The 60948-nt window shown below is 32.1% G+C and overlaps 2 protein-coding genes across 4 annotated transcripts; one reads left to right on the top strand and one right to left on the bottom strand.

Annotated features, from left to right (window-relative positions):
- Positions 1-266: 266 nt before the first annotated feature.
- LOC141691014 (mavicyanin-like) lies at positions 267-1191 on the bottom strand. Its single transcript, XM_074495764.1, has 2 exons — positions 1017-1191; positions 267-637 (listed from the first exon to the last, which is right to left on the bottom strand). Exons 1-2 carry the CDS (start codon positions 1189-1191, stop codon positions 267-269), a joined length of 546 nt encoding a protein of 181 aa, XP_074351865.1.
- A 2442-nt stretch (positions 1192-3633) lies between these two features.
- LOC141693245 (ribosome-recycling factor, chloroplastic-like) lies at positions 3634-13822 on the top strand. Of its 3 annotated transcripts, none has more exons than XM_074498267.1 (11): positions 3634-3825; positions 4282-4411; positions 4509-4573; positions 4708-4803; positions 5438-5535; positions 5853-5964; positions 6606-6647; positions 12983-13039; positions 13109-13159; positions 13383-13439; positions 13612-13821. In XM_074498267.1, the coding sequence occupies exons 2-11, from the start codon at positions 4360-4362 to the stop codon at positions 13627-13629; spliced, it is 648 nt and encodes a 215-aa protein (XP_074354368.1). In that variant the 5' UTR covers positions 3634-3825; positions 4282-4359; the 3' UTR covers positions 13630-13821. The 3 variants fall into 3 exon arrangements, with proteins under 3 accessions (XP_074354368.1, XP_074354366.1, XP_074354367.1); XM_074498265.1 differs by having other exon boundaries at positions 4504-4573; XM_074498266.1 differs by lacking the exon at positions 4282-4411 and having other exon boundaries at positions 13612-13822.
- The last annotated feature ends 47126 nt before the right edge of the window (positions 13823-60948 follow it).

Raw genomic sequence — 60948 nt, 5'->3', positions numbered from 1 at the left:
AAAATAACCAGAAAGGGGATAAGATTGACAGTTGTTTTTACACCTTCATTATTAATGCTCTCACCTATTTTCACATAATAATTTTACCCTCTGTAAAAATATGGATGTGCTGGCAAATTGTACGTGGCTAGATTTACCCGGGGTTAATTAACAATTAGATATTGAACTTGTATAAAGATGCAACTATTGAAATTCGAAACCTATTCTAAAGGTAATACATAACTTAAAGTCCCAAATAAACCATAAGAAAAAAAAAACCAAAATTTCTAATAAGCAAAAATAGAAGTAAAAACTGCCAGCACAACGACTGTGAAGAAGCCACACTTGGAGTTGAGGGTTGATGAGCCAGTACCATTACCAGGAACTGGCGGTATTCGCGGTGCAGATGTTGGTGGAAGAGTAGGCTGGGGAGCTGCTGATTCCGGAGCAAGGGGGTGCGGAACCCGAATATCAACCTTTTGGCCGGATTGACAGTGTTGCGGGAAGCTGCAAATGTAGAAGAAGTGCCCAGGATATTTGATGGTTATTGAATCATTTCCGGTAGCGTACGTGACAAAAGGATTTGTTGCATTGCATGCTTTGTAGTTTTCGTAGCTTACTTGTATCACATTGTGGAATTCTTGGTTGTACCTGAAAACTACAAAAATAAACATATGGTAAAATGTTGAAAATAGAAATTTGGGTCGTCAAATTGTTAATGCAATGAAATTATATGATTTCTTCCTATGTTGAGAGGTGAAATAACAAGTAACAAAATTTTTCCATGTAAGCAACAAAATAACAAAAGACACAAGAGACTATTTTTTAATCTCTTCAATTCTCATATAAGTCTAATTAATAAAAAAAATAGACACAAAGTATTCAAAGAAAATCAAATTACAACATATGTAAACGCATGTGTATATCAAATCGTTCATCGATGATAACATATACGCATATATTATCTCTAATTTAAAGTAATAAAAAGGCTTTGGGAACCTAGCAAGAGGAAACATGAAGTGGGATGAGAAACTTACTTATAATGTCGCCCACATGAAATTGTTTAGTATCAGCCCAATGTTTATAATCTACATGAGAAACACTTGTCCAACCATCAGAAGCTCCAACAGTGTAAACTTCACCATTGATTAGTGAACTTGTTAATGCTATAAACACAACTATTCCTAATATTAATCTCATAGCAACACCCATGATTTAACTTTGAAAACTACTGTGGTTATTTTATCTTCCTGATTAGTTGCCGAGAAGAACAAGAAGAAGAGATATGGATTAATGTATGTATTTTATAGATAGAGAAAGCATAATTAATATGGTGATATGTTTTATATGGCAATGTGTATAAACGTGACTAAAAGTGAGAGTTTTATGGAAAGAATGGAAAATCATGCATGTTAATTGCTTTTTAACAATCTTTTTCCATCGTTAATAGCAGAATAAACCACAATCTTTGCGTTTGTAACGGAAATTGTTGAAACCCCCTTTTTTGCTTTTTGTCTTGCTTAACAAACCAAAGGGCTGGTGGCGTCAGGTTAATGGTTTCTCACGCTTTCCATCAAGACTATGTTTGGCATGAGGTTATACTCCCTCCTCCATTTGCAAAAAAAATAATATTGAGTTTTAATGTATACATCTAATAATTATTGTATTAAATATTGAGTTAGATCTGTGTATTAGTAATAAAGTCTAATATTGGGAATAGAAAAATAGGAGTAAATATGGAAATACTTGGTAAAAAGTATATTGACAGAGAGGTGACTAGCGAGACAACTATTTAGAAATAAATATTTTTTTTTAAATGTAATAAGTAAAAAGAGATGGAAGGAATAATATTATGGACTTGAAGCTCTTTATTACAACTCTAACCTAAATGCATTTGAAGTATTTTTGCAATTGCCGATCTTATAACAAAATTATAACTCTGTCAATTATATAGACTTAAAAATTAAAATATACTAAATACTCATATATAACTTTGTTAATTAGTATTTGGGGGTATTGTAAAACTTTAAAGAAAAAAGAAGACACCTACATTTTGCAGAGAACTTGTACTGCTATTTTTCTTATTTTTCTTTTCCTCTTGTAAAACTCAAAGTAAAGTAGCCATTATATAGGCTTTATAAACATATTAAAATTAACTACTACTAAAACTAACCACTACTAATTAATGGGTAAATTACATGTCCATAATTTACTCCATAACTCCACTACCCCACTACTAAACAATTCTAAAATAATATTTTTCTCTAATAATTAATTTATTGCTAAATATCTAAAATATCTAATAATTAAATAAACAAATAATTAATAACTAAATTTAAGATTATTCCAACATTCACCCCCATAATCTTAAATTTACGAAGCACTTTCTCTTCGCCTCTGATGCACTTCTCACCACCATCAATTTTGATGCACTTTCTCATCAAAAACACTTTGGAGCACTTCTCTCCAAAAACACTTTAGAGCACTTTCTCTCCACAACTCAATTCTCCCTCGATCAATTGTGCCATCCTTTCTTCATCATTCTGAAATCTACAATTTTTTGCCAGATGCTCATATTTTTTTTTTGCATTTGTAGATGTCATGGAAAATATTAAGGATAATATATATATGTATACCCGTATTTTAATAAGGGTTTTATAAGCCCCGGATCATATGGCTCTGATACCATATTGTAAAACTTTAAAGAAAAAAGAAGACACCTACATTTTGCAGAGAACTTGTACTGCTATTTTTCTTATTTTTCTTTTCCTCTTGTAAAACTCAAGGTAAACTAGCCATTATATAGGTTTTACAAACATATTAAAACTAACTACTACTAAAACTAACCACTACTAATTAATGGGTAAATTACATATCCATAATTTACTTCATAACTCCACTACCCCACTACTAAACAATTCTAAAATAATATTTTTTTCTAATAATTAATCTATTGCTAAATATCTAAAATATCTAATAATTAAATAAACAAATAATTAATAACTAAATTTAAGATTATTCCAACAGGGGGCACTTTTCTCTAACATTTTTAAATTAAAATATACATAATTTTTTATTGAAAAATACACAAATTTATCAATAACCAAAAACATTAAAATATTATATTTATAATCAATTAAATAAGTATTTCAATAATATTTTATTGTATTCAGTATTTATTTTGATCGAAAACTTAGTGTAATTGCAAGGTAACTGTTACTTTGATTATGGGCCTATGCCCTTACCCTTTATTGGGCCTTAACTACCCCTATTATTTACGAAAAGCCTATCTTACTATTGGACCAAACTGATCTATTTTTTCATCAACTAAAAATTTAAAAAACAATTCTTTTTGCCGATTCTAATTTCTATCATTGCACCTTATTTCTTTCTTTTTCATTTTTAATAATAGTTAAACCGTAGCCGCTACGCAAAAGGATGCGCACCAGGTAAATAATACGGTCTCATGCAATGAACCACGCATTTAAATATAGACTCTGAGACATATTCATAAATTTGCATCACGTGACCAAGTAAATCACATTTAGGCTCTGATTCAGACAGAAATAATTATAAATTTTTCACTCATAAAATTCCAAGTTATGAGCGGCGAGGAGATATAATCTTAAATTATACTTATCCCCTCCACTAGCCAATACTTGCGGGCCTATCACTCCAACTTTTTACCCATTATCTGGGAAAAAAATATGAGTCTATACATACACAGTATGATTCATAATACACACATAATGGCCATTTCAGTATCATCTTCAAGTGCTGCTATTTACCAAATTGCCAATCTCAAGCCCAACCCACCCAGAATTATACTATCTTTGAGGCCCAAAGGTGAAATCTTTTATGTTATCTTTCTTAAAAATGATAACTTTCAGTTTATTATGCAAATGCTTCTACTTGTTTGTGGAATTGTGTGTCTATGATGTTTATATATATTTTTTAAGATCACAATTTGTTATTCTTGTTTAGGTTTTATGGTACTTTGATGTAAGTAGAACCTCAATGAAATGAATATATCGATATGAATAATCTTGTCAAATGAATAAATTTTACGGTTCCAGCATAGTAGGAATTACGAAAATGTATGTTTTAAATTCGAGGTTTTGTAAAAGAATAAAATTATGATGAGGCGGAACTAGTAATATAGTCTAGGGGGACCGAACTAAATCATTTTTTATTTTGACCCTAAAATTTCGGTGAATTCAGAGATTTAACTTTGTTGAACTTGGACAGTGATGTTAAAATCCACCTATTTAGTGATCATGCTACTCTTTGTATGTACTTAAGGACCCAATTGTTGGAACTGCAATGGACATGTGAAATCTTGGACTGCTGCTTCCACTTATGTGAAACTTCAAATGAGCTATGGAAAATTTTCTTACAGAAGTATGGTTGTCAGTCAATTGTCACAAAAGAGGCAAGTTAATTGACGGAAAAATTAGTGTACCTATGTTTATGGTTGTTGCTTAAAATATGGAATTCAATATAAGATTTTGATGTGTATTTTAGTGTAGGAACTGTGAAGTGTGCAACTATAGAAGATATTGAAGCTGAGAAATCGTTAATTGAGAAAAATGTCGTAAGTCTGTCAGCTATGTATGTCTTGTTTTATTGTAATTAATTTTGGACTTTCTTCGTAACTTTCTCACAGCTACCAGTTTATACATTGTGCGAATTTGATGTCTGATTTTGTTGTGATTTGGTAATACTTAGAAAGAAAGAATGGAAAAGACTATTGAAAATGTTCGAGCAAATTTCAGCTCTATTAGGACTGGACGATCAAATCCAGCAATGCTTGATAAAATTGAGGTACGAACTCGCTTGTATAATATCATGTTATTTGTTAGTTGTGTGATACTTTCAGCAATCAGCTATATGAAGCAGATAGGTACTTGCAGTCGATATTTTTTTCCTTCTTGTAGCATGTTGATGCATTTTTTTATGACTTGTGATTGTGAGCATGGTATACAAAGAAGTCTGTGAAAAATCGATATATCATGTTTGCCTAAATATTATTTTGGTTAATATGTATAAACACACACATTTTTATTTTCTAAACTACTACACTCATACTAATGCATTTTAATCAGTCCAAAACTTTACCTAGTTTTGCATTATGCTGTTGATAGTATGTTTGTTATATATAATATATGTCGTGAGTTCATTTTCCGTTGTAACATGGACTTAGTTAATCGCTTTTCTTTCTATCCAAAATTTTTAATGGAAGCAGCTGAATGAGCTATAAAAGTGCAGTTTCAATTTTTTCCATAGCTTTTATTAACATGTGTTGATATGCCTTCTGTTCTTTTACTCAATGGGCTATCGGCGTCAGTTGCTTACGCTATGCTTGACAAAACAAATAATTCAAAATGTTCCTGTATTAATGTGTTAAATCTTCATTTCCATACTGATCAGGAATATCCCTCTTTATCTATGCATGTAGGTGGAGTACTACGGGACCTCTACAAGCCTGAAGAGCATAGCTCAAATCAGTACTCCTGACTCAAGTTCTCTTCTGGTGAATCCTTATGACAAATCTAGGTACATTCTCCAGGAAACAACAATTATAAGTTGAACATATGAATTATAAAACAACAGTGACTGTAAATTCTGCTGTTTTTGCATTAATATGTTCGCTGAACGTTTTACGTAGGAATTAATACAGTACTAGTTGGAAAATGCATTATATGACTGAGGAATTAGCATGTTTCCAATTGCTGTCTTCCTTCTTTCCTAGCCATTGAGAAATAAAATAGTGGAGTTAATAAATAATATCTTCTTAATCCTGGTTAAATTATCCTGGTGTCATATATATTGTCTGGCAAATTAATGACATTTGCAAGCCTAACTCTTTTCAGCTTAAAGGCTATCGAGAAGGCAATTATTAATTCCGATCTTGGTATGACTCCAGGCAGTGATGGAGATGTGTTACGCTTGTCTATTCCTCAACTAACAGCTGAGAGGAGAAAGGTATTGCTCATATAGCCTAATATGGACAATGCTTAAGTACTGTCAGTCTCTGTTCTGGAGTTTTTACTATAAGTTAAACAATGCTATCTATAAGAGGATGATGTTGTCTGAAAAGTTTCTTCTCTCCATATCTATATCTGTGTGTATGCATGATTGCGCATTATTATTGTGACTTCGAAAAGTAAAAATGTGATATGTATCCATCCTTTTAATATATCTCGGGGCGGGGAAAATGAAAATTGAATACTAAAAAAAGGTGATATGTATTTAGAAAACAAAGTGGGATTGGGGAATAGAGATTCTTGTATTGGTACAGATGTTATGTATGCATGTGTATGTGCGTATAAATTTATGACTTCTATAAGTTTTTTACGACCTTATAATGTCTCGCTATAAATCTTCAATTCAGCAAAAAATAGCTGTTTCTTCACTCTGTTTTAAAATTACAGCAAGCTCTTCTAATTAATTGGTTGACTTTAACCGAGTAAATCTCATGATATAGTAATATATTTCCTAAGTTGTGTTGGACTAAAATCTGGTTGCATTTCTCGCAATATCAGGCATTTCTTCTAAATATAAGTTGGCTATGCTATGATATAAATTAATTTTATTGTGCTTTTTTTTCTTTACTTTTTTTGCAGGAATTGTTAAAAATGGTTGCAAAACAGGCCGAGGAAGGCAAGGTATATCTTTATATCATAGGTTTTTTTCAAATGCTCATAACCTATTTCAGTTATTGTAGTTTTTGCTATTCGCAAGTCCTAGTTTACCGTTCAGGATACTCCCCAGGCACGAAAACACAAAAAGAGAGTGTGAAACTTTTTATGCTTTTCCGTTTTGATATAAAAAAAAATTCTTGTAAGCTGTTAAGAAATGTCACATCTTTTTATTTATGAATCTGTATGCATTCTCGGTTTCTGTTCTGATTGTCTCATTTGTTTAGGCTCACAAATGTAATTGCTTTCCATACGTGTGGATTTACTCTCATTATTTTTTAGTCAGACATATATAATAGTGATGCAAATTCAAGGAGGTTTGGGAAAAAATATTCAAGAATGTAGCAGAATGTTTCAGCAAAATAATTAATTAAGTTGATTGTAAGGAGTCCCAAAGTCTTAAATTAGTTAAACAAGTCTAGAAGTCTCCTAGGAGTTTGAAAGTCCCCTGAATTAAATTTCTTTAATGTTATCTAGCTAGAGTGTTCCAAAGAGATCTATAAATAGCTGTATGCAGATTTGATTGAGGCGGAGTTTATTGAATTTAAGGTTTTACCTATGTTACTCGGACTCTTCATTTTACCTCCGAGTACCCGTGTCGGACACTCGACACTTGGACATGGACATTCGGACCCGGACACTTATTTTAAGCTAAAAACATGTATATTTTTCAAAATGTTGCCGAGTCCGATACTTGGACACGTGTCCATGTCAGACACTTCTAGCTGAGTCCGAGTAACATAGGTTTTTACTTTTCTTGGGTGTGAGACCTAAGTAATATAGGTGTGAGGCCTAGTTTATTCACCCTTTATTTCCGTATAATCAGTTCATCTTCACTCATTGTTCCCTTATTTGTTTTGAGTTGTTCTGTATAAAAGTTCAAAGTGCTGAATATAAAGATCCTGCATCAAATTGTTATCAGAGCAAGGCGGCGCTATGACGACATACACGGGATGTTTATTCCGAGGCCGCCTTACAGATTTTGAACAAGATCAAGTGTTGATCCAAATGATGGAAAGTCTTAATGTTTTAAATCAAAGGATTGAAAACATTGATGCCAGAGTTAAGCAAATTGAAACAGGGACAAATCCAAATGTCGAAACTCCTGAAGGAGCCTGGTGCAAACAATGATGGCAATGAACAACCAAACGAAGAAGAAAACGCGAGGCGGGAACCGCTGAATAATGGACTTCCATGGATGCAGCAGCCACACATGTTTAATGTACCTGGAAACTTCAACAGAGGCCCATATGCCCCTTATGACACAATTGGGGATATCACAAAGAAGTTGAAAATTGTTGTACCAGACTTTGACGAAAGATTTAACACAACCAACTTTGTCGATTGGATTTCTGCAATTGAAGAGTACTTTGACTGGTACTACATGTCTGATGAGTGACATGCGAGGTTCGCCAAAATGAAGTTGGTTAATCTTGCAAAAGTCTGGTGGAATGGTGTTGAAGCAGACATGCGGAGATTAGGGCTACCTCTAATAGTGACCTGACAGGAGATAAAGGCGGGGCTGCGGGAAAAATATATGCCACAAAACTACAAAGATAAGCTCTGTGAAGTGTGAACAACGTGTAAATTTGAAGCAAGGAACGATGACGGTAGCAGAGTACATGCAAAAGTTCGATGAATTAAAAACAAAAGGTCAGATTGTTGAAGATCTGCACCATAGCTTGGCAAGATGTAAATCGGATCTTAGATTTGAAATAAGAAAAGAAATGTTGAGATACACTTCGTATAGCGTGGAAAATGCTTTCCTGATTGCACGTGACTTGGAGGAATATTTGAATATGACAACTTTTAAAGATTCTGCTTAAATTAAAGAGCGGGTAGTGAGAAAGTTTAATGTCACCAGCCTTGTATCGAAGCCACAATACATTACAAATAAAAAAGGAGGGAGAGGAAATGGTGCAGACAATAGTGATCGTTGCTTGATATGTGAAGGCAAGGGACATGAGGCTTATCAGTGTCCCACCAGAAATGTCCCACCAGGAACAATTTGCATATAGGTGTTTATGAAGAAAATCCAAAAGAAAAAGGAATGGATGAAAACGAAGATGGCGAAGAAACTCCCCAATTCAATGCCGATGACTTGGCTGATTCTGACGAGGAAAACTCTTTGAATATGGTTGTTCGACGCATACTTGCTGCCCGAAAAGTTAAGGAGGCAGATTGGAGAAGGACAACAATATTTCAAACACTGGTAACTTGTAAAAATGAGTTACTTAAGCTGGTGATCGATAGTGGAAGCTGCATGAATGTAATATTAGCCTCGACAGTTGTACGAGTAAAACTTCCTACAGAGCCACACCCTTAGCCCTATCATGTTTCCTGGATTGATAATACATCCATTCCGGTAAGTAAATGCTGCCTAGTTTCAATAATGTGTGGTCGTTACAAAGATTCTATTCATTGTGATGTTGTACCCATGAATGTGACGCACATTTTACTTGCACTTCCATGGTTATTTGATTATGATGTATATTACTGTGGCAAGGAAAATACCTTTCATTTATGAAGGGAAGGTAATAAAATTACACTTTATCCTAAAAGTTCCGAGGAACTGAAAAAAATGAAAAAAATCGGGCCAAAACTTTCAGGATGTACAACGGATCAGAAGTTACTTGACAAAAAATCTGCAGTTAATAAATCAGATCAGCCATCTAAATGAGAGAAGAAGGTCCTTTAGTTGCTAACAAAGAAGAAGTTCTTGTGCGAAAGTAATGAAACTGGAGTTATTTATGGAATTAATAAAGTGAGTAAAATCAGAAGGAAGATTCAACAACCAAGAAATTTCCAGGTGAAATAAAAACATTGTTGGATGACTTTATTGATATTGCTCCCGACATACTACGACATACTACCTGATGCTTTACCTCCGCTGCACGATATACAACATGCAATCGATCTTGTCCCTGAGAACAACTTCCAAATCTTCCAGCCTACAGAATGAATCCCTCTGAACATGTCGAACTAAAGAAGCAGGTGGAATGTCTCTTGTCAAAAAGATTCATTAGAGAAAGCCTAAGTCCATGTGTGGTCCCGACTCTTTTAACACCAAAGAAGGATGGAAGTTGGCGAATGTGTGTAGATTTTAACAATTTATAGTTAAATATCGCTTCTCAATACCACAACTAGATGATTTGCTTGATATGATGGCAAAAGCTACTATATTTACAGAGGTGGATCTCAGGAGTGGCTACCATCATAATCAAATTCTTTCCTGAAGATGAATGGAAGACTGCATTTAAAACCAAAGATGGGCTTTATGAATGGTTGGTCTTGCCATGTGGGTTATGTGATTCCCTAAGCACATTTATGAGGATAATGACCCAAATATTTCAGCCTTTTATTGGTAAGTTTCTGGTTGTGTATTGTGACGAAATTTTAATATATAGCAAGTCCAAGGAGGAGAATCTCTCTCATCTAAGACGGGTTTTAAGTATGACAAGAGAAACTCTACATTAACATGAAAAAGTGTTCTTTCATGACATTCAATGTTGTATTTTTTGGATTTATTGTATCTTCCGAAGGCGTGGCAGCAGATCCGACGGAAGTGGTAGCTATTATCAATTGGCCATTACTATAATTGTTACATGCGACATGGAGTTTTCATGGATTGACAACCTTTTATCGGCGTTTTATTAAAAATTTCAGCCATATAATGGCTCCAATTACAGTTGTATGAAGAAAGGGCAATTTAAGTGCACATTGGCAGCTTCCATGGCATTTGCGAAGATTAAGGAGTGCATGACTCAAGCTCCGGTTCTAAGGATGCCAGATTTTACAAAGGTGTTGCATATGATGCTTCACATGTAGGAATTGGAGGAGTACTCAGCCAAGAAGGCCATCCGGTAGCATTTTATAGTGAAAAGCCTAATGGAGCCAAGCTAAAATATACTACCTACGAGAAAGAATTTTATGTGTTAGTACAAGCACTTCGATATTGGAGTCAATCTTATTCATAAAGAGTTCGTGCTCTATTCTGTTCATGAAGCTCTTAAACATCTTAATAGTCAAAAGAAGTTAAACCAGAAGCATAGGAAGTGCATTTAATTCTTGCAAGAATATACTCTTGTCATAAAACATGAAGCTGGGGTGGAGAATAAGGCGGTAGATGCTCTTAGTCGAGTAATTTATATTATAAATACATTATCTGTCAAGGTAGTAGGGTTTGAAAGGCTCAAAGAGGAATACCTATCATCTAAGGATTTTCAAGATATTTATTCCAGCATGACTACCGTACAACAACAGGTTCACACTACCTTCTCTTCAGGAGATGGTTATCTATTCAAAGGGCATCGTCTTTGTCTACCAGCTACTTCGCTTTGTGAACAAATTATTTGGGAGTTACATGGTCGGACAAAACAGAAACAGTTGCCATGGCAGAATAAAGATTTTTCTAGCCACGACCAAAACATGATGGCCCTGTTGTTGTTTCTCAATATCACATCTGTCAATGGCCAAAGGAACAAAGAATAAGTCAGGATTATACATGCTTCTTCCTACTCATAAGCCTCGCAAGACTTAAGCATGGATTTCATACTTGGCAACTCGAGGACATGACTCAATCTGTGGTTAATTCTCAAAAATGGCGCATTTCATTCCATGTTCAAAGAAACTAGACGCAGTCCACATTGCAAATTATTTTTCAACGAGATTGTTTGACTACACGGGTGCCAAAGACTATGATGTCAGACCGGGATGTGAAATTTACCTGCTATTTCTGGCGGATATTGTGGAGATTGATGAAGACACAATTGAAAATTTCTTCTGCCTATCACCCTCAAACAGATGGGTAGACAAAAGTTGTTAATAGGAGTTTAGGGAATCTACTACGTTGTTTTATTGAAGATAAACTTACAACTTGAGATCAGATTTTGGCAATGGTTGATTTCGAGTACAACAATTTTGTCAACCGAACTACAGGCCGCAATCCTTTTGATATTGTGTTACGTATGCAACCTAAGAAACCAATTGATCTGGCCCCTTTACCCAGATCTGGCCATCATCACAGTGTAGATGCAGAGGCTTTTGCTGAACATATTCAGCAAATTCATGCAGATGTTCGTCACAAAATTTCGACCAGTAATGCTAACTATAACTCAAGCAGATTTGCACCGTAGACATGCCAAATTTTAGGTTGGAGATCAAGTTATTGAGCGCGTTCATCCTAAACGTTTTCTAAATAGCAAATACAAGAAGTTGCAATATAGACACGTGGGACCAAACAAAATTAGTCATAAAATTAATTCAAATGCTTATGTTCTAGACCTTAGACCTTCTTGCTGACATGGAAATTAACAACATCTTCAATGTTGAAGATCTTCCAATCTATACGGACATAACGACTCCTCAAAATCTATTACTCCACGTCGCCTGCCTCAAGCTACAAATGTTCGTGATGAGATTAAAGATATTGTGGATACAACTATTGTCTCTACTCGAAATGGCGGCTTTAAAAAATATTTGGTCAAATGGGGGGATAAACCGTTGTACATGGATTTCTGATGAAGAATTCCAACATCTAGATCTTTATAACAAGTATCACTCGTTTAATTCGTTAGGGCCGAGTTTTTTCAAGCCAGGGATAAATGATGCAAATTTAAGGAGGTTTGGGAAAAAATATTCGGGAAGACAGAAGAATGTTCCAGAAAATAATTAATTAAGTTCATTGTAAGGAGTCCCAAAGTCCTATATTAGTCAAACAAGTCTAGAAGTCTCCTAGGAGTTTGAAAGTCCCCTGAATAAAATTTCTTGAATGTTATCTAGCTAGAATGTTCCAAAGAGACCTATAAATAGTTGTATGCAGATTTGATTGAGGCAGAGTTTAATGAATTAAGTTTTATTACTTTTCTTGGGCGTGAGACCTAAGTAATCTAGGTGTGAGGCATAGTTTATTCTCCCTTTATTTCCATAGAATCGGTTCATCTTGATTCATTGTTCCATTATTTGTTTTTCAGTTGTTTTGTATAAAAGTTCAGAGCGCTGAATATAAAGATCCTGCATAGATAGATAAACTAATAGGATTTAGGTTAGGTTAGGACAAAGCAATATACCAAGTCATTAGCAATGTCTATTGTTAATAAAGCCTTGTGTACATGATTATTTGATTAATTTAGCATGCATCGGCATCAATAAGATATGCCATCATTATGGCCTAGTTATTGAGATGGTCTGGAGTTTGTTGTCATACTTTAGAAATTAAGATATTTTTTTCTTTAGCTATGGCTGTCTTGTTAAGTTGTTTATGTTTTTTATGAGCTCATGCTCCTGAGTCTTGACTTGTGTAGGTGGCATTAAGAAATATAAGAAGAGATGCCATTAAATGTTACGATAAACTTGAAAAGGTATGAACCTAATCAGCTTTTAGCTTTTACCCTGGTGACCTCTAATGAATTTTTTACATATATTTTTAGGAGAAAAAGCTTTCAGAAGATATTGTTAAGGACTTGTCAAGTGATTTACAGGTATCTAGACCTGTCATAACAATTTCTCTACTTTCAGCTTATCCATTGAGATAAATCTTGTAATAAAAAAAGTTACATCTGTCAAATCCTTTACCTTCAGTCTTTTTTGGACTTGTAATTGTGAAGGTTTCCTGCTATCACACTATATTAATTTGTTCCTTTCTCTGTTTGACTTCTTGGTCATAAATTCTGCATTTCTGATGTTAGCTTTGTCCATCTACAGAAAGTGACTGATGAATATATAAAAAAGGTCGACTCCATCTTTAAGCAGAAAGAGAAGGTATTAATGTTCATTTTTATTTAGGGACATTAGTTACACATTTTAATCGAACATCTTTAAAATTACAACTATCAAGGCCATTTACAAAACTAATGCACAGAGCATTGTATATCAATTCATAAAACTGCACTTCTTACTTTTTTTATGTGTTTGCTTTGGCTTTTCTTTCCAGGAGTTGATGACAGTTTAGAAGCATCTCTGCAGTTGTGAATGAGTGATTGTTCTGCTCTAGTACAGTCAATATACTGTGAAAATAGTATTTTCTTTTTCCCTTGAATTTTTTACATTTCAGTTGGATTCTATTTTGGCATCGTGCATTTCATTTCACATAATGGATTTAAAAGAGTTGTGGTTTCAAATTCTCATATTTATACTAATATTTGAATATTTTGGATTTTAAATAAAATCAAAATTTATTTATTTTTAATTATTCAAACATATTAATTGATTAAATCCATAAACTTAGGTTCGGGCATGGGCCATTAGATTTCTTGAAAGATTATGGGCCTAATGCTTGGCATAAACATTTTAATGGGAGATTTACTGGCCAGTCTAGGCCCTGAATTCTCTGGTCAAATATAAAAATGCTTATGGTTTTGGATTACATAAATGTAAACTCAAAACATACAAAACTCAAAATATAAAGCTTATGCTCTATTATTTCCTGGATTATCCCCGTGCTGTTGCAGACAATTACAACAGTTTTTTCACAAAAGTGTTTGGTAAATTCTAAAAGCTGACTGAAACTGTTTTTGGTCTAAAAACTGTTGTTAATAAAGCGTTTCACCATCAAACATTCTCAAAAATATTATTTTTATATATTATATATCAAAATATGGATAAATTAAAAAAATTTACCAAACAACATTTTTTACACCAGCATTTATTCTTACAGCACAACAACAATTGTGTTTTAGCAAATTAAATAGTTTAATTACCAAGAAATGCCCAAAGCTAATTATTTGATTGACCAAAGCATCGTGTTTTGGGATCAACTTATAGACAAAACATGGACTATATGTGTCAGTTTGGCTATCAATTTTAAATAAGTTTGTTATGTTAAATAAGTTACTTATTTCTAGAAAAAGGTACGTATATATATTATTATTTTTGAAAATATGGAACTTATTTTGAGTTTTGAAAACAACATTTAATCTTAAATTTCTATGATAAAGTACTTATATTTAAAAAAGAACACGTAAATGCGATGTTGTTTAAAGAATAACTTATTATTTATATTAATATATGTCAAACGGGCCTTATGTTGAGAAACAATGATACAAATATGGATTTTCTTGCATATGTATAGGTGACAAAATTTGATTGGCTCCTTTTTATTAATACTAGTTTAAAACTCGTGCGATGCAGATTGGTTTTAAAATTATATAATTTTTTGAATTTAATTTGAATTTAAAATTTTAAACTATTAAATTTGTTTATTTGAAATTTTAATAATAAAATTTGATAATAATTATAAGTATGCACATAGGTGTACAATTTATTGATATTTAAGTTTTAAAAAATAATATAATAATTGAACTTTATAATTTTATTAATATTTATATGCGTGTTTACAAAAAATAATTATATTTTAATTAAAAGGTAAATTTTAACTCTAATCAATAGTATACGAATTATCTTTAATTGACCAAATCTAACTAACTATATTCAGATTTATGTTTGTTTAATTTGTTTAAATCCGGATCAATAATAAAAATTTATGTATCAATAGTAAAAAAAATATGTTATTCTGGCTAAAAGTATATATTATTTCATTTTATCTGGTCTAACTATTTTTATATTTTAATTTTGATTTATCATGAATCAGTTATATAATTTAGCATTGACGAATATTGTATATTGATTTATTTTTGTCTGATGCTATTATAGTAACCAAGTAATTATATATATTTTCATTTTATTAAAATAGTATGCATAAAAATCCAAACGTTGATCCTAACTATCCACCTATTGTACAATATTATACTTATTAAAATATAGTATTTCTATTAAATAATATAATATTAAAATATAGTTTATTGCTATTATAGTATGCATATTAAAATATAATATTTCGGGGTCAAATCCTAACTATCCACTTATTCTAAGCCTACCTTATACTTATTAACGAATTATGAAGACTTTAATTTTATTTTAACCCGGATAAATAATATTAGATCTATTTTTTGTTAAAATTTAATTTTAATTTTAGCATAAATTAATGAAATATATTATTTTTTAGCCCTAGGCCTTTATTTCTACCAATATTTTACATTTTATTTTAGATATAGATGAATATTATTTTTATTTTAAATCGAACATATTATACATTATTTTGTTTTAGCATAATGATATTATATCGATCAAAAAATTATCTTTCAAATTTTAATTTTATTTTAGCCTATTAATAATATTTTTTTAGTCAAATCAATAATATTTATTATTTTATTTTATCAAGAGCCATAAAATCTTTTTTTTAGCTTCATGTCCGTTATATCAACCAAATCCAACCAATTATATTTATTTTTTTGTTTTATTTTAGTTTAGACTGGGATGAATATTATTTTTTAGATGAAATGGATAATACATTATTTTCTAACCCGATGACATTATATCAATCAAACGAATTTTCTTTAAAATTTATATTTTATTTTAACCCGTTTCAATTATATATTTTTTAGCGGCATCAATATTTTTTATTATTTTGTTTTAACCCAAGTCTCCAAATCTAAATAATTATATGTAGTTTATTTTTAATTTTAGTTAAGATTGGATCAATAGCATAATTTTATTTATATATTAATTTGTTTAAACCAAAAGCATTGAATATATTATAATTTTATTGTAATTATTTATTTATTTATGGGAGTGTGTTATTTTAAATATTGCTATATTTACGCTGATCAGACCGACTACCAAATTTTCATTATTTTGTTTTAATATAATAGTATAGATATAGATTGATAGAAGTGTAGATAATATTTTATTAAATAAAATTGATATAATTTTATTTTTGGAGAAAGAAGTGTGCTAGATCGAAAAAATTTATAGTTTAAATGGATTACAATTTTATTTGTGGGATGTTTATCAAATTGTGCACTTGATAGATATAAGGGATATAAAGTAAATGAGAATTAAAGCAGTAAATCTGGGAGCAGTGATGATTCTGTTGAGGTTCTATGATGATTCTGTTGAGGTTCTATTGTTCAAGCAGGGTTCTAAGCCGTGCCTCCTGTTGGTATGAGAAGATAATTGGTATGTATATTATTCAATTGAGGTTAATTAAATAAGGATAATTTAGTATAATATTAAAATAATTACGGGAGGGTAATAAAGTAATTTAAGCAAACACCTACAGATTGATTACCAATTTTTTAATATTTTATCTATTATAATATAATATAGATAATATAGATGATAGGTCATCTACATATCCAAACAATCTCTACCAACTATAATGAATCAAATAAAAAAAAATATAAATAAAATATAACATTTAGTGATTAGAGTGTGCACATGGACAAAATGATATGTTAAGGCTAACTGCTAATACATGGGGCTCAAAATAATACAATTTGTGTTGATATTATGATTTTTAAGCAATATTAAAGAACGGGTTTAAGATTATAAAAGGACTTAGGGATACTAAAGTTATTTTTAGAGAATTATCTAAAATTTGGTCACTTTGCAATTCAAAATTAAGATTATTTTTATAAATGCAGGGAATTAATTTAATTATTACAAAAATGTCATTAAAAGTTAACTTTAGAAATCTTAATCTTTTTATACGTTCCTTTGGCAATCTCAATGCCATCGGAAATTATAAGCAACTCATCTGTACATTATAACTTACTAGCTTATGGTCTTAATTAATGTTTATATATTTTTATGTTTATTTTGTATAATTTTATTAAAATTTTATATAAATATTTAAATATTAAATAATAATTATATAATTATAATTTCATTGTGTATAATTTCAGGTTAGGTCCAAAATAGTATAAATAGTATATGATTGATGATATTTTATTCATAAATAATAATGTAATTTTTTGTTGTTGGTGAATGAGATTCAAACCTGAAACCTGAAAATTTATATGCATCTTTATAAATAATATAAATGTTTGTTGCTAACAGAATTTGTACTGAGAACTTATATGTATTTTTATAAATAATAATATAAATATTTGTTGTTGACGGGATTCAAACCGGACAACTTGTGAAATGTATTTTTTTAGTATTTAGATCTAACAGTTGTGATTATTTAATGAAGACGATACCACTGTCGTGATGGCAAGAAATAATCAAAATGAAGGATTAACCAAACTATAAATTATATCTCATTCTTGGTATTATAGTAACAATATGTGTGTATATATATATAGATGTATTATCAAGGTCTGCCAATACTTAAACCACATTTGTTATATACCTGCACAAAAATTGTCAATCAATCAATCAAAGCGTTTAGGGCAGTGTCTAAGGATAGTATACTGTACACAATCTTACCTTCATTCCAAAGAATGAAGAGGCTGTTTCGTAAAAGACCATAGCTTGTGTGTGCGCAAATATGTGTGTTCTAGGTACAAACTGATATACAATAATACATTAAAAAGGTACGGAAAAAATAAACAGGATAATACAAATCAAACCAAACCAAACGTACCCGGTATATCCCGCTTAACGCAGGGTCTGGGAAGGGTAAGATGTACGCAGCCTTCTCCTCATCCGAAAAATGAGAAGGCTGTTTCCCGAAAGACCCTCGGCTTGTGTGTGCGTGTCAAAATACGTAATAAGTGAAAATAACAATTTACCATATACGCAAGAATTAATATCAACTTCAAACAGACAAAAAACTGATCACTTAAATTGAAAAGCGTCGAGACAAATCTTAACCCATGATATTATTCACGTGTATGGGATTTACCTAATTATTGGTTACCTGTTGTTTTGTCGCTCGCAAGTTGCAGATTTCAGATTTCGATGTCAGGAATCGAAACTCAATCAACGAGACAAAATATGTGTATGAAGTATGGATAATGAAACAGTACATAAAAGTTTATAAAATAAAGGAAGAAGAAGATGAGATTGTTAGAGAAAAACGGTTACAAAAATGCACGATAAATATATAAAATTAATAAAAAAAGGATTGATACAAACCTGAGCCCATAGTTTTTATTCACATGGGACGTACGAGACGATTTTCTAAAATTTAAATGCTTTATATATCTGCTGGTTCGATTTTGTACCGCGAGAGAGTGGTGAATAAAATGATTCATCATTCATCTTATTCTCTGTATCCAATACCGACACCACAAATTATAATTGACAATCGGGCCTTCTTCCAGATCATAATCCGGTTGTTAATGTCCTTTAAAAACAACTGCAATGCTTACTGAGATGAGAGTATCAACTAGCAAGTGTGTGTCTCGACCATATGGACTTGCATATGCCCTAAGAATCATCTTTCTCATTAATTTTTAATATTTTTAATGTCCTGGCCAAAAATTCCTCGTTGCCACATCCAAGATTTAAGCCCAAAAATTTAGGATTCACTCAACCCTTTCTGATTTGGAATCAGCACCGGAATCTACACAAAAAAAGGTAAAAACAAAATATATGTATAGGACTTTCTTGAAAAGAGAACCTCTTGAATAGACAATAAAAAACTTTGATTATATTATAAAATTTTATCAAATTTGTTAGTAATGTGGTATAATAATTATATTTAAAATGTTTAACAATTGATTTTTTTTAAATGATTTTATATTTAATTCTACTATGAAATAATTTTAAATAAGTGTGATTTTACTGCAGAATTACTTTAAATTAATTATTTCATCAAATTTTAATAATTTTTTAAATAAAAAAAATTGTGCAACTTTATTTTATAATTTGGTAATTTAAAATTTATAAATACATATGATTAAAAATAAAATAAATAATATATTTATATTTTTTAAATAATAATTTTCTACCAACCTTATAAGGAGAGCACTCCATTGATTGCCCCTCTATATATACCTGCACACAAACTAGGAAATTATTGTTTCCCCTCTCTGTATACGTATGTACGTGCCGTTTGAGTTTTATGATTTTAACTTGATCCGTGAAAATAATTTTGACTTTTCTTAGTTTAAATAATTAAATGATACTATTCCAGTTATGACTGCCCTGGTTATTATAATTAATTTATGTATTTAATTTATCTAACAATATATTTTTTTCTTGTGAAAATTTTAAAAATACACATGTATTTTAAAAGGGATGGAGCTGCATGTATTAGGGGGAGGAATATACCTGAAAGTATATACCTAGATTAAATGTCAACTTATTCCTGAAATTCATGTGTTATTAATGTATATATGTAATTATTATCCTTTGTTTGGACTTGATTTGTAGTGAGCTCTTGGCTGATGTGGGTTATGTTTGTAGTTTAGCAAACAAGAATAACTTCGATAAGGAGAAGCATCTATAAAGCCTTTTACTGTATTTTATTAGACATAAGCGCATTGTTAAGCTTTAATTTCAAGGAATATATATACAGTACTTGCTTATGATCACATTCACATGCGGCTAATATCATTTCTATCCAATCATGAATTCATGGGTTATTATATTTATTTATATATGTTGGTAAAGAGGAAGTAGGAGGGAAATAGCTTGGTCTAATCTAAGTTTCAAAACTGGTTCAAAAATTGCCTCTAACTTTACAAAAGGAAAAATTAAAAGACAAGTCATTGTCAGCATAATATTACTATGTTTTTAAATCATTTTAAATTAATTATTATTTATGAAATAAAATTTTAATAAATTTTAATTAAATAACTAAAAATTATAAATTATGATAATATATATATATATAATTTAGTGAATCATAATATTACAATTTTGATTTGTCACTTGATGGAATAAATTAGACAGCTGGCGCTTTGTTGCAGCTGAAAATAGATCTGGAGATGGTTATTATAAGAAACAATCAAACACCAAGGAATTATAAAAACCCAAATGTGAATATTGAAATAATGAGCTCCAAATGGGTTGGGAGTATTATTGATTATGACTTGTAAGTGAGTGTGTAGATCTGTAAGCATATTTATAAACCTGTTACTCCAAGTGTTTATTTTGATAAGCAAAGACAAACACAAGCTGTTTTATAATTAAATGTTTAGAAATAATTGGTTGACTTATTAAAAAATTCAACAAGTCAAGTGTCACGAGTACTATTATTACAATGGTCTGATATGACCATCAAATTTAGATTTAGGTATCATTTACTTATATTTGTGTCTATCTCTTTTTACATTATCTGCCGAAACCGGAATATATTAGATATATTTGATTTAATTTAATTTAATATGATGGTCAATTATCTTAAATTACTTTAATAATTTAGGAAAGTAAAATCTAAGGGGTAGGCGGCAATGCAGCTATTCAACAAATAGAGGTACCAAATTCAGACTGCACATTTTTTTAACCGACTAAATTACCTTATTACCTCTCTTCTATTCAGGAAACTAGACTAGTTGACTTGTAATTTTAGTTAAAGACCGGCATCATATACATATACACATTTATGTTACCTCAGCGAGCTGTGTTGGCTGTAGATCGTATCCCTCTAAATAATATGACTACATTTTATAGTGATAATAACTTCTTCTTATGAAAATTGTTGGTCCAGCTAATACTAAATAAAATAATCTAAAAACTTTCCTGATTAAATAAACTTATGAAAATTGACGGAAAACAAATTATGTCGTAAGTTAATTATTTTATTATTAAACTATCACCAATTGAATAAAAAACCGGGTCTTTAATTTATGACAGTATTTTTTTTCGTCGTAAGTTCAATATCTTATTATTATTATATCACTATTAAATTTTATTACAAAAAAAATAAAAATAAAACTACATTAAACGATGACGTCATTTAACTATAACTTACCGTCGTAAATTTTTCAACTAACCGCAATAAATACCACCTACAAGCATTTGTTAGCTGTTCAAAAGTATAATATTTTAAAGAAATTTACAACGGAAAATTGATTCTATTATTATTTTATTAAACTCCAGAAGTGGGTCCCAGTATTTTAACTTACGACGCAATGCAGATTTGTGCTGAAATATCGAACTTTCTACTTGAGCAAAAATGACGGAAAAAACCGTCGTAATCGGCTCAATTATAAAGACGGTTTCCGAACAAAAAATCAGTCATAAATGCCCCATGTTGTTGTAGTGTATAGTGATATTTTATAAATATTTGAAATACTAATTTTGTACTCCTAATATATATATATATAGGGAGGTGATCAAATAGAAACTTAATTTATCCTAGAAATTAGAAACTAGTCACACCCCTTCATTTATTTTAAATTGCATTAAATCTGGACCACACAAATGTCATCTCAATCTCTGTTTTTCTCTCGTCCATGTCATGACTCATTACTTCTCACCCCCCATTTTATATTACTATATTAAGATTCTTCCTCTTCACCCACTATATCTAATTTTCTATCTTTTCTAACCAGATTTGTTCATAATTTCTGGCGAGTTCTGCTCATATTTAACAAGATTTAACTTTCTCATAATCTGATAATCCCCACTGTCATTTGAAACAAACATAATATGATTCACACTCCTATCATCACAACGATTCACACCACTACCACCACCGACGAGTATCAAAAGTTATCTCTTCATCATCACCAAATATCATTATATATATATATATCATTTATCTGTATATTTTCATCACCCCCTATTCACACATCATCGGCTGTTTGTAATCACCCACAACTCCAATTATTAGCCCCAAATTCAAATATCAATGATAATGTAAATTAGTGATTTCTATTATACAATCAGCGATTTTTGTAATATCATTTAGTGATTTTCGTTATATAATTTATTGATTTTTATACATAAATTAATGATTGACGTTAAATCTCATATCTTTTGAATTTAATAGGTTTACTAAGTGAAAATAAATGAAGATCAAAAAGGAAGAAAGAAGAAGTCGTTGGAGTTGATGTAATTAATGGATGGAGTCAGAAAGTTTTGTGGTAGGTGTATTGGCAAACGGACGTAGATTGTGGATGATGGTGGAGATAGATCGACGATGTCGGGAGTAATTAGAGATATGAGGTGATTTGATATGATGATTAACTGATTATAATGGAAGATGAGGATATCATAAGGGACTATAGTGTTGGTGATAATGTAAAGTTTGATGTATGTATGTATATGAATTATCCGTGTATTTTTTTATATGTAATTGAACTGGTATAATGGGTAGTTGGACTGGACTGGTATAATTTAAGTAGACGAGGCTGATTTCTAATTTCCAGCATAAAATTGGTTTGTATTGGATTAAGCCCCCTTGTTTATATACATCACATGTAATTACAGATTCAAAATCAAACACAAAAACTTCCTGTCAAAGAAAAAAAAAACCAAAAAATAGAGCTCACCGCTTAAATTAGACTTAGAATCCCAAGTTCAGCATTTGGACTACACCGTTGTCCATTGATGTAGATCTCGATATAAGTTCAAACAAATTCAACCCAAATTCAAATTCCAAACTCAAAGCATTTAGATTTTACAGAAATCGCCATTCTATTCAAACTCCCACTATAGTATTTTCAATTTGATAATATTAAGTGGACTCTACCCGAGTTGTTCATACTCTAACATGTCTCCCTTGTACTATACTCCTACCCTTACGTATCAACAAACAAAGGAAGGCATGAGCCGGTTGTATCTTCTGGTTCTACCTTCATGTCATGTATCTATCTCATAAACTAAAGTAGTACATATTATTATTCATCTCGTATACATATATTCCCTAGCGATCGATCCAAGACTTGGCATGCACATATCTTATAAGTTTAATTCCCATAAAAGTTAACACTTCTTGTTTTTTTTTCTGTAGTGCAATAGAGAAACCCTAGTAAACTGGGTAAAAAAAGCATAGAAAACTGTGACAGATGAGATGAAAGCGAGTTTTCTTATTTTTTTAGGTCGGTTAATTATAACCAGTTTTGTAAAAAGCGAATTAAGCGGATGTTTAAGCGGAGCTTAAGCGGAATTGGAGGTAAAAATGTTTGGATTAGTGCAAAATCGGATATTTCAGCATTTAATAGAGATTAAGCGACTCTAAGCGGAATTAAGCGGATTTTGACCGTTTAAGCGGAATAAATCTTATTTTTAAAAAAGGTGTAATTTGATATTTTCAAATGTTACTTGTATTTTTTAAGTTGATTATAACCTTGTGAATGATTATTTTATTTATTTTTTACAATACGTGAATGTTATCTCTTTATTCAAAAAAATATTCATTATTTTTAATATATATATATATATATTTATTTATTTATAATCTGATTAAGCGTTTTCTTTTAAAACCGCTTAAATATTCATTGCTAGAAGGTGATCTCACCACTTATATCTATTTTGCCATTTTTACAACACTGGTTATAACATGTGTACGAGGTACTTAATCCAAAGGATTAGAGTGAGCAGGCTAAAATATACTTGTATGTACAATCAAAGTTATTACATTTTTGGAAGGGTTCTATTTGTTTTCAGGGAGACGCACACAACTTTTGGTGCACATAAGCTAAAATTACAAACACATGCATGCTAGCACTCCCTCTGTTTTGTTTATATGTGAATTTGACGGTTACATATGTTATAAGTTTATTATTATTTTTTTAAAAATTAAAATATAAGTATTTACTTTTATTTATAAAATAAATTTTAACAAACAATAATTAAAACATTGAAATGTATGTAAAAGTTAAAGTGACAAATAAAAAAAAAATCCAAAAACGTATATATTTGTAGTACCTGATTATATAATGTTATATGACCTACATCCAAGTTTACATAGAGCTGTTCGCGAACCGAGCCGTTCGCGAACAAGCTCGAGCTCGGCTCGTTAAGGGCTCGGTTCGGCTCGGTTCGTTAAGGGCTCGAGCTCGAGGTCGAACACAAAAATGTGTTCGTTAAGAAAACGAGCTCGAGCCGAGCTTTTGGCATGTTCGGCTCGAGCTCGGCTCGAGCTCGGCTCGATTCGGCTCGAGCTCGGCTCGGTTCGGCTCGAAAAAAAAATTAATTTTTTTTTATATATTTAATTATTAAGAATTTTATTCAGATTTTTTATAAATATTTTTAAATTATTGAACTATACGAATGTCAAAATATATATTTTAGTAATTTGAAAAAATTCAGATATTAAAAATTAATTTTTTAATTTGATATTTTAATAATTAACAAGTGATTTGACTATTACTTGTAACTAGTATTTATTTCCTGATCGGTGTTTCGATTTTTTGAAATTATTTATAAATGATCCAACCGTACGGATGTCAAGATCTATATATTTAAGTGATATAATAAAAAATTTAGAAAAAATAAATATATTTGGTTTGCTATTTTAACGGTAAACTAGTAGTTTGACTAGTACTTCTCCCATATTAATGTTTCAATTTTTTAAAAAATATTTATGAATGATCCAGCCGTACGGATGTTAATATCTATATTATTTAGTAATATGACAAAAATTTTAAAAAAAATAAATGTATTTGATTTGTTATTTTCACAGTCAACAGGTGTTTTGACCTTTACTTGTAACTAGTGTTTAGTCTCATATTAATGTTTCAATTTTTAAAAAATATTTATGAATGATCCAACCGTACGGATGTTAATATCTATATATTTTAGTGACATGATAAAAGATTTAGAAAAAAATAAATTTATTTTGTTTATTATTTTGACAATCGACCAATTGTTTGAATAGTTGTTAGAACTAGTGTTTAGTCTCATATTAATGTTTCAATTTTTTTAAAAATATTTATGAATGATCCAACCGTACGGATGTTAAGATCTATATATTTTAGTGACATGACAAAAGTTTTAGAAAAAAATAAATGCATTTGGTTTGTTATTTTAACAGTCAACCGGTGTTTTGACCTTTACTTGTAACTAATGTTTAGTCTCGTATTAATGTTTTGATTTTTTTAAAAATATATATAGATGATCCAACCGTACAGATGTTAATATCTATATATTTTAGTGACATGATAAAAATTTTAGAAAAAAATAAATTTATTTTGTTTGTTATTTTGACAATCAACCACTTGTTTGAACAATACTTGTAACTAGTGTTTAGTCTCGTATTCATATTTTGATTTTTTAAAAATATTTATAGATGATCCAACCGTACGGATGTTAAGATCTATATATTTTAGTGACATGACAAAAGTTTTAGAAAAAAATAAATATATTTGATTTGTTATTATAACAGTCAACCGGTGTTTTGACCTTTACTTGTAACTAGTGTTTAGTCTCGTATTAATGTTTTGATTTTTTAAATAATATTTATAGATGATCCAACCGTACGGATGTTAATATCTATATATTTTAGTGACATGATAAAAATTTTAGAAAAAAATAAATTTATTTTGTTTGTTATTTTGACAATCAACCACTTGTTTGAACAATACTTGTAACTAGTGTTTAGTCTCGTATTCATGTTTTGATTTTTTTAAAAATATTTATAGATGATCCAACCGTACGGATGTTAAGATCTATATATTTTAGTGACATGACAAAAGTTTTAGAAAAAAATAAATGTATTTGATTTGTTATTTTAACAGTCAACCGGTGTTTTGACTTGTACTTGTAATTAGTGTTTAGTATCGTATTAATGTTTCGATTTTTTAAAAAATATTTATGAATGATCCAACCGTACGGATGTTAAGATCAATATTTTTTAGTGATATGACAAAATTTTTAGAAAAAAATAAAAGTATTTGGTTTGTTATTTTAACAGTCAACCGGTGTTTTGACCAGAATTTTTTAATTAAGCTCGGCTCGGCTCGGCTCGACTCGGCTCGTTTTGATGGAGAAAGCTCGTGTTCGGCTCGGTTCGACTCGACTCGATTTTGTTCGATAAAAGCTCGTGTTCGGCTCGTTCGTTAACGAGCTCGAGCTCGAACACAGGTTTTTGTTCGTTAAGAAAGCTCGACTCGGCTCGGCTCGTCAGAAAAAAAATTAAAGTTCGGCTCGGTTCGTGAACAACTCTAAGTTTACAAGTCATTCTCAAACGATGAGCTTATTGCCTAAATTGTACGGTTTGTTCTTTTCCTAATTTTCTAATAATTTTATGTAACCAAATGATAATTTTTTAATATATATATATATAGGTAAATGATCAAATAGAAACCTTTATTAAAATAAAAACCAAAAACTACTATTTACACTTCTATTTTACTATCCTACATTTAGATGACATCACACACCCCGACACTTTATTAACTATTGTCTCTGTTTCCCAATCATACCAGCCATTCATTTTTATTCGGCAATCCATCTTTTTACGATGACTGAAAAAATAGTTATAATAATTTCCTGTCTTATTCGTCATATTTATACCCACAACATGATCTCCCAATGCCCTTATTTACAAATGCATACAAACATTTTTTAACCTCTTTAAATAGTAATTACCACAAATCTCATTATAAACTTTTATATTTTTAGGGGCTGAGCATTTTTTCCCCTATCTGATCTGGTAAGCATTTTTCAAATTATGGTTGTTTGAACCAAAAATAAGTGTGAATAAATTATTTTTGGTTTTATTTTTTTGGATGGTAACAATTAGAACAAATAAATGAAGATATTAATTTACTATCGAAGATGATGTTAAAGCTTCCATAATGTTAAAGCATATGGTGAATATTATAATTATGATTAATAATTTTTTTTTTGAAGATTATTGGCTCTGATAATATAATGCTAGGTACTGTGCTTTAACACATACTATAATGATTAGTTGTTCTTATTTAATGATTTTAGTTTTATAAGTTAGTGATTTATAAAATTCAAATCGGTGATTTAAATGATTTAATTAGATAATTCCAGTATCAATTTTAATAATTTATTATTTTTGAGACAATTTAATTATAATTTATGATATCAACTCATTAATTTGGATATAATAATAAAATTATTATTATTATTATTATTATTATTATTATTATTATTATTATTATTATTATTATTACTACTACTACTATTATTATTTTGAGTATAGCTTATTAGTTAATAAATAATATCAATTTTTCAATTAATCTTAAAGTGAGTGCCTTAAGAATTTAACGATTTTAAAATTAGTAGATACATTACATTATTAAGAAAATTTCTTATCATAATAAATGATATGTTCTATTTTATTTTGTGATTATCGTTATTTTAACTAGTAGTATATATATGAATTTTATTCATTTTGAGGCATGCAACTAAATATCAATGTTTTTATTAATCAAGACGGTTTATTGTATTATTTAATTAGTAATTTTAGTAATTTAATATTAATGATTTAGTTTTTTTGAGAAAATATACAGATAATTAATAGAATTTTTAATCGAGATTTATGAATAATATTTACTTAGGTTTTTAATAGTAATTTAAAATAATTGGTTTTTTTAATGCAGTGATTAAAATGTTTATGTATTTCGAGACCAGTTATCATACGTAGTATTAATTAGAGTGTATTTTATTGATTCCAAGATTGTTGTTTTTAAATATAATTTTACATTTAAACAATTTAGTGATTCCTGATGATATGATTTTTTTTGAAAAAATAAATTAAAATATATTTTAAAGGGATAAGTAAAAGGCCTGGGTGAATAATTGTGGCGGCTTTTTAGCAGGGCCCATGGATAGAAGAATGGAAGAAAAGAATTCTCATGATGTTTGATGTTTAATGGGCTGGGCTACGCTTTGACATTATGGAGCTGAAGGTTTTTCGTTTCTATTATAAGTTAGTTTCTATTTGAGTAAGACTTTATATATATAGGGGCTGTTCAAATACAAACACCCTTAAATAAAACTAGAAACAAACCTAGCCCAACAAGACTTTTAAATACACAACCCACGCATAACTCACATGCAACTTATTATATACAACGCACATAATTCCCCTCATTTTTAAATTAATTTTTTCTATCATTGAACGATTTTTTTTAAAATTTGACTTCACTGTATTTTTGTACATCCTTCAACGATCAGTATAAATACCATATGTGCTATATTCCGACGATAAATCACTAATTATACTTACGCGAATCACTAAAATTTAGCTAATTTAACTTATAATATAAAAGTAACAGAGAGAGATATTGAACTTTGTTGGGCATGGACCAATTATGTGGGCTATGGTTTTATTAAGCCCAAATAAACAAATGAAAAAAAAACACAGGAGAAGGTCCGAGAGCAGAAAACGAAATTTAAAAAGGGGAGACAAAGCTTTGCTGTGAGTATGATATTCATACTGATATACTCTTCAATCACTAAATTGTATGACGACAACCACTAAACTATACATAATAATCACCAAATTACACATAGTAATCAATATATTGTACATAGAAATCACTATTTACATGGTCTGGTTTCTAGGGTTTAGGGCGGTTTAGGGTACACCCTAAACCCTAAATAGATGGAATATTTATCAACTAATTTCTTATTATTTAGAAAGAGCTAAATAATTTTAAAACCTATTTAAGGAATTGGTGAACCCTAAAAAATTAACAACTATTAAATTAAGTTCCAATTTAAATTTTAGATAGTAATTTGTAGATCTTGAATTATTAAATTTTGTAAACAGATAAAACAAACTATTCAAAAGAATATTGAAGAGAAAATGAAATTCGAAGAAACTGAAATACAAGAAAGTCAAGATCAATTTCAAGAGTAAGAACCAAACAAGAAATCAAAAATGAACAAGTGGAAGAGAAGGAGAATGTAAAAAATAAAAAAAATTACAATATTACACATGTTATTCACTAAACTACAAGTTTGTCTGTAAAAGATAAAAACGTATAGTAGGAGATTAATAGTGTATGATAGGGGCAGAGAGATGGGATACCAGGAGAAAAGTGTGGTACATGAGAAAGGCGATAAATCACTATTTTTGTTTATGACAATCACTAAAATTAGGAAAGTTATGAATTTATACTAATTCCGGTTTAGTAATTCTGTTAAGTATAAATAGTGATTTATCGTCGGAATATAGCAAGTATGGTATGCAAATTGATCGTTGGGAGATGGAGAAAAATATAGTGAAGTCGGATTTTAAAAAAAGTTTACCGATTAATGGAAAATATTTAAATTTAAAACTAATATGAAAGTATTTACATATAGATGTATGGAGGTAGTTATGCCTGCCTGTAAATTGGAGGGAGGAGAGAGAAGGAGTTGATAAAATTTTTGCGGTGGAGATTCAATTCAAGCTATGAAATTAGTGGTTGTCATTGGTTTCTAGTTTTTAGAATAAGGTTGGTTTCTATTTGACCATCTCCATATATACATATATACTAAGCGAATATATATTCATATGTATATTCAATATATGAATCCTATACATCTACTCCCTCTAATCTCCTGTAGGTCAAACTTAAACTATGGTCCACAAGATTGAATCATAGGTAATGTACTAGTCACATAACTAATACACTCCGGAGGATAGACTGGTCTGATACCAACTGTAATAGCATGCACTTCCAGATTATTATTTCTAAAATCAAAATTAAAATATAATACAATTTACTAATAAAAAATCTATTATAAAGGTGACTATTACGAAAGCGTAGCAGTGCAGCTAAAAGAGGAAGTCTAAAAGTCAATCTACTACGATCCTAAGATCCTCGAACACCAATGTTATCCAACTCGAATCTTAAACCGAACCTGAAATATTAAAAGAATGAGTGGAAAAGCCCAGCAAGCAACTACCGTTTGACGGATCAAAATAATATATCTATATTTTTTTCAAAACACAACTTAGACATGCGACACATAACATTGATCACATTGGATGGAACAAATATTCGATAACAAAGATCACACAATATATTTTCTACGACAAGATCAAAATAAATCACACAACATATTATATAGTCCACATCATCACAATTCTTAATCATTCAATAAATCGTAATAACAAATTCTTATCTTTAGTCCCACAGTCCTAAATCACACCTATGCCACACTTTGCCAGTGACTGACATCTTATACTTTATGTCACACTTCCCAAGTAAACGGGTTTTTATTCTTATTCGATGGGGGGCTAGTTTACGTCCATTTTTAAGTGAAACCGAATCTTGACAATGTATCGATGTATTCCGGAACATGCGCAAACTAATTCTAAGTTTGTGTATCACACTACCCAGTGATCGGTTTCTAATTCTTATACATGACTAAAACAAATGATTTCTTTGAATTTGTTTCTTATAAATCACATATCGATTTCATACTTACGATAATCAAAACATCTATACGAGCACATGAATCAAACAATATAAGATATGTTACACAACAATACATAGAAACGAAAAGTTACTTATGGAACAAATACAAACTTGTAAGCAAATAATATATATGGAGTAACGAAAAGTTACTTACAGAACACCTAACCATAAAAGTAATATGGAGTAACGAATAGTTACTTACCTCAGTTACGTAAATAGATAATTCACATCATAACATATATTCAATCATTAGCAACCCATCAAACACGAAACATCTAAAATCTCGATCTTCTTCACGATTTCAATTCTGATCAGATCCTTATTTCCACTTTTTGACCCTCTAAATAGCTTTTTCTTGGAAAATACGAACCACGAAAGCTGAAGAGAACGAAAAGACCTTTCCGAAAAGTCCAAAATCAACGAATTTTGACTTACGATGAATTTTCTACGAATTTACTAGAATGTTGATTTTTATGTAAAAGTGTCTTGCGAATTTTGATAATAAAAACGAGAAATGCGAATATGGTGTATTTATAACGATACAAAACCCTATATCTTAACCTACAAGTTATCCATATCAAAATCCGATCCGCATTTTAGGCCCATTAGTCTAATTCAATTTTTAAACCCTAATCTTTATCTAATTTTAATCCTTTTATTTATATTATTCTATTATTAATCTAATTCTGGTCACCAAATTCACAACAATCCTATACATCTACTCCCTCTAATCTATAGGTCAAACTTAAACTATGGTCCATAAGATCGAATCCTAGGAAATGTACTAGTCACATACCTAATACATTCTGAAGGATAGACTGCTCTGATACCAACTGTAACATCTCGCACTTCCGGACTATTAATTTTAAAATCGAAACTAAAATACAATACAATTTACTAATCAAAAATCTATTACAAAGGTGACTATTACGAAAGCGCAGCTAAAAGCGGAAGTCTAAAAGTTAATCTACTAGGATCCTAAGATCCTCGAACACCAATGTTATCCAACTCGAATCTTAGACCGAACCTGAAATATTAAAAGAATGAGTTGCGAAGCCCAACAAGCAACTACCGTTTGACGGCTCAAAATAATATATTTATATTTTTTTTTCAAAACACAACTTAGACATGCAACACATAACATTGATCACATTGGATGGAACAAATATTCGATAACAAAGATCATACAATATATTTTCTATGACAAGATCAAAACAAATCACATAACATATTCTATAATCCACATCATCACAATTCTTAATCATTCAATAAATCGTAATAACAAATTCTTTTCTTTAGTCCCACAGCTCTAAATCACACCTTATGCCACACTTTGCCATTGACTGGCATCTTATACTTTATGTCACACTTCCCAAGTAATCGGGTTTTTATTCTTATTCGATGGGGGGCTAGTTTACGTCTCTCGTCAAGTGAAACCAAATCTTGACAAGGTATCGATGTGTTCTGAAACGTGCGCAAACTAGTTCTAAGTTCTATGTATTACACTATCCAGTGAATGGGTTCTAATTTTTATACATAATTAAGACTATGGATTTCTTTGAATTTGTTTCTTATCAATCACATATCGATTTTATACTTACGATAATTAAATCATATATACGAGCACATGAATCAAACAATATAAGATATGTTACACAACAATACATAGGAACAAAAAGTTATTTACGAAACAAATACGAACATGTAAGCAAATAATATATATGGAGTAACGAAAAGTTACTTAAGCAAACAAGTAATACGGAGCAACGAATAGTTACTTACCTCAGTTACGCAAATAGAAAATTCACATCAGAACACATATTTGATCATTAACAACCCATCAACACAAAAAATCTAAAATTTTGATCTTCTCCACGATTCCAATTCTGATCAGATCCTTATTGCCACTTTTTGACCCTCTAAATGATATTTTCTAGGAAAACACGAATCAGAAATTTGAAAAGAACGAAAAGACCTTTCCGAAAAGTCTAAGATCAACGATTCTGACTTACGATGAATTTTCTATGAATTTTACTAGACTGCTGATTTTTGTATAAAAGAGCCAAACGAATTTTGATAATAAAAATGAGAAATGCGAATATGGTGTATTTATAACGATACAAAACCTTATATCTTAACCTACAAGTTATCCATATTAAAATCTGATCCAAATTTTAGGCCCATTAGTCTAATTCAAATCCTAATCTTTATATTATTTTAATCCTTCTTATTCTATTATTAATCTATTTCTAAAAATTACAGGATATTATATCCTATCTCATGCTAAAATAATATAATAAATACTACCAATCTGGCTAAAATATTTTTTTATTGAACCAGGCCAAAACAAAAATAAAATTTTAAACGTAATATATTGGTCGATATAATGTCATCACGCTAAAACAAACTATATTATCTATTCGATTTAAAATAAAATATTATTCACCTTGGACCAAAATAAAGTTAAAAATAAACTAAATATAATTAGGTTGTTGATATAACGTGCCCGATATTAAAAGAAATAATGTATATTATTGAATTATGTTAAACTAAAATTAAATTCCAACTAGAGATGATACTTATATTATAAATTTTTGTTAAAATAAAATTAAAATCTACCTAATTCGTTGCTAGGTATAATGTAGGCTTAGAAGAGTAGGATAAATGGGATCCATCCCTAAAAACCGAAATATTAAAAGTTTGATACGAGATCTATGAGTGCAATGTTTGGTTTATATAATTACGTGCTGCCTTTAGTTTTTATAATATATATTATTTCAATAAGACAAAAATATAGTTGATTTCTTAGTCACTTAATTGTGTCAGACTAAAATAAATCAAAATATGTTATTCATCCAGATTAAAAAAATTATACAATTAATACATGTTAAACTATAATTAAACTTAAAATAAGAAAATAATTAGACTAGTTAAATTAAAATATTATGTACTTTTATCTGAATTAACCTAATTTTTTTTACCATAAATTCGGGCTTGAACAAATTGAACTAAAAAAATCTGAATATAATTATTTGAATTTGATCGGTATACCAAACTAAAAATAATTCGTATATTATTGATATGAGCTAAAATTTACCTTAAAATTAAAGAAAAAAATTATCTTTCATAAACACACATATAAACATCAATAAACTATATCTTTAAATCAATGATATTTTTTTAAACTAAAATATTACTAACTTATACACGTGTATATTTATAATTATTGTCATATTATATTTTTCAAAATTTCTAATAAATACAATTTAGAGTTTAAAATTTTCACTTCAGATTAAATTCAGAAGGTATATAATATTAAAAATAATATGTGCATCGCACGAGTTTTAGGCTATTTCTTATAAAGTACTACCTACATAAAAAAGATAGATTTACAAATTATTTTTTAAACCTTTTTTTCTAAATAAATATATACATATTAAATTTTAATGCATGAAAAGAAATTTTAGAAAAAGAAATTTTATACATCTTAAAGTACGCGTAAAAAGTCAAATGGACTTGTATTTTAGAACGGAATAAGTATTTGTTAATTAGGCAACTCATCAACGGGTGGGTTTTTTGTAACAAGTTCATTAAATTTTTAAAATATATGTTAATTTTATAGCGTACAAAATTTTATAAGTCATTTTGATTATTAAAGGATATATTAAATATGATGGTATACTAAAAATATTTTATGACATGTAAATTTGCATAAGTGATAATTAATGGATAGTATTCTAGTCTGTCAACAAGTATATTTTATAAATTATCATTGGATGAAGATTACAACATATCAGCAATAAATGTTGAAATTATCAGTGGATGAAGGCTCCGATTTAGTTCGCGTTGTTAACAGAGGAATTTGGTTAATAAAGATTTAAGGTTTGTTGTCGGAAACAAGATCCGCAGCGATGGTCTGTGATTGGAGAAACCACCGAAGTGCGTTGATTTCTACTTAAGAAATGAATAAGATTGTTAGGGTTTATGTTTGTCTTCTCAGACCTCTCAAACACCTCTACACTCACAATGTATCTACGTACCTCCTTTTAGAGAGGATCAAGCCGGATGTAGTTCTTTGTTGTTGTGTATTTTTAAGAGTTCGTTCTCAGGAAAGGACTAATATCAACACCAATTCCAAGTCTTTTATTTCTTACAGTTCAGAAGTGTGGAGAATAATTTGCGTGTGTGATTATCAACTAATTAAACTAATAAATAATTATAATTATATAATATATTTGAGAGAAAACAATCCAAGAGTAAGGGTTCTTCAATGGCTATCATGAATGTCTAATTTGTGTCCTTATTTTGTTAAAAACAATCCTTATAATATTTATAAAATCCTCTCCCAAGGTAGATTATAGTGCCTACAACTATCCATTGAACGCCACTCCCATGGTCATACAAAGTACAATTATAGACTATTAAAACCAAAGATTATAAGTTTCACAATTCTCATATCAGTCTCCCGATCTAATACTTAAATTGTGTCTATCATATCATGTACTAGAATTACAATTCCTCTCCCGATTTGTTATAACTCCTAAAAATTCAATTAGAAGTTAGCTAGTCCTCTAGTATAAAGTGCTCAATGACAGATGAACAACAATAAGAAAATCACAATATAATCAAACAAACATATTAAGCCAATTGAATACTACCCAACTCTTGGATAAGGGAATTAGCTACTCATGATAAGATAAATAAAATATATATTAAGAACGCAAACCATGAGTTTAAGAATTGATGCATAAAGAATACAACTTTAAAGTTCTCTTGGAAATCTGGATGAATCCCTTCACTCCTTCCAATCTCCCTCTCAAGCTGCTTCTCTCCGTTCTCTCAAGAATACAATTATCGAACTATTCTTTAATACAATATGTTATTATTCTCTCTATACAATATGTCATAAACCTAATATATAATAAAGAGTTTTAATGCTTTCCAAGAAAGTATAAATAATTTTCCAAAATAAACTGGATGTAAAATTCGTAGGCTGTCTTTCAGGCCTGATTCTGGGATGCTCCAGTTAGAATTTTGATTTCAGACCACTTCTAAACTGTAGATAATTTTTTTAGCTTCACATGGGCTGTAAGATCGCCCAATTCTGATGTCTAGAACTCAAGTTACGACCCAAACAGTGATGTGCGCGCGTGCAACCCAATAAATCCGAATTTCCTTATGATTTAAGTCCAAATAAGCCCAATTTCATATAAAGTTGGGAATTCTTTATTTTCTGTCATAAACCAATAAACTCTAATTAATAATATCCAATTAATTATATAATATTATAAATATGAGAATAAAATCCTTTAAAATATATATAAATATAGGGTGGCAATCCATGAAGGGCTCTCTTAGATAGAGGTCCGTAGAGAACCATTATTTAAAAAAATATAAATATATAATTTATTTCATTTTTCATCATATATATTTACAAATTTTAATTATCAAATTAAAAATGAAGCTGCACAATTTTTTAATTTAAAAAATCATTGAAATTTGATAAAATTGTTTAAAGTGGTTCTGTAGTAGAATCACAGTAAACTCACACTTATCCAAAATTATTCCATAATATAATTAAATTTAAAATCAATTTTTTTCCAAATTTCAGTTGTTAAACATTTTATTGTATTTAAATATTATTGTTATTCTACATTAGTAACTAATTTGATAAAATTCTATAATAGAATTAAGGGTTCTTTACGGTTCTATATATAAGAGGGTTCTCTCTTGAAGAAAGACCTATAAATATATACTCTATCAAATATCCCCACACTTAGTATTTTGCACGTCCTCGTGCAAACTAATATAATATACTACTAAGTAGTACCACTTTCATAAGGTGATCACGATTGCATTTGGCATATGCAACAAGCCCTTTAAACCGCAAGGCAGCCCTAGTGGACGAGTAAGGTCTCGTGAGGGCCTATAGTGAATGTACCCACAATATCCATCTAACACATACAATATGCAACTACATGAATGTTCCTAAATGATTGACAATACAACATACCTCAAATATAATAGTGTATGCCAGGTCAGATATAACCTTCAGAATATGCAACAAATTTAGACCCATCAAGTTCACACACAATATCACCATATAGTTAACACAAATACAGAGTGTGCATGTGTGCTTAGCTTAACAAAAAGCTCTCTAATGAATCAAGAACAAAGACATACAAGTTTCAACATTACAAGTCATGCGAGTTAATAGCCCCAAGTTGAGTATTAGAATAGATCTTGTTAGGTCACACACACTGTAGAAGGGGGGGGGTTGAATACAAAGTATAGCACAATCAAATCGAATTCAAAGAACACAAGTAACAGAAAACAAACTTTATTAAACTCTGTTATAAAGTAGAACTGTCCTCTCTCAGTGATGAACAAAATATCACGAGAGCTGCTAGGTTTACAATGAATATTATTCTCGATAATGATAACACTTATAGTGTAAACCCTATGTCTGTGTTTATATACTACACATTTACAAGATAATCGCTAATTGATATGGAATATAATTCTGCTTCCTAAAATATATCAATCATATATCTTTTCTTCCAAGTATTCTATTCTTCATAGAATTCCTTCTTCATGCATATCTCTTCTTGCGTTTGTCTTGATCTTCTTTCCTTTCAATCAGCCGCCTTCCTTATCTGAAAGTCTCCTTAAGTCCTGATATTATCTCCTGATAAATATCTCCTAATAACTTAAGTTCTGACAACCTAAGTTCTGACTTCGGTATACGTGCTGATTTCCAGTTAAGTACTGATTTGTCCTGTTTAAGTAAGATCTGAAAACTAAACACAAATCATATTAGACATGACATTATCAAATATATCTAACAATCTCCCCCAACTTGTAAATTAGCATAATATACAAGTTTAACAGATATTTGATGATGCCAAAAACATTAAGTACAAATGCATGAGAATTTGACTAGATAACTACAACTTACAGTCCTTAAAGCTTTACCAACTTTAACTTCTGATAACAACTTTAGTCTGTATACACATCAGAATTTGAGCAGTTGTAGATCTTGACTTGGCTTCAATTACTGATCTCTTCAATGTCAAGAGTTGTTCTGAGATAGTTCTTTAACAAACATCTCTCAGCATATTTGAGTTCATCAATCATTCTCCTTTTAGCATTCTTCAATTCAAATGTATCTTCACCAATTTGAAAGATAGCAGCCCTGAGATCATTTAATTTAGCTTTCCTTATCTCCTGATCCAGTCTGATCAAATATGCCTTGTCAGACTCAAGATTGAATTCTACAGCCTTATAACCCAGAAAGGTAGTTATAATCTTAGCAGAGTTAGGCTTCATCTCGACAATATCACCCTTGTGATCTCTATACTTAGGACAATATGTGCTGTCAGACCTTACAGAATAAAGCTTCTCCTGTCTCTGAATTTGAGTCTTCAAATAATTTGCAGCACTATCTGTTAATCTGTTCTTCACTTGAAGTAAGAATAAAACATGTTCTAGTTCCTCGTAGTACTTCAGTGGTATAGCATTCTGCCTAATATGGTAAACCCTTCCATCTGTCATGAAGTATACCAAGATGTGTTCTTTCAAGAAGGTATGGTAAACCATCTGTACAGATTCAAACTGATTCAATCTTTCAGGAGTTGCTCCAACACCTGGTTTACTTAAGGAAGTTGGATCATTGATTGTGTTCTGCACTCTTCTTTCATCAGCACTACCCAATCCAGATTTATCTCTTGCTTCCTTTCCAGTAACCACTCTTTCTTCAAAACCACTTGCTGTAGTCTTCAAAGGTTGAGTCTGTTTGGCTTTAGTGAATCCTGGTAGGAGTAGCTTTGAGGATTTAACAAGAGCAATGTCAGAGGTTTCCTTTGACTTATCTTCTGATATCAAACCAACTTGAGCTATGTCAGAGGTTGCTTGCTTCAATGTCATATCAGAACTTACTATATCTTGACTCTGAACAACTTGAGCCATGTCAGAGGTTGTTTGAGAAATCTTCCTTGAAACCAGAGTAATATTAGCATCTTCATCAGATATTTCTTCATCCATAGGAGGCACATAAACCTTTACAGGTTCTCCAACTTTTTCTTTGCCCTTGGACCTTGGATCTATCTGCAATTGTGATTTGGCCTTGGTTGCCACATGATTTTTTCCTTTCTTTTATCACAATGCCTTTAGCCGTAGGAAGTTTCTTTTCAACAACAGAAGCTTCAGATTTGGAGATGACTTTTTCTAACTTAAGTCTAGCTTCTTCTTCCTTTAGACTCTCAAAGTCCATTCCTGGATTTTCTTTCAGAAATAACTGTCTTGAAATTTCCTCATCAAGTTCCAAAAGTTCATCAAAACTTATCCTTTTACCAGTATCAGAAGTTATTCTTCTCCCAGTATCAGAACTTGTTCTATGACTTGTAGTTCCAGCTTTCCTTGATGAATGATCTTTACCTTGACCATGACCTCCACCCATTCCAGAGTTTCCCGGGTCATTACCATCATCCTTTCCCTTCAGTGTCTTAACATGTTTGCATTTGGACTTAACTACTTTCTCCCCCTTTTTGGCATCAGCAGGTAAAAGAAGAGAGACAAGCAATTCCACTGAGGATTGGATCTCATTGAGTTGAAATTGCTGAGAAGCTTGATTTTTCAAAATTTCATCAATCTGAGACTGTTGCTTCTCTTGGGTTTTCTCAATGTAGGCAATTCTATCAAAGGTAGGTTTGAAAAACATCTTCTTGTCCAGCTTGACAACTGTATCTTGCTGATTCAAGGATTCTTGAATCTTGTCCACCTTGGCCTGAGTTACAGATTGTTGACCTTGAAGGTGCCTTGTACTAAGTGCAGTAACTCTTAGCTGTGTCTTGAAATCATCATTGACTAGCATCTCATCAGCTTTTGCTAAGTGCTGAGCAAGAATCTTTTCAGAAGGAACAAAACTGGCGGAGTTCCATTCTTTAGTCCACTCCTGTCCTCTAGGAGTTTCAATCCAAGGGACTGGTTCTTCCCCTGTAACAAACTTCTTGACTATCTCAGCTTTTGAAGGAACTTGTAGAGGTGCATGTCCAGAAGGACCAACTGCATCAGCATCTGCATTTATAGCAGCATTACCAGTATCATCAACATTTGCAGCATCAGAACTTACAGAGTCAACATCTTCAGCATCCTCTGATAAAAGAACAATATAAGAGGCTATGGAGGCTTCAACACCATCCTCTAAGTGCTGATCTCCAACTAAGTTCTGATCAACAACCATATTCTGATGCTCACCTAAAATCTGATCTTCAGTATCTAGATGCAGAGAAGGTGTTGTAGGCAATTCTGGATTAAAATCAGCATCAGGAATTGGTGTTGTTGGTGGAGTGACTTGAGTTGGTGGAGCTTCTAGATTCAAAATATGAGGCACTTCCAAGTTATGGATGTCAATTTCATCACTTGGCCCCTGATTATCAGCATGTACTGGAGATACTGGAGGTGTGGGAATGTGAGTAGTTTCTGGCTCATGTAGTGGAGAGAGATGAGTTGCATGAAGGTCTGGATCAGCACTAGGAGAATTGTGAACTTTAACAGGGTCTTGTGAGATTAGAGATTCCTGACCCCCTTCCTTAGCTGCTGCTTCCATTCCTTTACTAGAATCTTCAGGCCTTTTTGCCAATGATTTAAATCTTTTAGCTTTTGAGGAGTCTTTAGGAGCTGTATCATCAGAATTACGCTTTCGAAGCCTTTTTAGGAGCCTAGAACTCCCAATATCAACATCCTTCTGAGAAGAGACCTTCTCAGCTTCTAGAACAATAGGTTCTGATACAGGAACCTGTTCCTCAGCATCTGATTCATCTCGCAGAATGAATCTCCTTCTCTTCTGTTGTGTCTGAGGTACTTTCTTAGTCCTCTTAGGTTTGGAAGATGAAGGCTGCACTATAGGATCTGAAGGTTGAGGTTGAGAAGTTTGAGGTGGTTGAGTAGAGGTGGTAGGTGCTGATGGATGAGGTTCAGATGGTTAAACATCAGGATATGGTGTGGTGTATTTAACTGGATCGTAAGTTATTAAGGCTTGTTTGACAGATATAGGAATTAGGAGGGGTCTTAACACATCCTTCTTATTATCAGTAGATAATAAGTCATTAAAAGCTCTTTTAGCTAGTCTGAATGATGAAATTAATTTACTAGCAGATTGAGGCTTATTATCACAACAGGAAACTATAGATAAGCTGACAGAATCTAGAAAAATAAACAGTAGTTCTATCTTCTGTCATTCTATCCCCAATAAAACCTAAGACATCACTTGCATAGTCAAAATCAGTTTGATTTATGAGAGCATACCCGATTTGTTGGCTGAATATGGGAATTGCATCGAAATTGAAACATTTGTTTGCAAAAGCCTTGGTTATGCAATCAAAGAAGAAACTCCATTCCCTCCTTATGAAAGATCTCTTCAACTGGCCCAGCTTTACCAATGTCTTCTCATATCCCAGACTGGCCATCATGTTTTGAAGAACTGGCTCTTCAACAGTAGAATAGACACAGTTCTCAGGTAACTGCAGTGCTTGTCGAACCGTAGACAATGTCACAACATACTCATCCTCCCCTGATAAAAAAATAATACTTGGGGACCCTTGAGCACCACCATCATCATATACACCGCTTCTCCAGAACTCCAGTACTTGAGTACCAGAGACTGCTTCGGGTTCAGTCAGAGCATACCCAATATCAGAACTAGCAAGAAAGTCCTGAATGAAGTGAAGTTCAGATGGGGCTTCTGACTTGCTAAGAATAGCGGAGAAGTTATTAGGAACAAACGTAGCTCCATCAAAAATTATGTCCTTGGGTGCCATGAGAAATACGTGAGAGATAAAATTGCCTGTAAGGTGTTTGATAAAATGTCTGTGTGAAAAATAGTCAGTAGATGTGAGAGAGAATAAAAGTAAAAAGAGAGAGATAAAATTTGAAGGTAAATAAAAGATTTTACAATCTTTTCTCTCTTTTACTTATACACGGTAAAAAAATAGCCGTTTGAGACACCTGTCAGACATGCAGCAGTAAAAGATAATTAATGGGCATGGGTATTCAGTAATCATTACTTATCACATGCAGTTTTTCAAGGAGAAAAACCGTTCCACTTACCAAGTAATCCCATTAATCAAGGACGTTCAGTTTTATTTTAAATTTTAAAACTGTTCCCACTAAATAAATTATTATTACTGCTTTACCAATATTCTGTAAAAATATGACCAGTGAGAGAATGAACATAAATAAACCAAGTAAATAAATACTGCCACGCCAGAATCATAACTTGATTTGTATCGGAGCTAAAAAGGTCATCAGAATATGGTTAGTATCAGGATTTAAAATATCATCAGAATATGAAAAGACTCAGAGATAAAATCTTGCAAAAAGATAAAATTTCATTAATATATTAAGCAAATACATTTCATGAAACTTAAATTACATGCTTAAAATTACAATATTATCCTAAGCTACAATGTCTAACATCAACAACTTTAGTCATAAGCTAAGAAGTCTAACGACTAACTCCTTCTGCTGCTGACGAAGAGCACTGCAAGACGGATAATCTGTTCTTGCTAACGGAGAGCTTCTCTCCTTTCTGCTTCCAATCTATCAAGATGGAGATGATACCCCATTGATAAAAACAAGAGTTCGGTGTGAACCTCTTGTGGAACCGAATCCCAGAGTTCATCAGGAATGGCAGTGACATGTCACTCCTGCTGCCAGTAAGCACAACTCAACTCAATAGTGAAAGTTTCATAGTTCAAGAATATGTTGAAATGAACCATTGTTGGTGATATGAATAAGAAGAGAGTGAGTTTGTGAGAAAGTGAAGAATGTTTTGGCTGGATGAAATGTTGGTTTAAATAGCCAATGGAATACCAAGGGACGAAAGGACTGGGCAATAATTCCAAGTAAAAATGATGACCTCTCGACTCCCTAGATTGATGAGTAATAACGACAGCCATTGGAAGCTTAAAACAGGAGTTAATGAGCACACGAAACAAGTAAAAATTATTGTTCATATACGAGTACCACTAACCCAAATTATGTTGACTGTTTATATCTCCCCAAACATATTCTGATTTTAAATATGACTGTTTCAGATTTTAACCACAAATAAGTCAAGTAAAGAATCATGATTTAATATCAGAACTTAGACTTATATCAGAACTTAACAGTCATCAGAACATGATTCCTTAACTCGAAAGGTGAATGCCTATTTATGTAATTCTTCACACAAATTCTGATTTTGTTTCTGCAGAATTTAATCATCAGAATTTCCATCATAACTTGCCCTCAGAATTTATACCAGTGACACTTAACCTGTTCATCTAAATCCACATTTATCACCACCGTAATTTTCATCATTCATATGGAGTGTATGTGTGTGCAGTAAGCTAAATATCAGATAAAGATTAAAGTCTGATTCACTTCAGTACATCTTAGAAATAAGGCATAACTAAGAACGTTGCTCAAAATCTGTTAGTATTCTGAGGTCTACTTTAGAATGAGTTCATGCATGAGTCCACCTCAACAGTTTTGTGCTCATTTTATGCATCTTTTGAAATTCCATTTTACAGTGGCTTCTCAGTGTAAGTGAATCACGACTGCTTATCAGAATTTATGCTATTATCAGAGTATTTCTCCAGTAATCATAGAGTGTGAAAAGTCACCAAGAAAAATATTTATTTTGCTTTTCTGATGCATATTACTTAATACCAGTAATGCACTTGGGTCTTCCCTTCCACATTTTTACTCTAGATCTCGAAGGAGTACCTGATTTTTATTACTTTTTTCTTTTCCTTTTTCTTTGGATACGTGAGGTTTATCAGCACTTAGTACATCCAACAGATTTACTAACATCAGAACTTAACAGATAAGAAGCACTATTCTAGTTTTTGACTTAGTAATAAGATACACAAAGTAAACTTAACTAAGCTCAATATCAGAATTTGCTTGTGTTAAAAGATTTCCACATAAACGATTACTTCAAACATGGGACTTTAGTATATTGTAGACTACTAGTTCAGCATCTAGCATAATTATCCTCATTGGATTGAATAGTCACAGAAGCATGCATATCACTTTCAGAGTTTAGAAATTTACATTAGACAACAATCAACACTTAAGCAATTTTCAATTTAAGCATATAATACATAAAGATAGTAATATCTGTAAATACTGATCATAACATCTGATGTATCAGTTAATAAACTTAGCAGATTTAGAGAAATAACCTGAAACCATTCCAAGTTCATTTACCAATCTTGTAAAAGTAGCTTCACACAATGGTTTTGTGAAGATATCTGCTAGTTGTTGATTTGTTGGAACAAAGTGCAATTTTACTCTACCTTCATCCACATGTTCCCTTATGAAGTGGTACCTAATGCTGATGTGCTTTGTCATTGAGTGTTGAACTGGATTACCTGTCATAATAATAGCACTTTGATTATCACAGTAAATAGGGATTTTAAAGTATATTAACCCATAATCCAGTAACTGATTCTTCATCCAAAGAATCTGTGCACAACAGCTTCCTGCAGCAATGTACTCTGCTTCTGCAGTTGATGTGGAAATTGACTTTTGTTTCTCGCAAATTCATTTAACTCTTCCTGCATTGCTTGCACCCAATCAGCATCTTGAAGAGCTTCTTCCACTTTCTTTGGTTCAGTCTGAGAAAGAAAAGAGTGATAGAGACATTCATTTGATTTTGCTATTCTAGTTCTTATACCTATTTCAGGATCTCCAATAATCAAGTCAGGTGTATGTGCTTTAGTCCACTTCCTTGCAGATGGAAGGTTATCTCTAGAACTGGATGCTCCCCCATAATCCATGCTGTCTCCATCAATATTTTCTGATGCTCCCCCTGAAATTATGCTCTCTGAGTTGGATCCTTCAGAATTTGCGTTTCCAGAAATATCAGAACATGAGTTTCCAGAATAATCAAAACTTAGCCCATCAGAACTTGATGAATCAGAACTTGAAGAGCCTGTTGTAGATTTTGATGCTTCTTGAGATGTGGTTGTATCTTCAGTATGCTCCCCTGCACAGGTGCATTTTCCTTTGGCGTAGTCACCACAGTTTCAATAACATCAGAGTTTAATCCATCAGAGTTTGCAGTATCAGGATTTAGACTGTCAGAATTTAGACTGTCAGGATTTACAGAATCAGAATTTAAAACTTCATTTTCAAATCTCAGCTGATCATGATCATTGAAATCTTCAAGTCCAGTAATCTTCTTATCATCAAAAGAGACATTGATAGATTCCATGACAACCCTTGTTCTTAAATTGTAGACTCTGAAGGCTTTTGTGGAAAGTGGATATCCAACAAAAATTCCTTCATCAGCTTTTAGATCAAATTTGGATAGCTGTTCAGGATGAGTCTTAAGAACAAAACACTTGCATTCAAATACATGAAAATACTTCAGATTTGGCTTCTTTTTCTTCACCATCTCATATGGTGTCTTTCCATGCTTGTTGATAAGTGTTGCATTCTGAGTAAAACAAGCAGTCTGTACAGCTTAAGCCCAAAAATAGGTTGGTAACTTTGCTTCATCAAGCATAGTTCGTGCAGCTTCAATAAGAGTTCTATTCTTTCTTTCAACAACTCCATTTTGTTGTGGAGTTCTAGAAGCAGAGAATTCCTGCTTTATTCCATGGTCTTTGCAGAACTCTTCCATAATCAAATTCTTGAACTCAGTGCCACTATCACTCCTTATGATTTTCACAGAGTCTTCGACCAATTAATCCAGTTATTTGACATGATCAATCAAGATAGATGCAGTTTCACTTTTTGTGTGCAAGTAATACACCCATGTGTATCTGGTGAACTCATCCACTATGACCATAGCATATTTCTTCTTTGCAATAGACATGACATTCACTGGACCAAATAGATCAACATGTAGTAGGTGATAAGGCTCAAGAATTGAAGATTCGGTCTTGCTCTTGAATGAAGATTTTCTTTGTTTTGCGTTCTGACATGAATCACAAAGGCCATCTGAAGCAAATACTGATTTTGGCAGTCCTCTCACAAGATCTTTCTTGACTAGTTCATTTATATTGTTGAAATTTTAATGAGAGAGTTTCCTGTGCCAATTCCAGCTTTCTTCAATTGATGCTCTACTTAACAGACAGATTGCAGAACCATCAGTACTTGTTGAAATCTTAGCTTCATAAATATTACCATGCCTGTATCCTTTCAGAACAACTTTGACTGTAGATTTGCTTACAACTTCACAGTGTTCTTCAAAGAAATCCACATGATAACCTCTGTCACAGATTTGACTAACACTCAGCAAATTATGTTTAAGTCCTGAGATAAGAGCTACTTTTTCAATGATGACATTCCCAAGATTGATATTTCCATATCCCAGAGTTTTTCCCATGTTACCATCTTCATAAGAAACACCTGGGCCAGCTTTCTCCACAAAGTCTGATAGCAGGGCTTTATTTCCAGTCATATGTTCTGAACATCCACTGTCCAGAACTAGGATGTTTTTCCTGTTGCCCTGCAATCACAAAGACCACTAATGATTAGTTTTAAGGACCCAGACTTGCTTGGATCCTTTGGCCTTATTAAGTTTGTTAACATTTACAGCGGATTTAGCATCAGAGTTTATATTAACAGTTCTCTTATCAGAATTTACATTATTAGACTTTGCATCAGAACTTACACTAGAAGGAACAATGCTAACTTTCTTTAAAGAAGGTTTTACTTGATAATAATCATAGTACAAACTATGATATCCCTTACAAGTATAAATGGAATGCCATAAATTACCACAATGAAAACAAGGATTTTGTGGCCTATATCTAACAGACTGACTCTTAACTCCTGATTTTGAAGGTAAGGAGTTTATGTTCTTATTCTTCCTGCAAAAAGAAGCCAGATGGTTAGAGTTTCCACAGTTATAACATTTCTTTCTAGGAGCATTAGGAACAGGCTTATAATCATTGCTTTTATTCACATCTTCCTTTCCATTCCTATTTTTCCTAGGTGGCTTTACCTTGTTTACATTCTTAACATTTTCAGCTTATGTTTAAGCTGCTTCTTGGTCATTAAGCATATGTTAACTTTAGTTGGCTTATCCTATTTTGGTTTGTCAGAAGTTATTTCTCTTTAGCTTCTGATTTATCAATATCAAAATTTACAGCTACAAATTTAACAGGATTTACCTTTGGCTTTTGTTTAACAACTATAGGCTCAATTTTTACAGTTCCTTAATCATTCTTATCATCTCCATAACCTAAGCCCTCTTTCCAGTTTCCACTACTTAACAAATTCTGAGATGTTCTGCCGGAGTTAGTTCAAGTCCTGATAATCTCTCTTTCCTTTTCTAACTCAGTTTTTAGAGATTCATTCATTTTAAGTACTTCATCCCTAACATAAAAGGCATCATCTCTATCTTTCTGAGTTTGATGGAACATGACTAACTCTTTTTCAAAATAATCATTCCTCTTTTTATAAGCAAGATTTTCAGAAGTTAATCTTTCACATGTTAACATTTGATCTCTATAACTAATGAACATGGTTTGAAGATATCTTCTCAACTCAGTAATATCATCACTATGAAAGGCATAAGTAGTTTGAGGTACCTTTAACTCAGCAGCATCAGAACTGCTACCAGTATTTTCCATTAAGGCATAGTTAACCTCACTTTCAGAATCTGAATTTGCTTGTGTCAAAAGATTTCCACATAAACAATTACTTTAAACATGGGATCTTTAGTATGTTAAAGACTACTAGGTCAGCATCTAGCACAGTTATCCTCATTGGATTGAATAGTCACAGAAACATTCATATCACTATCAGAGTTTAGAAATATACATCAGACAATAATCAGCACTTAAGCAAATTTCAATTTAAGCACAGAATACACAAAGATAGTAATATCTGTAAATACTGATCATAAATTCTGATGTATCAGAACATAAACTAAGCAGATTTAGAGAAAGAACCTGAAACCATTCCAAGTTCATTTACCAATCTTGTAAAAGTAACTTCACACAGTGGTTTTATGAAGATATCTGCTAGTTGTTGATCTGTTGGAATAAAATGCAATTCCACTGTACCTTCATCCACATGTTCCCTTATGAAGTGGTACCTAATGCTGATGTGTTTTGTCATTGAGTGTTGAACTGGATTACCTGTCATAGCAATAACACTTTGATTATCACAGTAAATAGGGATTTTAGAAAATTCTAACCCATAATCCAATAACTGATTCTTCATCCAAAGAATCTGTGCACAACAGCTTCCTGCAACAATGTATTCTGCTTCTGTAGTTGATGTGGAAATTGACTTCTGTTTCTTGCTAAACCAAGAAACCAATCTGCCTCCAAGAAATTGGCAGCTTCCACTTGTGTTTTTCCTGTCAATTTTGCATCCTGCAAAATCTGCATCTGAGTAACCTATTAGCTTAAAGTCTGATTCTCTAGGATACCACATTCCCAGATCAGTTGTACCCTTAAGGTACTTGAAAATTCTTTTCACAACTATTAAGTGAGGTTCTCTTGGATCTGCTTGAAATCTTGCACAAAGACAGGTAGCATACATGATATCAGGTCTACTTGCAGTTAGATAGAGTAGTGAGCCAATCATACCTCTATAATCAGTAATATCTACTAATTTACCAGTATCTTTATCAAATTTTATTGCAGGGGCCATAGGAGTGGATGCACTTGAACAATCTTGCATTCCAAACTTCTTCAATAAATTTCTGGTGTACTTAGATTGACAAATAAAAGTTCCTTCTTCATTCTGTTTGACTTGAAGGCCCAAAAAATAGCTATGTTTTCCCATCATACTCATTTGATATCTTGACTGCATCAGCTTGGCAAACTTCTTACAAAGTCTGTCATTTGTAGAACCAAAAATGATATCATCAACATATATCTGCACCAAAAGTAAGTCATTTCCATAGTTGAGATAGAACAATGTTTTGTCAATAGTCCCTCTGTTAAATCCACTTTCCAGAAGAAACTGAGCTAATGTCTCATACCATGCTCTTGGAGCTTGCTTAAGGCCATAAAGTGCTTTATCAAGTCTGTAGACATGATGAGGTAATTTTGAATCTACAAAACCTGGAGGTTGTTCAACATATACTTCTTCTTCCAATTCTCCATTAAGAAAAGCACTTTTCACATCCATTTGAAAGACTTTAAACTTCTTGTGAGCAGCATAATCCAAAAATATCCTTATGGCTTCCAATCTAGCAACCGGTGCAAATGTTTCATCATAATCAATTCCCTCCTGTTGAGGGTATCCTTTTACAACCAGCCTTGCTTTATTCCTTGTAATTATGCCATTACTATCGGTTTTGTTTCTGAACACCCACTTTGTACCAACAACAGATTTGTTCTTTGGTCTTGGCACTAGGGTACATACTTTATTTCTTTCAAATTCATTTAACTTTTCCAGTATTGCTTGCACCTAATCAGCATCTTGAAGAGCTTCTTCCACTTTCTTTGGTTCAGTCTGAGAAAAAAAGAGTGATAGAGACATTCATTTGATTTTGCTATTCTAGTTCTTATACCTGTTTCAGGATCTCCAATAATCAAGTCTGGTGTATGTGCTTTAGTCCACTTCCTTGCAGATGGAAAGTTATCTCTAGAACTGGATGCTCCCCCATAATCCATGCTGTCTCCATCAATATTTTCTGATGCTCCCCCTGAAATTATGCTCTCTGAGTTGGATCCTTCAGAATTTGCGTTTCCAGAAATATCAGAACATGAGTTTCCAGAATAATCAAAACTTGGCCCATCAGAACTTGATGAATCAGAACTTGAAGAGCCTGTTGTAGATTTTGATGCTTCTTGAGATGTGGTTGTATCTTCAGTATGCTCCCCTGCACATGTGCATTTTCCTTTGGTGTAGTCACCACAGTTTCAATAACATCAGAGTTTAATCCATCAGAGTTTGCAGTATCAGAATTTAGACTGTAAGGATTTACAGTATCAGAAATTAAATCTTCATGTTTAAATCTCAGCTGATCATGATCATTGAAATCTTCAAGTCCAGTAATCTTCTTATCATCAAAGGAGACATTGATAAATTCCATGACAACCCTTGTTCTTAAATTGTAGACTCTGAAGGCTTTTGTGGAAAGTGGATATCCAACAAAAATTCCTTCATCAGCTTTTAAATCAAATTTGGATAGCTGTTCAGGATGAGTCTTAAGAACAAAACACTTGCATCCAAATACATGAAAATACTACAGATTTGGCTTCTTTTTCTTCACCATCTCATATGGTGTCTTTTCATGCTTGTTAATGAGTGTTGCATTCTGAGTAAAACAAGCAGTCTGCACAGCTTCAGCCCAAAAATAGATTGGTAGCTTTGCTTCATCAAGCATAGTTTGTGCAGCTTCAATAAGAGTTCTATTCTTTCTTTCAACAACTCCATTTTGCTGTGGAGTTCCAGGAGCAGAAAATTCCTGCTTGATTCCATGGTCTTTCCAGAACTCTTCCATGATCAAATTCTTGAACTCAGTGCCATTATCACTTCTTATGATCTTCACAGAATTTTTGACCAATTTATCCAGTTGCTTGACATGATCAATCAAGATAGATGCAGTTTTACTTTTTGTGTGCAAGAAATACACCCATGTGTATCTGGTGAACTCATCCACTATGACCATAGCATATTTCTTCTTTGCAATAGACATGACATTCACTGGACCAAATAGATCAACAGGTAGTAGGTGATAAGGCTCAAGAATTGAAGATTCGGTCTTGCTCTTGAATGAAGATTTTCTTTGTTTTGCCTTCTGACATGAATCACAAAGGCCATCTGGAGCAAATACTGATTTTGGCAGTCCTCTCACAAGATCTTTCTTGACTAGTTCATTTATATTGTTGAAATTTAAATGAGAGAGTTTCTTGTGCCAATTCCAGCTTTCTTCAATTGATGTTCTACTTAACAGACAGATTGCAGAACCATCAGTACTTGTTGAAAGCTTGGCTTCATAAATGTTACCATGCCTGTATCCTTTCACAAAAACTTTTCCTGTAGATTTGCTTACAACTTCACAGTGTTCTTCAAAGAAATCCACATGATAACCTCTGTCACAGATTTGACTAACACTCAGCAGATTGTGTTTAAGTCCTGAGACCAGAGCTACTTTCTCAATGATGACATTCCCAAGATTGATATTGCCATATCCCGGTGTTTTTCCAATGTTGTCATCTCCATAAGAAACACTTGGGCCAGCCTTCTCCACAAAGTCTGATAGCAGGGCTTTATTTCCAGTCATATATCCTGAGCATCCACTGTCCAGAACTAGGATGTTTTTCTTGTTGCCCTGTAATCACAAAGACCACTAATGATTAGTTTTAAGGACCCGGACTTGCTTGGATCCTTTGGCCTTATTAAGTTTGTTAACATTTGCAGCGGATTTAGCATCAGGGTTTATGTTAACATTTTTCTTATCAGCATTTACACTATCAGACTTTGTATCAGAATTACACTAGAAGGAACAATGCTAACTATCTTTAAAGAAGGTTTTATTTGATAATAATCATAGTACAAACTATGATATTCCTTACAAGAATAAATGGAATGCCATAAACTACCACAATGAAAACAAGGATTTTGTGGCCTATATCTAACAGACTGACTCTTAACTCCTGACTTTGAAGGTAAGGAGTTTATGTTCTTATTTTTCCAGCAAAAAGAAGCCAGATGGTTAGAACTTCCACAGTTATGACATATTTTTCTAGGAGCGTTAGGAACAGGCTTATAATCATTGCTTTTATTCACACCTTCCTTTCCATTCCTATTTTTCCTAGGTGACTTTACCTTGTTTATATTCTTAACATCTTTCAGCTTATGCTTAAGCTGTTTCTTTATCTGAAGTTAATTCCTCTTTAACTTCTGATTTTTCATTATCAGACTTTATAGCTACAAACTTAATAGGTTTTATCTTTGGCTTTTGTTTAACAACTATATGCTTAATTTCTACAGTTCTTTTATCATTCTTATCATCTCCATAACCTAAGCCCTCTTTCCAGTTTCCACTACTTAACAAATTCTGAGTTGTTCTGCCAGAGTTAGTCCAAGTCCTAATAACCTCTCTTTCATTTTCGAACTCAGTTTTTAGAGATTCATTCATTTAAGTACTTCATCCCTAACATAGAAAGCATCAACTCTATCTTTCTGAGTTTAATGGAACATAACTAACTCTTTTTCTAAATAATCATTCCTCTTTTTACAAGCAAGATTTTCAGAAGTTAATCTTTCACATGTTAAAGTTTGATCTCTATAACTAATGAACATGGTTTTAAGATATCTTCTCAACTCATTAATATCATCAGTATGAAAGGCATAAGTACTTTGAGGTACCTTTAACTCAGCAGCTTCAGAACTGCTATCAACATTTGCCATCAAGGCATAGTTCTCCTCACTTTCAGAATCTGAAGTGTCTGTCCAACTTTTCTTCTTTGTGACAAGAGCTTTGCCTTTGTCACTCTTCACTTTCTTGCAATCAGGAGATATGTGGCCTTTCTCACAACAGTTGTAGCATTTGACATTTGTGTAATCTCCTCTGTCAGACTTCCCTCCTTTGCCTTCCGATTTTCTAAAACTCTTCTTATCAGAACTTTCACCTTTCCTAGAAAACTTCTTTCCCTTCCTGAATTTTCTGTATGCAATCCTTGTGATTCCTTTCACCATAAGAGCACACAGCTTCATCATCTCTTCATCAGCATCCATCTTAGGCAAGCTTTCAGTTTCTGAGTCATCATCACTATCAGAACTTGATGACTCAGTATCAGACTTTGTGATGAGCGCTTTTCCCTTGCCTTTCCTTGAGGTAGCTGCTTTGGGGGATTCTTCCTCAGTCTTAAGAGCAACTGTCCTTGAATTTCCTCCTTTCCTCTTGCTTATTTGTTCCATCTCGAGTTCATGAGTCTTGAGCATCCCATAAATTTCATCAAGAGTTGTTTCTTCAAGATTATAGTTGTCTCTTATAATTGTGGCCTTCAAATCCCAACTTTCAGGAAGAGCTAACAGGAATTTAAGGTTTGAATCTTCAAGATCATACTCCTTATCAACTAGTGACAAATCATTCAAGAGTTTGATGAATCTGTCATATAAATCAGTCAATGACTCATTAGGCTTTGAGTCAAAGTGTTCATACTCTTGAGTGAGTATAGTCTTCCTGTTCTTCTTAATCGAATCAGTTCCCTGGCATCTTGTCTCCACGGCATCCCATATCTCCTTTGCAGTCTTGCAGTTAATTATCCTGTTTGACATTACATTATCAATGGCACTATGCAGCAAGTGTCGTACTTTAGCATCCTTAGCAATTGATGCGATATCTTCAGTAGTGTAGTCACTCTTCTCCTTTGGTACAGACTTTGCTGCTTCACCTGCAACTGCAACAACGAGTTTGGTTGGCTTGTGAGGTCCTTCATTGATTTTGTCAAGATATTCTGGATCTGTAGCTTCCAGAAATATAGTCATACTCACCTTCCATATGGGGTATTCAGATGGTTTCAGTATGGGAACTCTAATAGTCTTATATCGACTATGAATTTGAGTGTTTGGAGGTTCTTCAGTTTTGGTGGGCTTGGTTGGAGTTTCTGCTTCAGACATGATTGTTTTTGGATCTTAAACTGTTTGTGTGTTAACAGATAGGCTCTGATACCACTTGTTAGGTCACACACACTATAGAAGGGGGGGTTGAATACAGTTTATAGCACAATCAAATCGAATTCAAAGAATACAAGTAACAGAAAACAAACTTTATTAAACTCTGTTACAATGTAGAACTGTCCTCTCTCAGTGATGAACAAAATATCACGAGAGCTGCTAGGGTTACAATGAATATTATTCTCGATAATGATAACACTTATAGTGTAAACCCTATGTCTGTGTTTATATATTACACAGTTACAAGATATTCTCTAATTGATATGGAATATAATTCTGCTTCCTAAAATATATCAATCAGATATCTTTTCTTCCAAGTATTCTATTCTTCATAGAATTCCTTCTTCATGCATATCTCTTCTTGCGTTTGTCTTGATCTTCTTTCCTTTCAATCAGCCACCTTCCTTATCTGAAAGTCTCCTTAAGTCATGATATTATCTCCTGATAAATATCTCCTGATAACTTAAGTTCTGACAACCTAAGTTCTGACTTCAGTATAAGTGCTGATTTCCAGTTAAGTACTGATTTGTCCTGTTTAAGTAAGATCTGAAAACTAAACACAAATCATATTAGACATGACATTATCAAATATATCTAACAGATATTAAACACTTCATTACTTAGAACTAGCCATCGTTCAAGTTTAGCAAGGGATTTCCATGTCTTTCTTTATTTCAACAACACTACAACTATATGTATATATGAATTTTATTACTGCTCGATCTAAGGTTGGGTGGCTTTTCAGTGTAAGTGAGTTACGACCGCCATAAGACTTCACAAGCTCGGTCTAAGGTTGGGTGGCTCCTCAGTGTAAGTGAGTTACGACCTCCATCAGACTTTGCCAATCATATTATACACGCATATATACTAAATGGTTTATTAACCGTGTAATGGTCGAGATCCCTAATGATTTGTACACTAATACCCATGTAGAGAGTGTTGGGTCAGCAATCCCAAACCATAAAAGGCTTTAAGTTACTAGGCACAAAGTCCCCTCAGACTTAATTACTCGAGTATTAATGAGCTCAACCTAGTCAATCATACCACACTTTTTAGCGTGTACATTATTGTTACTATTCATAATATATATATATATATATATATATTTTGTGAAGACATATACACCCCATAACTTTCCCAAACTTAAGCATTTACGTACTAAGCTCAAAAGAGAATAGTCAAAATTCCAATCATCAACAAGCGGCTACCTGTAACGCCCCCAAATCCGGGGTCAAGGGATTTGGTCGTCACTATGAAACCTCAATCCAAATTAACCTGTTTAATCGATAAATAAATGTCAGCGGAATATATTTAGCATAAATGACCCCAACTAATCCAAGATCTTTTAAGGTTACAGTTCTAGAAATAAGAATTCCAAATTCCGTAAATAATTTTTCACTTTCTTTTAAAACTCTGTTCAATAATTTTCCAATTCTAAACTAACCCGCTAGTATAACTTCGAAAAGAAGTATACTAGGCCCAACTATAAAATAACACAATTATAATATAATATAATATAATATAATATAAATAACTTTACATAATAGAACTTACACTAGTTCGCAAACCCTGGACCCATCACCTTCCAAGAGCTTCTTCTTTGCTTCCTCGAATTACGCAGCTAAACAGCGCAGCTAATCCTCACTGGAGGTTAAATTTTATAAACAGACAAGTATGAGCGGAAGACATGCTTAGCAAGATCATTATGACATATATAGGGTCTTTTGATATAAGATCGACATCTGCAACAGAGCAGAACCTTTAAAATCATAATTGCTGAATCATAAAATTCTAGTGGAGGAACCTCAGAATTGATTCCTTAATCGTATTCAAAACCATTTTGATATTTTTGAGCGAAATGCTTCAGCAATACTTTGAATCTTGACGAGAATAAAACTCGTAAAACAGTGTTTACGGAAATATCGTAAACAACACCAACAAGAAACAATGATTATGGATTGAATCATAAACTTTACTCAAAACCGAACTCTTGAAATTAATACTTATTTTGCTGTCATATCAAATTAGATATCAATACGACCTTTGATGCTCACAACCTACCCACGCTAAAATAGGGAAGTTAACATCAATCATCTATACTAATACCACCTTTGATATTTAACAACAACGTAAGTATCAGCGTAAATCACAATCTGAATCAAAACCGCATTTTACCATTATTCCAAAACAGAAACAGTTGATAAATCATTTATTCTATGAATATCAAAAATGATATGATAATTTAGATTAGGATCAATCTCCGACGGACGTACTATCACATGCTGATCAGCCCGTGTGATAGCACAAGGTCATGATTCATAGAAACGTGACCCCAAAAACATGAGTACTCAAACAAAAGGCAATATACCTGCCTGTGGCAAAAATTGTGTCATAATATTCCATATGGCACTTAGAAATAGCCCTCCGCTGGACCGTCCGTCCCGGTCACTTACGCAATTATGATCCAATCTTAAAACCTTTTATTGAAATGGGGTCATAATAATCGACACCCGAAATAATTTTATTCCCCCAATTCTTGGGTTGGAATATTCACAACCAAATCACTTTTCTCAAAATCCAAAACATTTATAAATCCGATAATTGGATAAGTAAAATCACTTAGTTGCTCTCAACATAGAATAACGGAAGAATACTGACATAAACAGAATTATTTAATTCAACGATATATAAAACATTTATCTATTCCGGACTGAATAGGGAAAGCAATACTTGCATGAAAAGATTTAAAATAAATATCACTTGAACAATAAGTGATGATAGGGATACTTGCCTTTAGGTTTTAGCAGTTAGTCACACTCGCAAAGACGCATCTATTCTGACATTATGCCTCAAAACATCACCGTCTTTATTCAACTAATCATTTGGTCTGCTGCTCATGCAGTGCTGCAACCCAAGATTCCATACTATTCAACTCTACTCTTCACCCATTCCATCTGGTCCTGATTGACTTGAGAGATCCGCATCTATAATTAAAATATAGAACTTTAATCGTCTAAACGATAATCACTCGACGAACTGCGCGTCAAAAGCTTATCGTCGACCCATACGATAACCCACACATAAATATAACAGACAAACACATGACGCTTGATCCACATACACACGTAATTCACATAACACGTAAACACATAACTCACGTATCACATAATTCATATCATATATGACTCAGTATGTTTAAAACTAAAATCGGGTCAAAATATGATTTATCGATCAAAAATCGACTCAGAACGATTCATAAAACAAGCGACATTTCGAAACAAAAGAATTTGGGTCTCGAAAGTATTTTTAATAAAAGTAGAATATTTTTCTGAGTCTATACTCGTTCGTTTCGTATTAAACAGACGAACGGTTTATTTCTACGAATAAAATAAGAATAAATCATTTAATAATATTTATCGAGCCTTGAAAATAATTTAAAATAATATTTTAAAGCTCGAAACTATTTTTTGGAATTTTTAAATCATAAGAAATAATTAACTCGAATTAAATAATCAATTAAAATTCATTAACTAAATAATTTGGATTTATTTTTGAATAATAATAAAAATAATAATCTTCAGAACTAAAAACAATATTTTCTTGGAAATCGGACAGAACCTCCTCTATTTCTCGGACAGCCAGTCGATATCATATCCACACAACCAACAACAATCAACACAATAATTTATATTTACGCGTATAAACACTACAGAAATGAATAACATGGTCAAAAATGACTTCTACAACCACTTCTAAAAATTACGAAATAAATATATAAACACTAACATGCTATAATATACCCAAAATATATAAGCAGAATCTCGGAATCCTTACCCAAAATAAATTCTGGTCACCCCGAGGAGAAAATCTGATGTCTAGAAAATATCTCCAGAAAAATCCGAAATTAATAGCCATATACATATACACGCTGAGATGCCATGTGGAGTAATTACCGCCTCCAAACTCTTTTTCTATGTCCCGAAAATAAATTAAAACGGAAAATATGCTCCGCAAATTTTCTTCTCAAAATCTTGCAATATATATACCTATGCGTAGGTATCGAAGCGCTGATCGTTTATATATATAACAATTGAAATTTGGTTGTACGGTTTGTAAGATATGAATTTTTGAAAATTAAAAATATATAAATATACGAGACGATGGAGAGACAGAGAGAGGGAGAAGGAAGCTGGCTGGGTAAAGAAATTGGGGGGTATACGCGGGTGAGGGTAGGTGGCAGGGGGAGGGGGGTGGGGTGGCTTAGCTGGGGGTGAAACGTTTTGTATATATATATATATTTTAACTGAGCACAACAACATATCAATTGAGTTCCTGGGATATTGCCACGTACTGAGTTCGGGACACGTACTCCCCCGGACAGCCTGGTTTTTGTCCCGAGATTTATAATTTAACGAACCAAGTTGCGGTTAAAATTATCCCGAAAAATACCCAAATAATTTCTAAAATTCCCGGAATAATTAAAAACTAATAGATTAAAATTTTCATAATTTTTTAAAATATTTTTGAATCGCGCGCTATACCCGTATTTTACAATTAACGAACCGAGCTGCACTTGAAACAAATTCAGAATATCACAAAAATAGTCTTAAAATGTTACAAATATCCCGAAGTTTATAAAAACATAAATTTTGTAATTTTAAAATAATTTTTGAAATGCAATTTATACCCGCTTTTAACAATTAAATGATTCAACGCGCGGATAAAATTAATCCCAAAAATTCCCAAAATAATTTTAAAATTCTCAGAATATTTCAAACTTCAATAAATATGAGTTTCGTAATTTTTGAAGGATTTTAGAATTAAATACGGATTTTACAAATAAATGAAATCGAAAAATCATATAGGGCTAAATAATTGATGAAATATTGATTTTTAAATTTTATAAAATCCCAAAAATAATTATTGTAATTATAAAGTCATAAAAATAATTTTAAAGATAATTTAAATATTTATGAAATTAAATTTTCAATAAAATCACTTTTAAAGACAAAAACAAAACGATACGACTCAGTAATTAATAATATAAATAATCCTCAATCACAACTGAGTCCCACACAATTAATATTACATACAACACATAGCAGACATAATATCCATTCAATCCCTAATATTACTAAACGAACTCAATTTACCGATATCAATAAAATGATCGGTTTTCAAATAAACTTTTGAAAATAATACATTTAAGGAAATATTTTCAGATATTAACAAGGATCGATATAACACTCGGCAATTAGCACATTACCATTTAATAACACAAACTCGTCAAATAGGAATAAAATATCCACCATTTTATTCCTTCTAAATCAGAAAATCGCATAAACATATTCAAATATTAATAATAATAATTCTGAAAATACGGGATATCACACTACCCCTCAAGAAACAAACATATCTAAGTCTCAGTGTAAGAGCGTAATAATAGTGTGATAAGAAATAAGCTCTGCACAAGTGAAACTACGCATGTAATATCTTTGACATGTAATCAGAGCATGACTTAGTAAAAAACAAGCTACACAAAGTATCATTATAGATCACCAACTTGGACTACTACTGATTTGAGATCATGCTATGATATGAAATACAATGCAATGCAACTAGCATACAATGTCACTATATAATATAATGCAATCTATATGATTTCTTTTATGTATAATGCAACTACAGAAAACACATCCCCACACTTAAATGAGTCAATTTCTTCATGACACGCTAAACTAATAATTCTACAATATAAAAGAATGAAATTAATACTCCCCTATTTATATGCTTGAAGTGTCTGATCCATGTCCAGCTCGATTGAGTCTATGCAAACTCGTAGCGCTTCTTTAGTTGATGTAGTTATGTTGCATGAGCATGCTAATAAACTACACGAGCATGCCAATCCAGCGCGTGATCATGCCAATTGTTAGATATATTTGTGATGTCATGTCTAATATGATTTGTGTTTAGTTTTCAGATCTTACTTAACAGGACAAATCAGTACTTAACTGGAAATCAGTACTTATACTGAAGTCAGAACTTAAGATATCAGAATTTAAGTTATCAGAACTTAAGTTATCAGGAGATATTTATCAGGAGATAATATCAGGACTTAAGGAGACTTTCAGATAAGGAAGGCGACTGATTGAAAGGAAATAAGATCAAGACAAATACAAGAAGAGATATGCATGAAGAAGAATTCTATGAAGAATAGAATACTTGGAAGAAAAGATAACTGATTGATATATTTTAGGAAGCAGAATTATATTCGATATCAATTAGAACATTATCTTGTAACTGTGTAGTATATAAACACAGACGTAGAGTTTACACTATATGTGTTATCATTATCGAAAATATTATTCATTGTAACCCTAGCAGCTCCCGTGATAATTTGTTCATCACTGAGAGAGGACAGTTCCATATTGCAACAGAGTTTATTGTGTTGAATAAAATCTGTTTTCTGTTACTTGAGTTCTTATATTCGATTTGATTGTAGTAAACACTGTATTCAACCCCATTCTACAGTGTGTGTGACCTAACAAGTGGTATCAGAGCAATCTGTTAACACTTAACACACAAACAATTTAAGATCCAAAATCAATCATGTCTAAAGAAACACAAACTCCAACCAAGCCCACCAAAACTGAAGAACCTCCAAAGACTCAAATCCATAATCGATATGAGACTATTAGGGTTCCCATACTGAAACCATCTGAATATCCCATATGGAAGGTGAGGATGTCTATGTTTCTGGAAGCTACAGATCCAGAATACCTTGACAGAATCAATGAAGGACCACATAAGCCAACCAAGCTCTCTGTTGTAGTTGCAGATCAGCCAGCACAGACAGTACCAAAGGAGAAAAGTGAATATACAGCTGAAGATATCTCATTTATTGCTAAGGATGTAAAGGTACGACATTTGCTGCATAGTGCCATTGATAATGTCATGTCAAACAGGGTAATCAACTGCAAGACTGCAAAGGAGATATGGGATGCCTTGGAGACAAGATGCCAGGGAACTGGTTCAATTAAGAAGAATAGGAAGACTATACTCACTCAAGTGTTTGAGCACTTTGACTCAAAACCTGATGAGTCACTGACTGGTTTATATGATAGATTTGTCAAACTCTTGAATAATCTGTCATCGGTGGACAAGGAATATGCACTTGAATATACTAATCTCAAATTCCTGTTAGCTCTTCCTGAAAGTTGGGATTTGAAGGCCACAACTATAAGAGACAACTATGCTCTTGATGAAACTACTCTTGATGAAATTTATGGGATGCTCAAGACTCATGAACTTGAGATGGAACAAAGAAGCAAGAGGAATGGAAGGAAGTCAAGGACAGTTGCTCTTAAGGCTGATGAGGATGTCCCCAAAGTAGCTGCCTCAAGAAAAGGCAAGGGAAAAGCTCTCATCACAAAGTCTAATACTGAGTCATCAAGTTCTGGTAGTGATGATGACTCAAAAACTGAAAGCTTACCTGAGATGGATCCTGATGAAGAGATGATGAAGCTGTGTGCTCGTATGGTGAAAGG

Source organism: Apium graveolens, chromosome 10, assembly GCF_009905375.1.
Source record: "Apium graveolens cultivar Ventura chromosome 10, ASM990537v1, whole genome shotgun sequence".
Classification (NCBI taxonomy): domain Eukaryota; kingdom Viridiplantae; phylum Streptophyta; class Magnoliopsida; order Apiales; family Apiaceae; genus Apium; species Apium graveolens.
This window is presented reverse-complemented; position numbering and strand designations above follow the sequence as displayed.

Bases quoted from the DNA above. Each gene is read 5' to 3' on its own strand.
- LOC141691014 (XM_074495764.1), bottom strand. From the start codon at position 1,191: ATGGGTGTTGCTATGAGATTAATATTAGGAATAGTTGTGTTTATAGCA. The intron at 638-1,016 runs GTAAGTTTCTCA...TTATTTTTGTAG, and splicing joins TCATGTGGGCGACATTATAA to TTTTCAGGTACAACCAAGAA.
- LOC141693245 (XM_074498265.1), top strand. From the start codon at position 3,687: ATGAGTCTATACATACACAGTATGATTCATAATACACACATAATGGCC. The intron at 3,826-4,281 runs GTGAAATCTTTT...TATGTACTTAAG, and splicing joins ACTATCTTTGAGGCCCAAAG to GACCCAATTGTTGGAACTGC. The intron at 13,160-13,382 runs GTATCTAGACCT...GTCCATCTACAG, and splicing joins ACTTGTCAAGTGATTTACAG to AAAGTGACTGATGAATATAT.